We start from the raw sequence: 72,089 nt of genomic DNA, 5'->3' as shown, positions 1-72,089 counted from the left end.
GGGTCGGTGCCGGTCTATAAAAGGACCCCTGGAAGCGGGTGCGGGCGGGTGTGGGTCGGTGCAGGGCAGGTTAAGGTCGGTTGAGGGTCAGGGAAACCCTGACCCGCACATCACTAGGCTTCGATATACAGGCCTGGATTTGTGGAAAGGCCACCTAGGCCCGGGCCTAGGGCGGCAGGATTTTAGGGGGCGGCATGCTGCCCAACCACACCCACATTTGTTCAAAAACACTGGGGAGGCGCTGGAGAGACAATAATTTTCCGGCGCCAATCCCCATTGCTCCTGGAGGCGACAGGGGTGACGAACGGTAGTGGGCCTAGGGGCGCCCACTATGTAAATCCGGCCCTGTCGATATATACATATATATATCATACAAAAAGACCAGCAACACCGGGAAGACAAAATATTGTATTTATGTGAGCATATACAGCCAAAAAGGTCCACTCTGGGACCTTTCTCCAGGTTCCAGGTCAAAAGGCAAATAATGCATCTGCAAGCAGGGAGGTGCCAGCCTATGAAAAACCACCAGAGGTATTGTAAATAGTTAGGACCACCATATGGGGGTTTACCTTGACGTGATATGATGGCTTTTTAATTCTATGATCATACCTTTGTAACTAAAATGCCCTGTATTTTGCTCACATTGGGGATATTTTTACATGACTCCTAACTACACATGATTTTTACATGCAAAAACACAACAACTAAACATCTCATCACTTAGGGGTAGACTTATTAAGGGTGGAATTGTAAATTAGAATTTTAGAAAAAATTTTATGGTCTAAACTGTCAAATTCGACTAGTGAATTATCCAAACTTGATTAGAATATTTTTTAAAAATTCGAATTAGATTTTCGAGATTTATCAAACTCTGGCCCTTTAAGAATTTAAATTCGACTATTCGCTGCCTAAAACTTGCCGAATTCATGTATAAGTCAATGAGAAAAGTCCAGTGACCAATTTGTTAGTAGCCTTCCTGGTATTTGAGGTTTTTTTTCAGAGAAAAAACTTGATTCGAGTTTGGTCGAATTCGATTTTAGTTTTCGGGTCGGTAAAATTAGTCCGAGTTTTAGATATTTGATTTTTTTTAAGAAATAACCCCCCAATCAAATTTTGAGTAAAATCTAGTTTATTAGAGTTAAAAAAAACTCATATGAATTCGAAATTTGACCCTTGATACAGTAAATCTGCCTCTTAATGTCCCATTGATAGATGCAATGGCTGTACATGCTTAGTTCAAGGAAATCCCATTATTATACTGTATACAGGGATCAGCTGCCAAAGTGTATATTTCAAAATGCATGTGACAGTGAGGCTGTTAGATACCTTGCTGAGAATTTAGTGGGTGGGGTGGAAAGGGGGCCATAAAAAGAGGTGGCTGCCTGAAGTTGGAAGTCACAATAGCTGGAGGGCTAACAGTTTTTAGCTTTTAGAAGAATTTTTGCTTTTAGAAGAATATCAGCCAATGAGAGGGAGAGAGACATTCACATATGACAGTCATATGTTTGAGGCCAGAGGTCACAGTTGCCAAATATGTCACTTTCCAGCACATTGTTTTGGTTAATTTATTAAAGGGAACTTCGACCAAACACTTTTTTGCATAATGCAAGTAAATGTCCTTTTTCATTTCAAAATAACTGAAACTGAAGGCAGTGTTTTGTTTGTATGTTATTTTCTGCTCAATAAAGGGCATCAATAAATATTCTGCAGTAACACAGACAGAGCTTTACAGGCCCCCATGCTAATAAATCTGCACCATCCTCCGTACTGCCCCTTACACTGCTGCTGAACTGTCAGCACTCAGGAATAGCCAAAAGGAATTGTAGTTTAACAAAAGCTGGTGGGCCATAGCCGTGTAAATCCTACTTTTATATAAATAATTAAAGTCTGTTTTGCCCTGGAGAAAAAGATAACCCCTATTCTATCCAGAGTGCCTCAGCATGTCCTTCTATTCCCTTAATATTGAAACCAAAAGCATCTTTCTTAGTATAGTTGGAAAATAAGTTTCAACCCCCTCCCCCTCTATGTTTCCAGGCTGACAGAAAGCAAGAGCTTCAGGGCCACAGGGAACAAGGCCGCCAGTCAGCCCATGAGAAAATATGGGAAAAAATGCTTCTTTTATAGAACCGAGCTGCTGGGCGGAACAGAGATTTCCCACCTCCTTCCAAGTCAATATTGCTTATAGTTTCCTTTCTTTAATGTGTCCCCTCCCAGAGCAACGTGCTTCCATTCAGCAGGGGAACCTTTCACTCCTGAGCAGAACTTTATTGGCAACTCAACATTATTAGGGTCTGTCCGGGCCCCTAAGGCCACTAATTAACATATGAGTCTCAAAAGCACAGACAGCTCGAGATTGTGAGGCTGCACGGCTGGGGCTGGGTGTCTCTTTCTCAGAAGCCAGAGAACACATCCTTTGTGTGGAAGGCTGACTCACTTCCTCTCTCATTGTTTAGATTGGGGAATGTTTGCAGAGTTGGCAATGTATACATGGCTGTACTCAGGATGCAGGCCAGGGCAACTAACATGCGTCTTGTCACCAGAGCTGACAATCCAAAAGCTTGTAGGTTAGCATTGTTTGTGCTGCAGATATACAGAATTACTCATTTGTTCTTGCCTTTTTAAAACAAAGCACACACATTCTACTTGCTGCCCTCCAGCTACAGAACAGTGATCTGGTGAATGTGCAGATAGTGATACGTGGACATCAGGGGGCAGAGGTTTGCTTCAAGTGCAGTAGCGTGACTAACTTCACTGCGTCTTGGCCCCTGCAGAGACATCTTCAGAGGAGAGCGGTATCCACAGGAACCCATACTCGCCCTCTGCCAGCTCTCAGACAGGAGAAAGCATCGGGGAGAGAAACAAACATATAGTTATACAAGTGTTCAGATGGCCTTGGGACCTGTATCTCTTGGCCCAGCTTTGTTTTGTGTATTGTACACAGATGCAGAGAAACAGCCAATTCACTCTCACCTGCTTCTCGCTGTACCTCTACTGACATCTATGGCATCAGCTTATGTACAGGGAGTGCATTTTTATGTAGAAATGCATACTGTTATGTTTTATGCTGCTGGAGAAACAGTGAAGTGTGGCATTAGCTTTGGACCAATGGCGTAACTACATAGGAAGCAGACCTTGCAGCCATGCAGGGCCCTTGCTTACTCTCTATGGTGCCCATGGGTGACATTGGTAAAAAAAAAAAATTGCAGGGGAAGCCCAGGCCCCCAAACTTAAGCCACTACCTAGGGTTATTGTTAGAATTAAAGGACAGATTGAAATCATTCTTAATTCAATGAGAGACCATTTATATTTTAATAGCCATGACAGATAATCATTAAAAGGAGCACAGTAGTAATAAATGGGAAAAGTCTGGTTATGGGAATATACCCCGGTATTTCTTCTTCGGCCATCCCCCTAATATATAGATATATAGTTTTATAATGGTAGGCAAAGGGGTTTCTTATGCAGACAAGAGACAGGACACAAAACAAATGCTGGAAAAATAGGACTTTGACTTTAGTTTATTCAAAAACACATGAACAGGATGCTTGTATTCACATGACAATATGGCATCAAAATATAACTTCCTCTCACGCTTGAGATTGTAGTCTACCTTACTACATCAGAGCCTCTCCCAGACTGTGGGCCACCACAAGGTTATCGCCCCGTAACAGTTTAGAGATAACTTCTCTCTATCTGTCAGGCCATACATCCTATTTCCAAGCCAGCTTCACTACTGCACTATCTTTAAACACTGTATTTCTCCAGGCACAGTCACAGGTCCCTTGGCACTCACTTTGTTTCTCAAGCTAAGGCTCAGGTACACTGTCTCACTTTGTTGCACACTCTGTATCTCAGACTACAGTGCTCCATGGGCCCCTTGGTCCTCTCTGGCTTCTTCTCACACACTAGGAACAACCGGGACTGTGGTTCTCCAAACACACAGGAGAGACCTGTCTCATCTAGACATCCAAGGAAGAGCCCATAGGTGTGGGCACATCCCTTATACCTGCAGTAGCAGTTTTACTCCTAGCTGCTACCTAATTATCTGATCGGGAATCACTAAGTATCCCCCTTCAGCCCATAACTCAGCCTGCAGCCTTGTGCCTTTATATGGTCACAGAACCACAGACTTCTAATATCCTTTTAATTTACAGTAGGTGGTACATTATCCCTTATAATTAGGGATGCACCAAATCCACTATTTTGGATTCGGCCGAATCCTTTGTGAAAGATTTGACTGAATACCGGATCAAATCCGATTCCTAATTTGCATATACAAGTTAGGGGTGGGAAGGGGAGAACATTTTTTACTTCCTTGTTTTGTGACAAAAAGTTACATGATTTCCCTCCCCACCCCTAATTTGCCTATGCAAATTAGGATTCTGAATCCGTTTGGCCAGGCAGAGGGATTTGGCCAAATCCTGCTGAAAAAGTCTGAATCCTGGCTGAATCCCGAACCGAATCCTGGATTTGGTGCATCCCTACTTATAATAGATAAGTGATACTCAGAGTTCCCTGTATAACTCATCCTGCAGCCTTGTGCCCATATGGTCACATAACTCCTCAGTGACTTCTAATATCCTTGTAATTTACAGTAGGGGGTACATTATACCTTATAATACATGAGTGATACTCAGAGTTCCCTCTATAACGCATCCTACAGCCTTCTGTTTTTATACCGTCATAAAACTCCTAAGTGACTCTAATATCCTCATAATTTATAGTCAGTGCTAATGTAAACCCAGACACAGCAGCTGAAGAAGTAGTTGATTTGTGATTTAAACCACATTTTCATGGGTTGCCTTTTTCAGTGGGAATTGTATAAAACTTTATGATAGACCCTCTAGTGATCAAAACAAGAAACTACATATTTTAAGACTACAACACCTGGCAGCTCAGTATCTTGTTTAAAAAAAATGGAAGGTTTAGGCTTTCTGTATAAATAGAATGTTATTTCCACATAATGTGATGCATAGTTTGCACACACCGTAAAACACCTGCCTGATGACTCAAAGCCACAGTAGGGGAGACAAGTTATTGGTGCTTTCCATCTGATTAAATGCTTTCAGGCTACAGTTCATCTTTCTGAAACTTTATTTTCAGTGTTCAGAAAAATCTATAAGCAAAGTGTATCCTTCATATGGATCCTTATTTATATTATATTTACTGTATATTTTATTTACTCCTATCGTTGGGAGTTGCCATCCATGCTTCTCCATAGATTCCTAGAAGTAATAGTGCCCTCCAGCTACTATCAGTGGTATACTGCCACACCCCCATCTCTAAAACATTGGAGAACAGATGTTCTGTATCAAAGAAGGTGCAACTGATAGTTAACATAATGTTCATAGCAACTTTTAAATTGGTCTTTATTTGTTATCTTTTTTTTAATTACTAGTCTTCCTCTGCTTCCAGCTTTGACATAGGGGTCACTAACCACAGCAGCCAAAAACTTTTATTCTGCAGTTTGTATTGTTATTGGCACTTAGCTCTATGTTCATGCCCTCTCCTATTCATATTCCACAAGATTAAAAAAATAAATAAATGTATGGCCAATTGCAAATTGTGTCAGAATATCGCTGTCTGCATCATGCTAAAAGTTACTTTAAAGATGAACTACCCCTTTAATGGTGAATAAATTGCATTCTAATTATTGGGCATAAGTCTGTGCACGTGAGGCCTCCTATATCTCCAGCAGTTACACAGGGTACTCAGTTCCAGCTTTAAGGTGTATGGCACATTGTATCAGATTATCAAAATCCTGTACTAAAGGCCACCAATAGCTGGCAGAAGAATCTTATATAGAAAAATTACCGGTGTTTGCATTATAACACAATTATCCTGCTGGCAATAAGGTCAGAAAGGCACACATTTTGGTAGGGGTAAAGAGCTTGCATGCAAAACACCAGAAATTGTTAGGTGTCCATAGGCCTCAAACTTTGCCAACCATAATCAGTCTTTCCTATCCAACCATATTACAGGGCATTTTTATTTGTCCTTTCTCCATTGTCCCAGAATAAATAAACACGTCTGTGTGGTTTAACTACAACTCTCATCACGCCCTAGCACTGAAATGCTGGCAGTTGTTTTGCAATGAGAGCTGGCATGCTTCCCATTGGATATGAGAAGAGGTAAATTGTAATACCCCTTGAACTTCTGGTGTGCTGTTGTAGTGTTAAACATGTTGAAGTGACAGGAGACCTGACCTTATATTACAAGTGTGCTCATCTGTTGCATTGTGAGTTTTAAAACTTTAATAAATTGTGCTTTGTTAATAGTGCACTTGGACTGCTCACGTTTGTTATTTTTCCATTGGATATGCCTGACCTAAGGGGCAAAGAATAAAGAGAACAGAATGAAATATATAAAGGGTAATTTACATTGCAGAACACAGGATTTTGGACACTGTGTTCTGCTGTTGCAGAATGGGGTAGGGTAGGCAGCCCCCAACCCATCCCCTAACTTGAGCATCTTTTACACCTGCAAGCTAGAGAGTGACAGGAGGCGCAGGCTGCAACAGGGCCCTGCTTGTCTTAATGAAGCCCAAATGGGTAGAAGGCAGAAGGGGGAACATCTATGTGCCCTCCAGTCTAGGAAGCATACCCCATAGGGTCTGCTTCTTCTATGGCTGTTGAGAAATCCCCCTTCCCCAGCCACTCTCCTACCTCAGAGTGAGCAGGCAGATATGATGGTGGGTCGATGTTTGGCGAGGCTGGGTTGGAGTTACGCTCATGGCCCCTCTGTGACACAGTGTAGTTACACCATTGTGCCTTAAGATGGCCAAAGACGCAAAGATCCGTTCGTACAAATCGAGGATTCGTACGATTTTTGGACGGTGTGTGGAGAGTCCCGACCTTTTTCGTCCCACGGAGATCGGTCGTTTGGTCGATCGGACAGATTAAAAGATTTCTGTTGGCTGCCAATAATTTCTCTGCATGTATTGCCGATCGGACGATTTTCAGTGGGAGACATAACTTTCGTACGATTGCTGTCAGGGGCAGAACATCGGCTCATCTGTTCTTTTACTACTTTATTTGATCTGAATGGTCAGTAGCAGGTTGGGAGATGAGGAAGTCTGATCGTTCGAGGATTTGAACGATCGGATCTTTGCATCTATGGCCAGCTTTCCGCAGGCAGTGCTCTATTCAAGGGACTAGATACAGGTCTCGGTGCTACGAAATACAGCTCAATAGGTCGGCGGCCATTCTGCAACAGCATAAAATAATTTTAAACAATCGACAATTTTTTTGCACACTACATTCTGCAACATAAACGATACAACATAATATACAGTATATCCAATAGCCAAGTTGGATTGTTAATCTATTATCTAGTGTTTAGCTGTGCGAATAACTGAATATCTCCTATTCCACCTATAGAGGAACAGAACGTAAAACCAGCCCCAGAGCTGAGTAGCACCATCATTCAGGTAACTGGAGTCATTATATATCATATATATAGCATATAAATGATTGACCAATCACATTGCTCAGGCGAATCTATCAGATGGGCCCGAATTGTATGTCTGGAGATTATTATGCCTAATTGTCAGTTTGTTCATCCTGTCATCAGTGCTATACAGATATCTGTGTGTGCAATTGTCTGATTAACTGGTCTCCTTCTGTTGCAGGACTTCCTACTGATTGGACATTATATGAAGTTTCTCGGTGTCACCAAGAATCAAACTAATACAAAAGAGTTCCTTATGGTAAGATGGAATAGCTGATAACATACAAATCAGTATCTCAGCCAGGCATTTTATTAGTATTTTATTGTGTAATGATCCCTTCCTGCTCTATCCCATCATGAGTTGTTCTTGTAATACAATATAGGCATACAGGTATGGGATCCATTATCCAGAAAGTTCTGAATTATGGAACTGCTGTCTCCCAGTAGCTCCATTTTAAACAAATAATTAAAATTTGTTAAAAAATGTTTTCCCCCTGCTACGGAGGCTGGGTTTGAAAAGGAGCAACATGTCGCAGCACCAAGACGCGAATTCACATTCGCCTACCCCGGAGCGACAGCGAGGTTCTCCACAACGCCAAGTTTCTCCCAGGTCTTTCCCTGGGTCTCCGGGCCCGTCCTCCCCATCGCAACAGCAGATGACCAGCTGAAGGAACCCACAGAGCCGTAACTATGCCTTTGTTCGTTTCCAGTTTTACTACCAGTCTGGTGTTGCGTGAAACTCAGGAAGAGAGTGCTGCGGCTCTCTCCCAGGCCGGATTGTTGGCCCATGTCCCCCCCCACAGAAGGGCCAGTGTTCCCTTCGCTTGGAGCAACGCAACCTAGTTGATATAGCTCCACCTTTCTATTACTCTGCCGAGGTTTTTTTCATGTTGACTTTATTATTGTTTGATTTCTTATTTTTTGCAAGAAGAGTTTTATGCATTGTTTTTGATCCGAGCTCGGGGGCTTTATGTAAATTGTCTAAGAGGGGCTGTGTTTTCTGCAAGCGATTTTCTTCCCAGGGTTATGGCTAAGATTGTTACTTTAAATGTGAAGGGGTTGAATAGTACTCTGAAAAGATATCTGCTTTTTAGGGAAGCTCGCAAACTTAAAGCTGATGTATTAATGATCCAGGAGACCCATTTCCGCCTCTCGGACTCTCCACGATTACATTCTGTCCACTACCCAACGGCTTATTTAGCCTCTGCTCCGGTCCGGAAGGCGGGAGTGGCAATCCTACTCCACAAAAACTTCCCACTGCAAGTTACAAAGTCGCAGGTGGACCCGAAGGGGAGGTATGTAATTCTGGAGGGTTTGCTCAACAACCGGTCGGTTGTCTTGTCCTGCGTCTACGCCCCTAACAAGAAGCAGATATCTTTTCTAAATGCTACTTTTAAGAAAATATCCCTCTCGCCTAATACACTGTCAATTGTTGGCGGGGACTATAACCTAGTTTTTTCTCCGAAGATGGATCGCTCTGGGAGGCCGGTGGGAGATGAGAGGGAGAGGTGTTCCAAGCAATTTCGGCAATTCGTTCGTTCTCATTGCTTATACGACGCGTGGCGTATTTGCCATCCCACGGAAAAGACCTACACCTTTGCCTCTCACCCCCACGGCTCTCAGCAGCGTTTAGATTACTTTTTGCTTAACCACGAGGCTTTGGTCTCTCTACAAAGTTCTACCATTCATCAAATTTCCTGGTCCGACCATGCCCCTGTCGAAATGCTCCTAGATATTCTACCACTCACACGGAAGCCATTTCAATGGCGACTCAATGAAACGCTACTAGCCCACTCCACTGTTAAAACTCAATTGTCCACAGGTCTTATGGAATATTTCCAGAGGAACAAGGACTCGGTCCCATCCCCGTTCACAGTGTGGGAGGCCCATAAGGCGTGGGTAAGGGGGGAATTAATCGCTATAGCATCTAATCTCAAGAAATCCGCGACACATCATAGGTTACAAATAGTGCAGCAGCTTAAACTTATGGAGAGCAGATACAACCGCAAACCCTCTATCCCGACGCTAGCGCGTATAACTTCGCTTAGAGCTCAACTCAGGGATCTTGATGTCATGCAGGCGGAAAAAGCTATTTCCTACACGCGACAGCGATATTACGAATATGGCAATAAGGCCCACACTCTTTTGGCCCGTAAGTTACGGGATCAGAGAGCACAAAAGGCTATATTCGCACAAAACAGGGCACTCTGGTTCACACTAGAGAACAAATTCTTCAGACATTCCATAGTTATTATACCTCCCTCTATAATTTGCCACCCCTACCATTGAGAACGGATAGAGATTTAGGGAGGCATATCCAGGACATGCTGTCACCCTCCAAATTGCCCACTCTAACCACGGAGGAAAATGATCACCTAAATGAACCCATTACCATGGAGGAACTAATGGAGACTCTCAAATCCGCCCCAACGAAAAAATCCCCCGGCCCAGATGGTTTGACCTACCTCTATTACAAAACTTTCCAGGAATCTTTAGGCCCCCATTTGCTACAGGTCCTTAATGGAATCCTGAAAGGCTCTAGACCACCACCATCCATGCTCTATTCTCATATCTCACTTCTCCCCAAGGAAGGAAAGGACCCCCAATCCTGTAAAAGCTATCCCCCTATAGCATTGCTGAATGCGGATATTAAAATTTTTGGCAAAATTCTTGCGAACCGCTTAACGTTATTAATGCCTTCGCTAATCAACCAGGACCAGGTGGGGTTTATCATGGGCCGGCAAGCCGGAGATAATACTAGGAAGACTATTGACCTCATAGACTTGGCCAATTCAGCTAAGACTCCTCTTCTGGTCCTGGGATTAGACGCGGAAAAGGCCTTTGACCGCCTCAGTTGGGCATTTATGAACAAGGTCTTAGACATGATGGGATTTAGGGGCCCTTTCCGGAATGCTATATCCGCTTTGTACTCTTGCCCGTCAGCTGCGGTTAGGATAGAGGGTTACCTGTCTGCTTCCATCGCGATTACCAATGGGACCAGACAGGGGTGCCCCCTTTCACCCCTGATTTATGCATTGTCAATAGAGCCACTAGCTGTTGCAATTCGGAACTCCCCTAATATTATGGGCATCACTCATATGGGTGAAACTCACAAAATTTCGCTGTTTGCCGACGATGTACTCCTTACTCTCACTCGACCAATGACATCTCTCCCTAATTTGCATGCTGTCTTAGATACGTTAGATTCGATTATGACCACTAGAGGATCCAGGAAGGGGCTTATATCCGACATTTATGGCATCCTTAATACCTACTCCGAGCCCTCTTTCTTGAAACATGGGTATATGCTGGTCTGGGAACAGGCGCTTGGGGAAGTGATAACCCTCTCGCAATGGTCACTAATTTGGGAGAATCTCAGAAGGGCTTCGGTATGTGTGACTCACAAGGAAACCAATTATAAGATTCTTATGCAATGGTACTTGACGCCGAGTAAGCTCCACTCATTTTACCCAACAGTGTCCCCGGAATGTTGGCGGCAATGTGGCGGTGTGGGGACTCTCTACCACGTTTTCTGGACATGCCCTCTCATGGCACATTATTGGCAAGAGGTGCGGGACATGTTGGCTTTACTGTTTGGTACCGATATACAACTTAACCCACTTTCTTTTCTGCTCGGATCTCCACTCCCCGGGCTTAAGAAACATAGCCAAAAATTAGCCAATTTGATTTTAACTGCTTCTAGACGGGTTATAGCCCGCAACTGGAAGAAGCTTCAACCTCCCACAGCAACCGAACTAAAAACAGCTATCCAGGACATACGACGAATGGAATATATGGCTGCCTTGCACGCCTCCCGTTTACCAATTTATGAGAAAGTTTGGTCTCCTTGGGACACTTTACATCCCCCGACGACATGTTAACTTGTTCCCGGATAGGGACCCTTTTATTTTTTCAATTCACCCCCGAGCTCGGTCATTTTTGCTGTCTTTATGCTGTTCCTTTATTTTCCTTCTCTTTTTCTTCCCCTACTCTCTGTTTCTGTTCTCCTTTTCCTCTCTGTATACATTTACGGAATGCTGACATTGTTTGCAATTATTCCGAAGAGCTTTCCCTTTACTGGGAACAGGTACACCCAGGATGCATATGACTTCTTTCCCCATTATGGATGCCATGCTCCTTTATTTTATATTATTTTTTCTGTATAATGTGAAATAATATGCTGATCTGTGGTCTATAAATGTCATTGCATAGATGTTGTACAGATGAAAACTCTATGTTAAATAAAGAGTTATAAAAAAAAATGTTTTCCCTTTTTCTCTGTAATAATACAGCAGTAGCTTGTACTTGATCCCAACTAAGATATAATTAAAGGCAAAAAAATCTTATTGGGTTTATTTAATGTTTAAATGTTTAAACAAAGCTTGGTAATCCAAATTAAGGAAAGATCCCTTTTCTGGAAAAACCCAGGTCCCAAGCATTCCATATAACAGATACTAAACCTGTATTATAAAATATACTATTGGAAATTCTATATGGAACATTTTAGGGGAAAATAACTTGTTTTAAAGAATGCTCTTTGTAATGAGTCTCTTTCTCTCCTTTTATGTAGGACTTGTTGGCTCCAGAAAACTTCCTCCTCCTTGTACTGCAACTCGCTTGTCTAGTTGTCTTTATTTTTATGACTATATAAAGGCAGAAAAGGGCAGAAATGATGCCTCTGCTGAGACAGAGTGTAAAGGAGAACATAGTCCTGTTATAAAGCACCGTAACGGTGAGAAAGATGAGAAGGAAGAAGCAATACATGTGAGAGAACGCAAAACGCAGAAGCCTTGACAAGCTAAAGTTTCCTTTCAGAGAAAAAAACAAGTTGTTTTGCCGATGAACATCATGGATCAAAGAAAAGTCTGGGCTTCAATGTTAAAAAATGTTTATGTCGCTGTCCAAGCAAAACAAAAAGAAAGAAAACAGTTGAAGAAGAATGGAATAATGAATTAAGTCGGCTTTTCCTTCAGATCTTAAGCACATGCTTAGAAGGTGATTGCGGAGGAGAAAACCTGTGTTAGTTCCCTCAGGATAAGGACATTATTGTGACACCAGAAAGAAACTCAATGATTGCACAGACAATGAAATGACAAAACAGGGTGGGAGGGAGGAAAGAAACTTCTCAAGGATGTTTCTGTGCATATTTTGGACAGTGATTCCTACTTAATAATGCACTGGAGAAGACAGCCCTTACATTTAGGGCTAGTTCACACGAGGAGATTCGGGGAGATTTCGTAGCCTGGCTACTAATCGCCTCGTCTTCTGAGCGACAATCTCCCCAAACTGCCTCAGCGTGTTTTCCCATAGGCTGTAATGAAAAATCGCCTGCGCTAAAGCACATGCGGCGATGCATTTTCCATAGTCACCCGAAGGTGCGCACGTTGTGAAGAAGACGAGACGATTAGTTGCCAGGCGACAAAATCTCCCCCGAATCTCCTCGTGTGAACTGACCCTTAAGGCAAATGTAACCAAAAAAACAACTGTGATCAAATCAAGCAAACCCTTGTGTGTTTTTCTTTTTAATCTTAACCAAAAAAAAACTGTTTATTGCTTGGGGGGTGAAAAAATGCATTGAATCCTCTTTCGAAAACAAGTGGATTTTAAAAAAATCACTGTATGAATGTCACTGAAAATGTATTTTAAAATGTGGGAAAGAAATGTTTCCTAGTTTTTTTTTCATGAGAACAGGAAACATTTTAACTTGTGTTTTTTTTTTTTACTTCAACATAAATGAAATAAAAAAATGCGCCTGAGAAGTGCAGAAATGACTCCGCCCTAGGCGAGAGCCTACACTGCCTACCCCTTGGCCCGGCCCTGAGCAAGGTAGTTTGGCACCCTAGGCAAGGGTTACAATCAGTGCCCCCCCGTCCTATATTAGCATTTCCCAAGTGCCGCCATTGCCCATATTAATTAGCCATCATTGCCCCCAATGGGCCTAAGGATAAGCCCGGCCCTGCTCTTTACATCACACTAGTAAAAGTGAATTTAAAGAACAACCTCTTTAATATTAAATTCGTAATAAAGAGAAAATTAAATGCTATATTGAACTTAGGGGCAGATTTACTAAGGGTCGAATTTCGAAGTTAAAAAAACTTCGAAATTCGACCCTCGATATTTGAAGTCGAAGGATTTTTAGCGTATCCGATCGATCGAACGATCGAATAGAAATCGTTCGATCGAACAATTAAATCGTTCAAATCAAATGATTCGAACGATTTTTAGTGATCGATTGAAGGATTTCTATTCGACCAAAAAAAACTTCGAAAAGTGCTGTGGAAGGTCCCCATAGGCTAACATTGCACTTCGGTAGCTTTAATTTGGCGAAGTATGAAGTCAATGTTTTTCTAAAAGAGACAGTACTTCGATTATCGAATGGTCGAACAGTCGAACGATTTTTTCTTCGAAGCGTTCGAAGTCGAATGGTCGAATATAGCCTATTCGATGGTCGAAGTACCCAAATATTTACTTTGAAATTCAAACTTTTTGACATTCTAACCAATCACTCGAGCTTAGTAAATCTGCCCCATAATGTGTATCTGTATTATAGACAAGATATGCTAATTTTAAATACAAGGTGGTTATATGTCCTTATAGGAATACACATGCAAAAAGATGGAAAGGCGGCACTCCGGTTAAAAAAGAGAAGGTGGTTTATTGCAAAAAGTCACAAACCAACATCACCTGACGCGTATTGGGAGCAACTCCCTTAATCATAGGCTTATAGGAATACAGTTTAGGTTTAGATTTTTCAGCAATACACACCACTGGAATTTAGGTTTTTATGTCACTTTAAAGAGCAGGGTCAATTTCAGAGGTGTACTTGTGAAAATATGACCTGGTGCAGCCTATAAGCATACTGTATGTAGCACTGGATGGTGACACACTGGAAGTATGGGGTGCTGTGGGTAAGTACAGCTGGTTAGAAGAGACCAGTCCGTATTTTCTAACAGGTCTGCTACCTGCAATCCTGCCCACCAGTCTTCCTGATGCACCACCCACAATGTCTCCAAATGGATGTGCTGCATTGGTTAATTAGCAGATTGCATCGCCAATGGACGTGCTGCAGTTTTTTTTTCTTGTCCAGCTCTCTCTAGAAACAGTTTGTGTGCTCTCTGCAGGGCTGCCTTCAGAAATCACAGAGCCCCATACAGCAAAATGTTCTTGGCCCCGCCCACCCCAGATCCCACCCACCCCAGACCCCGCCCACACCCCAGTAAAAGACACCAGCGCTAAACCCCTCCACTCACAAGTTATAAAAAGCCATTGGTGGTCAGGGCCCCCTTATAAGTAAAAAAAACCAAAACATTGGCAAGCAGGGTCCCACATTAAAGTTTTTTAAAAAAACATTGGTGGTCAGGGGCCCCCTACAGGTTAAAAAAAATCATTGGTGGTCAGGGCCCCCCCTATTAGTTAAAAAATAATTGGTGGCCAGGGCCCCCCTATACATGTAAATTAGAAAAAAAAAACATTTGCACCAGGGTCAGGGCCGCTCCTGCCATGAAGCAAGTGAGAACTTTGCCTTAGGCTGCAGTGAGCGGCCAGTTTTAAGGTGCGGCAAAAAGCCTCCTCCTGTAACTAGCGTTCAATGCTCTAGCAATCTAACCCCTTTTGACCCGCTCCAACGCTAAACTTTTAAGCATTAAGCGGGAGAGGGGGTGGCATCGGGGTTGCTCCTCAGATGGCAGCAGCTCATGGATTGCCCCTGGCCAGGGTGGTGGACACGGCCCACCTACAAGTAAAAAAAATAATTGGCGGTCAGTACCCCCTTTAAATAAAAAAAAAAAAAACAATGGCACCAGCCCCCCCATAAACATTTTAAAAAACATTGGTGGTCAGGGACCTTCTAAATGTTTAAAAAAATCATTGGTGGCCAGACCCCCCCCCCCTATATTTGTTCCTGTGCGTTGGTCCACACCTTAGCAGGAACATGACTGGCACCCTCTTAATTCATTTTGGATCTATAGTCACCTACACAAGCTAAACTTTATATCTACAGTGTTTTCATTATCCCCAGCCTTCTCATAGTCCGTCGTGGTGGGCATCCTTTCTCACAATACCCATTCTATTCCAATTTATCACATCAAAAGGAATCCCTCCCCCGTGCCCTTCAGTGGATTCGTCCTTTGGCTGGGATTTAAACACGTGCTTCCCAGGTGAGGGGAGGTGGTTGTCAGGACGACCATAACACCGCCCCTTTATCCCATTGGACAGCAGCGTATGGCAAGGAGGAACCGTGTGACGCTTGAGTGACGTCAAGTCGCGTTCTGCAGCTGTTGGGTGAACTGAGCACAGGAACGGAGAGGCCCGGGGCAGGTATGTGTAAAAGCTGGTTCGGCTGCGGCTGTGGGTCCGGGGATCAGGATCAATGGGGGCAGCTGATGGCCGCAGCTTGAGTTACATGGGATTCTGCCATTGGCAGGCTTTCAGTGTGTATGCCTATGCAGAGTGACAGCTCCCGTGTATAAGATCGTAGTGGGGAGGGGCCATTACGGAAGGTGATTATTTGGGTGACAGGCTTATTATGTGTATAGGCTGGTGATCATGGCTGAGAAATATTCACAAAGACAGGGGCTACTACAAGTGCCATTGATTAGGGGTGAAATGTGTCAATAGGAGGGGTCAGTATGAAAGGGCAAAATACCCAGTGCAAATGGGGCAGTGTAAATGCCAGTGCAGGAATGACAGGCTTTGTGTATAGTATTGGGGGAGGCAAGTAAATGATAGTGTACATGCCAGTAAGTGTGACAGGCCTAGGGGATAGGATGGGGTGTCTGCATGGGAGGCAAATAGTTGGATTTTGAGCCATGGCAGATACCATGCAGTTTTTCAATGGCAGATCATTTTGTCTCAGGAGAGTCATATATTTTCTCATTGCAGTGACTGGCAGGAAGAGCGATGGCAAGTTATCATTTATGGTAAATTATCAGTGTTGGAAGAAAGAACATTGAAGATGGGGGCACTGGCAAGTCGGCAGCATGCTGGAGTGGAAGAAATGGACATGCCATGTAATTCCCTCTACAGATACCCACCCAAGTCTGGTGAGTGGCTCTCATTCTCAAGAGAAGGCAGTGGGTCCCACGTCCCTGTGCCACTATGTGCCATACATTTGCCTTTTATGTATAACACATGTATGTGACACTGCCATGCTAGTTGTCTGTTACCTTTTTTGCAGGTCTATGTGCCAAGCTATGTATGTGCCATCCCTCTTTTTATCCACTATTTATACTGTATTTGTATTGTCCCTGCCCCACTTAATCTCACCCTGTAAAGTCCCTATCGCATGCTCAAGAGTCATTTGCGTTAGTGAAACCTGTGCAGACATTGAAAGAACGTACAAGTGATATCCAGATAGTCTTTTGCTTAAAGTCATATGACCCCAGAGGCACAGCAGCATTGTGCTGCCTAATGTTAAATTTCTGTGCTATGTCTCATGTTTTAACTAGTGACGGGCCTGTGGCTACGGCTTAGGGGTAAGGTATGTAATGCTTTGGCTCAATGCTGAGTATTTGGGCCATATATCTTTGCCTCACTCCTTTCTGCTTACTAATACTTACTGGTGAAAATGGGGGGTGAGAGTATATTCAGTGCCTAGGGAAGCACCAGATTTAACTACAGCCCTGGCATAGAGGTTTGTATAGGGGATGATGTACCTCTTGTTGTAATATATAGTGAATGAAGTACCCCCTCTTATAAAATATAAGGATATTATAAGTTACAGAGGAGTTTCATGACCATATAAAAACAAGAGGCCGAAGGCCGAGTGTTTTTATACAGGTCATGGAACTCCGAGGTAACTTCTAATATCCTCATATTACAACTGGGGGTACTTTATTTATTATAATACACAAGTTTCAGTGAGTCATGTGACAAAAATGACATCAGAACTCACCGTTTATAACTGATGACATCAGAACTAACCGTTTATAAGGATATAATTTACAAGATATTCATGTATTTTGTATATTATATAAGGATATTGTATGTCACCAAGGAGTTCCATGACCATTAGGGTACAGGGCATGAAATGTCTAGGTTACTTCTAATATCCTCATATTTTAAAATGTATATTACTGAAAACACACAACTTTCCCTGCATGATATCACTAAGGAAGATTTATAACTGATGTACCATTTATATAGTAAAAACAATCCCTATTGAAAAATATAAGTATATAAGTCACCTAGGAGTTCTGTGACCATATCAAAGCAAAAGGCCAAACTGATTTACGACATGTTTCCACAGGGGGTACTTTATTATAAAAGTGAGTCACCTGAAATTGCATAACTAAGTACTGATTATTGATGACATAATTAGGAACTGTTCATAAGGATATCATTTACAGGATATTCTTGTGTATTATAAAGTTTATATAATGAATCATATCCTTATAAAACAAAGTGATGTCATTTGTTATAATCGGAGCTTAGTGATGTCATGTCTGTCACATGACTCACTGAAACCTGTGAATTATAATAAATAAAGTACCCCCTGTTGAAAATATGAGGATATTAGAAGTCACCTCGGAGTTCCATGACCTGTATAAAAACACTTGGCTTGTGCTTGTATATGGTCATGGAACGCCTCGGTAACTTATAGTATCCTTATATTTTACAAGAGGAGGTACTTTATTCACTATATATATTTCACAGGTTATTTATGGTGTGTGATAAGTGGTGTGTAAGGATCTTTACTAATGATACATTGCCCCGTGTTTATATAGGCAACTGTTGAGCTTGTTCTGCATGGCAGATAGGTACTGAACTGAAAGGGTTAGTAGGTTTATTATCCTATATACATCACTAACATATGCCAAAGCACCTCATTGGAGCTTACCATCTATTATGAGTTTCCATTGAACCTACCGATACGTGTTTAGACTGTAGGAAGAATGAAGCCTTGGCAAACATGAAAACTCTGCGCAGATTGTAACCGAGTAGAATAGAACCAGGGATGTGAGCAGTGTTGGACTGTGATACCAGGGTCCACCAGAAAACCTTAGACCATGGACCCACTTTTCAAATTATTATTCCTCCTCTCCTCACTCAACCTCTCTTTATTCTCCTAGTCTTTTATATATACTAACTATATTCTTCAATTATTAAGCATGTTCCCCCATAAAGAAATAGGGAATGGCCATGAAATAGGCCAAATGATTAGAAGCAAGAGGGCCCACTGACACCTGGGCCCACCGGAAGTTTTCCTGGTATCCCGGTGGGCCAGCCGACACTGGATGTGAGGCAGTGATACTAATCACTGTGCACATCCCCAAGGTGGAGGTCTGATTCAGTGGCTCAGTAGCACCTCCGCATATTGTCTTTAATGTCACGCTGAAGAGACCCCAATAGTCACCAAGTGAGTGCAGAAGGTGATAGCCAGAAGAAACTCTATTATCTACTCTTCATTTGTCTGTATATAGCACACACTAATTATTCTTTACTGCCTGCCTTCTGCAGCACATAGAGCCCCATGTGAGGATAAAGAGGTGCTTTATGTAAAACCTCATTGTTTAATGGGTGAGAGTAGAGCAGAATGCAGCCTTTACCTAGCCAGCCGTTCTTGCCTGCATACAGTGTGACTGCATTAGCTCATTGCATCAAGCCTGCAGAGCCTTACACTGGGCAGGAGGTGGCTGCAGTGCTGCTGTCACTAAATCAGTGTCCCCTAAGCATTTGAATCCTGCAGACTGTGGGCAGGCTTGAGACATACTAGATTTATATGTAAAGTAAAGTGAATGTAATGTAACTAATGGTTTCAGGTGATGGAGAAAGGGAACTGATGGTACTGGGCTTCTGCCTAATGCAGTGTGAAGGGAAGGTATAAGCATAGATATTGGTTTTGCAGGAAATTTGGCATCAGATAGGACCCCCAGTCCCAGTGGCTCCCATAGCAGCCACTGGGACTATATCATGCATTGCTGTGCAGGCTATTGCATATTACAGAGCCCCCATTTAATTTAGAGCTCTATTTAAAGTACATTATACTATAGGTGAATGAATTGACAACATTGACTGCTTTGCTGAAACTATGCAGGTCTTTGCGGTGATTGCTCTTTAGTTGAGAATGTCTCGCCCCACCCTAGTAGAGCACCTACCTCGGCTGATTAATAATGCAAGGATTCTGAAAGCCACCGACATGAATAATACATGGCACAGAGGAAGTGTTTGTGCTTTATGAGTTTTACGGAGTTTTATCCCTGGAAATAACAACAGGTTGATAACAGTAGGGATAAGGGTAAATGGCTTACACTTGGCAATACGCATAGTAAATAGCAGTATAGACAATAACATCCTTGTTGTAGTTTGGCAAAATAGTAGTATTATGTCTGTTTTCTCTGGCTTCCTCCCAGGTAGGGTAATATCTGCAAAGTAAAATAGACTGTAAGCTGCAGTGGGGCAGGGACTGATGGGAATCATGTTGCCCTCTTCTAAAGAACTGTGGAATATTTCAGGACTATGTACTGTACCTAACTCATGGCATAGTTATGGATCTCTGGGCCAGCCAAATCCACAGGCCCCATGTCTTTGTCCCTTTTGCATCAGCACTAGGGGTCCCAGCCCACAACACACTATCCTACCCCATTTGTCCCAGTGCACAGGGAGATAACAAAATGTGCAAGGCAAGGTAAGGGCAGGGTCACACTGGCAGATTCGGGAACTGCCTTCCCCCTGCTATAATGAGAGCTTCGATTTCTGAAGTTGCCTCACTAGGAAACTTCGGGTGACTTCGGAAATCGAAGCACCGCGAGTGCATTGCTGCAGCCAATTTTTCATTTTAGCAGGGGGAAGGCAGTGAGATTATTGCCCCTGAAGAAGAGGCGATTAGTTGCCAGGCGACTTAATCTCCCTGAATCTGCCTGTGTGCCCCTGCCCTAATGGTTTTCAATGGGGGGTTTGTTACATCCTATAGGTTATATAAACAAGCTGCTGTGTAGCCATGGGGGCAGCCATTCAAGATGGAAAAAGTAGAAAAGGCACAGGATACACAGCAGATAACATATAAGCTCTGTAGTATACAATGAGATTCTTCAGGACTTTTCTGTTATCTATTGTGTATTCTTTGCTTGAATGGCTGCCCCCATGGCTACACAGCAGCTTGTTTATATAAACTACTGAAGTAAACAGTTGTACCAGTGCAGGGGAACACTATATTATATTGTCATTCCTGTGAAACACTTTCATTTTTTGCTGTTATTGTTCCTTTAAGCCACTGGCTACATTGTGATAATATTTCTTACCCTTCCTGGAAAGAGTTATGTCGATGGCCTGTAGGGCTTTTAAAACATTTGAAAAGTCATTTTGTTGAGCCAAAGGTTGCACTTGATTCACGTGTCAATTCTTAACATCACCTACTATGTAAATGTATAAAATATATATATTCCTATATATAAACAAAAGTTCCTATATTTTATTCAATGATATTAATGTAATATATTTAATGCTGGTTTAATAAACTAGACATAACACTGATTCTGCATCCAAACACTTTTGTCACTTTGTCGTTCCCAGGAAGTTACTTTGGCAGCCACTTTATAATGGGAGGGGAAAAGTTTGAGTCCAGCCACCCTGAGGGCTATTTGTTTGGGGAAAACAGTGACCTGAATTTTCTTGGGAGCCGGCCAGTCACGGTATGTATACATATGCTAGCTGTGTGACGCAATCAGGGGTAGCTCACTGCCACCAAATATTGTGGTGAGACTCTCTCTGGGGAACCACAGGTTGCTCAACCCTGGTTTAAAATGTATGTGGACTCCTTGTGGTTGCTAGGGTATTTTAGTCAAGCAACCACACAATAATTTTCCCTTTAAACATACAAAGCAGAGTTAGCCTGACGATTAGCAGTGCAATTAGATATGTTATTGTTTGTTTGATTGTTGTTATTAGTTTGTTTGTGGTTCAGTATTACAGTTAGAACTTTGGTGCAGTAACTGCCAGCTCTGTTTTTCCAGCTGTCAGTTCTATAGGTGGATCAAACTATTAATGCAAAAGGAGAAGGACTGTCAGCTAGACTCCTCAGTTCTACCTAAGTGAGGGGTAGTAGTTGTTGCTAACTATGATTAAACAGCAAAATGTTAATTTAATGTAATTTGGATGATGCTGAGCCCAGAACAGATGGAAGGCAGATAGTTTGAGAACCCGGAGCTAAGCAGTGTACTGATCCGTTTATGAACCAGTGCAAATCAGCAAGGGATCACTGTGTATGTACTGGACTGCCATTAGAGGCAGTTCCCAAGACAAAATAAATCTAGTGCAACTTGCAACTCTTTGGCTGTTGTGCTTTGTTGCTCACATGAAATTGCTCTTCTTACAGGAAAGGCAACAAAGTGGCCCCTTTATTGAGACCAATTACATATGAAAAATACAAAACACATGAACCGCGTAACACAGGATTTCACAGGATTACGCTATTCAAGTGTTTAATGCATTCCATTCAAATGTTTCACCTGCGGATTGCTATTCGTCTCCATGAAGGGTATTTTCACACACCATTCCACAGTTACAGCCCAGAAAAGATATACATTAAGTTCCTCTGCCTACTCACTGCATACAGCAGTTGCTGTGTTAGTACCCAAACATTTTGGAGTCTGGGTTTGTTTTTAATTTTGCGCCCTGTAAAGACAGCTTTGGGGCCTGCTGTAATACTGGTTGGTCTGTGTTTATGTATTGACACCTTGAGCCTGTGAATGTTCCTTGTGCACTGGCTCCTGCCTTTCCAGGCCATGTGTCAGGGGCACAGCAGGATAACAACCCTCCTCCTGATCAGTATGCTGCTTACACACGCATGGCTAATCCTGCACACTCAAATACTGATTCTGCTTAACCCCTCAGTGACCACATACAGAATGGACTTCTCCACTGTCCACTTTTAGTTTTTGGGTACCATGTTCTGCTTGTTCCTATGTACAATGTACTTCCGCCTTCCCTAACCACCACCAGTTAATCAATTCTAGCATTTGCTGCCAGTGCACATTATATGCCTACACTACTAACCGCACTTCCTTGTAATATCCTGACAGTAGGCCTGGCTGCTAGCAACTGTTGGCTGTAGAGAGAGAGATTCCTAACTCTCTGCTTTAAATAGGCCAGTCACAGAAAACTAATGGATAAAGGAGAGCTGTAGGTAAAATTCAAGTAGAAGGGAAAGGTGCTAACAAGGGCCGCCATCAGTAATTGTGGTGCTTTGTACTACTAGGTTAGCAGACTCTCCCCCAGGGGTAACAATTATTAGTTAACTGGTCACTTGGGCCCCCTGGTTGGTGGGCCCTGCCAACAAGTAGAATGAATCGCTAATTAAAAACAATATGTAGTGCTCGAATGGGCATATCCCTGACCCAAAGGCCATGCCCTATTATACCAATATCCTCTCCATGATCCTTCCAAATCCTTTCCGACTACCCCACAAGCCCCCTTCACACTTTCACAATTCCTGGGCTCCCTCTGTCAGGAACCCTGTCTGGAATACTCTCTTGTACCTCCCTGATAGCAGCCCTGGGTGTTATGCTTTGTTACAAAAGTCTACTACCACACACTCCCAAATGCTGATAGACTTGACATATCACATTGGAGGTATTTGTATCCACAGAAATCATGCAAGTCCCTCTATCTATCAGCTCATAAACTGCAACTTTGCTGCATATCATTATTAGGGAAACTTCTAACCAAGTTTAGCAGCTTTAAAGAGGTGGTTCTCCTTTAAGTTAACGCTTAAGCTGGCCGTTGACGCAGCGATCCGATCGCACGAATCTCGGATTCGTACGATTTTCGGACCGTGTGTGGAGAGTCCCGCATTTTTCGTCCGGCGGAGATCGGACAGGTTAGAAAATTTCTGTCGCCTGCCGGTAATATCTCTACGTGTATTGCCGATCGTACGATTTTCAGTGGGAGACTGTCACTAGCTTTGTCAGACATAACTATCGTACGATTACTGTCAGAGGTAGTACATTGGCTGATCTGTTCTTTTACTACTATCTCATCCCGATTTGACGCAGATGCTGGACCACTTTGGACTTCTGGCACTGATCAGATCATGCAGAGGGTCTACAGGCCAGTTGGATGAGGACAATATCAATGTGTTCCTTGTTGGTTGGGAAAATCAAACCTGGCTGATTTTTGGCCACAGGCCTATGAGTTGCAGAGTTGCAACTGTTATTGGCCTGTGTATGGTCACCTTAAAGGGAACATATCACCCAGACATAAAACACTATATAATAAAAGTCCCTTTCAAATTTAATATGAAACTCAAATTCTTTTTTTTATAATTAAAACTATAAACGTGTTTAGAAGTCCCAGCTGCCTTAGGCATAGAGGCAGGGCAAGCAATTATTTTCACTTTCCATTCGTCACTTCTTAGATGTCACTGCTCTCCCCCAATACCCCCTCTTTTCTCACCATCTAATTGTGTAGCCAGTGCTTGGGCTTGGGCATCAGGTGACCCATTCTGGAGCATAAAACGTATTTTGGCATGATGCCTTAATAATAATGTCTCAAAACGTCAGCTGCCTGCTTGATTTGATTGTGAAGTCCAAGACTAAAAGAAACAAGATTTAAATAATTTATGTAGTGTATGTGAAGTTTATTTTGCTTGACTGACATCAGAAAATAGAATGTGGAATTATTTCTTAGGGTGACCGGTCCCCTTTAATTTCCTGAGCAGTCACTGCATCTTTAAAGTTCCTTACACCCTATAGAACAGCATCACAGGAAGCTCTTACTGTCCAGCTGTGCTTTAAAGGATTACTAACCCCCTGTACCAAAAGGTTTAGTTCTACTTTAAAGGAGGTCAGGGGGTCACCATCTTGGAAAGTGTTTGTGACATTCACATGTTCAGTGGGCTCTGAGCAGCTGTTGAGAAGCTAAGCTTAGGGTCGTCACACATTATCAAGCAGAAAATTAGGTTTGTCTGTAATAAAGATGATACTAAAAGGCTGATTATTAAATACTGATGCTAGTTGCACTGGTTTCTCTGCTGCCATGTAGTAATTATTTGTATTAATTACTAATCAGCCTTATATTGTGACATTTATATTCTATGTGTACTGTATATTGTGAGTGGGTCCCTAAGCTCAGTAAGTGACAGCAGCACAGAGCATGTGCAGTGAATCAGCAGAAAAGAAGATGGGTAGCTACTGGGGCATCTTTGGAGAAACATCTTCACTGCTAAATGGCTGTAGTTGCCTTGGGCTGGTACAGAAGCACAAAACATAATGTACAACATTTCTAGCTACTTCTTTAGTTAAGCTTTAGTTCTCCTTTAAGGGTGCATTCTGCTTGCTGAGTTAGAAGTCTATTCTTTCATGTGTATGTAACCGACGTTTGAAGCTTGACTCATCATTCTGAATTCTATACACCAACTTATGTTAAATAATTGATAAATATGTTACTGTGTTGTCAGTTGCTTAGTAATAGAAGTGATATGTCTTCATGCAGGGTAGGCCAGCTACGTATAGTGCTATTGCATTTCAGTTCTGAACTCATGCCATCATTTACTGAGATTCAGCACAAACCCTGTTGTTAGGAATTGAAGTAAAAATAGAACATTAAAGGCACAATCCCTTTTCATATCACAGGAAAATATTGCTTTGTGGTGTGCATTGATAATAATGATGGCTATTTCACTTCCTCGCCCCAGGCTGTCACTTTCAAGGTCACACATAGCCAGCATGCCCACAGAAAGACTCCAAAGAAGGAGCTGGCCTATATTTGTTTTATAAATGCTATTTTTCTGGGTATATGCTGATTCCTATATGTACAAAGCTTTTGAGCAGTGTGGTACATGGCAACTGTATCCCATTGCATGCTAGCAGTAATCCGCAAGCATCACTTTGTTATATTGCTAATGAGACATAGCAGTGGCCTCCCTTCATTACAGAAAATTGAAATCTCTCATTAGTAAGATAAAGTACCACTTTCCACCACCCCCCCCTCCATTCATGGTGAGCTGCTTATTGATTACAATCTTGTTACATACATCCTGCTGAATTAATTATAAAAAAAATATTATGGAGTATTAGGACAGCTGAAGCAGGGGCATATCCAGAGACTACTGCACCCCCATTGTAAAATATTATGACATTAAGGGTAGGACTCCACGAGTGATTTTGTCGCGATCCGACGCACTGCGACAAAACTCATGCGAAAAAATTAAGGTAAGAGATAGAATTGTCGCATGTCGTCGGAACACGACAAAAACGATTGTGGAGTCCTACCCTAAAAGAGTTCCATGACAGTATAAAGGTACAAGGGTGCAGGATAATTCCTTTCATAAGGGTAACAGGTCTCCAAGATGACTTCTAAAATCCTCATTTTAAACTTTAGAAACACCCATTATTTTTTTTAATATTCAAGTTTGCCATTTGACACAAGTGACATCCCTAAGCACCAATTAATAAATGATGACATCACTATGCACTTTTTATATATGGAACAATGTAACCCCTAATGTAAAGATAAAGATGGTAAATGAAAGTTCCGCAATCATGTAAATGCTTAAAGCTGTAGTACTTTTCTACATGTCATGGAACTCCACAGCAACTTCTAATATATTTATTTTACGGCAGATTTTATGTGACACAAGTGACATTACTATACACTGTTTATAGCAGGGGTCCCCAACCTTTTTTTTACTTGTGAGCCACATTTAAATGAAAAAAAAAGAGTTGGAGAGCAACACGGAAGCATGGAAAAATCCATGGGGATGTCAAATAAGGGCTGTAATTGGCTGTTTGGTAGCCCCTATGTGGACTGGTAGCCTACAGGAGGCTCTGTTTGGCAGTGCACCTGGTTTTTATACAACCAAAACTTGCCTCCAAGCCAGGAATTCAAAAATAAGATAGATAAAAAGTTAAAAGGTAATCTTACCCTACACAGCAAAGGAGCAAAATTACAGATACCTGTCCCTGTGGTTTAGGCAAAGAAATTTTCTTATCTGTAAGGGAAGTGAGAGAGCTCATTAGGCATTTATTTTACAAAAAGCAGGACAGATTAAACTCTTCATTTAATCCCCTCGGATATCTTGTTTGCAGTAACCACATCCAATAACATTCTCTTTGTGAGAGTAGACGTTTTTTATCTTGTCCTTGTTTAGTTTTAATTTTTTCCAAAATTTGCCATTGGATTTGTGCCACCCGAAGCCCGTGTTCAAAAAAATGTTTGGCTACTTTGTGTTAATTACATGGACTTAAAAGTACTGTGTTTTCCTCTATTTTATCTGACACCTATGCAATAATTGTAAAAGCACTAAAGTAATTTTATAATAATCTTTTTTCTAATATAAATGTATCCCACGTATTTTCGATTATATGGTAATTTTAAACTGGAAAAAATTTTTTGTATGGAAATTGATTCTTCACTTATTTTGCATAATGATGCACTAATTGGTTTGCCTTTATAATGTTCATTTGCACCTGTATGTAGTATGCTTGACAAAGGGGCGGAGCCCTGAAACGTTGCACCACCGCAGTAAAAACTTTTGCAAGGGTTCGCCCTGCAGATACAAGCCTCGTGTGCCAGTGTGTTCTTTTCTTGTACCAGTTACCGGGAGGTTACCGTATCCTCCACCCATAGAGCACCGAGCTAATCTTTATAACTGCATAACGGTGTGCGAGAGTCTACTTCAATTGAAGCTCCCCTATGAAGGGGCACGCCAAGTGCTGCTGGCGTGCGTGCTGTAAAATCTCCCCCTGCCCAGCCACTCGCGATAACCATTATCGCTGTAGCGCACCCCTAGTAGTTGCACCACTGTTGGTATCATTTATTGTACCTCTCTGCTAAAGGTTGCCAAACGAGCAGATCTGTGTATGGGGAGCTTAGCTTTGTAAGGGAAGATTGAGCATTGGCCTGAACGACTCCGTTCCCCATCATTTACATGGCAGTATGTATTAAATGGGGGGACATTGCTGGTATAAAGTGAGTGTGCTTCTAGAGCAGTTGGTGCCTCGTACACAAGCAATTCTGACCTGCTTCATGTGCTCGCAATTTCTGGCCTTTTGCTGTCAGTTTACCTATGGTGTAGCTGCAACTCTCCCCTTGCACTGCAGTCACCTTCAGACTAGTGTGTCTTCTCAGCCGGCTCTAATTGATAAAGACACAGCACAGCCTCCCCGTCCCTACGTGCATACCCTAATCTCCACTCCACTGCTAGTGTCTGCTTGATCTCTAGCTCTCAGCTGAATGCATGCCCTCGGGATACCACACAGAGAGCAGCCATGGAAAGCAAAGGAATATTAGATCTGGTGTTTGTGCACTGGCTTTAGCAACAAGGCACCAAACTGTCCTGTACACTGTACTGCCTCATTTATCCTACTGTCATTAAACATTCATTTAATGTCAGTGACAGGTTTGTTAGTACTGAGGAAAATAGAAGGATTTATTTTAAAAAGAAAGTGAGATAAAATAGTGATATGGTAATAGTAGATCTATGTTTAGAACAAAGGGTAATATTAATGTACCCCCTAAAAATCAATACATTGTAGTAATGGAACTAGTCTTGCCAAGGATAATAATGATGGGTGATAATACTCCGCAAACTTTTATATAATAAAGAACTACAACGTCACCTGTCTAAAACCCCCACAATCAGGAAATTTGTTAATGTTGATATGGGGGAACGTTATAATTGAATGTGATAAAGCCTTAAGTCCTGACTGCTTTATTTATTTTTTGTCATAGTTCCCATATACAGCCCCTTCCCCACAGGAGCCAGTAAAAACTCTGCGCAGTCTAATCAACATCCGTAAGGACACTCTGCGTCTCGTCAGGTAGGTTGAATATTCTATATTACCGTGCATGTGCTCGAAGCATGTCACTCTTTATTCTGCACCCCTTCCTACAAGAGTAACCAACAGCTGTGTATTTGAAATTATCTTTATAACAGAGCAGTCTCACAGTGACACAGATCCTATCTGATACCCATTGTAAACAGCAGTCCTGCCCTGCTTTATGGCTGAGATTCTAACTATTTTTATAACAGAGCAGTCTCACAGTGACACAGATCCTATCTGATATCCATTGTAAGCAGCAGTCCTGTCCTGCTTTATGGCTGAGATTCTAGCTTTCTTTATAACAGAGCATTCTGTCACAGTGACACAGATCCTATCTGATACCCATTGTAATCAGCAGTCCTGTCCTGCTTTATGGCTGAGATTCTAGCTATCTTTATAACAGAGCAATCTGTCACAGTGACACAGATCCTATCTGATACCCATTATAAGCAGCAGTTTTTACGGTTAAACCCATGTGTCTTTGTTCCCAACTTATGTTTAACAGACTTGAGAATTCTTTACTAACCTCTCTCTTAGAAATGCTCAAGTGCATTTGAGCACATGAATCCCACTGGCTACAAAAAGAGGTGCGTGGTTACAGTTGTGGGACCTGTTATCCAAAATGTTTAGGACCTTGGGTTTTCCGGATAATGGATCTTTCCATAGTTTGGATCTTCATACCTTAAGACTTTAAAATCATTAAACATTAAATAAACCCAATAGGCTGGGTTTGCTTTCAATAACGATTAATTATATCTTATTTTGGATCGAGTACAAGGTACTGTTTTATTAACACAGAGAAAAGGGAAACCATTTTAAATTTTTTTTATTATAATGGAGTCTAGGTGAGACGACCTTTCTGTAGTTCGGAGCTTTCTGGATAACTGATCCCATATCTGTATGAATTGTTTTACTAGGGAAATAACAGTAGATAACAATCCTAATATTAATATATATATATATATATATATATATATATATATATATATATATATATATATATATGTAGCGCTATATAAATAAAAATATTCATACATAATGCACTTTACAGCTGCATCAAAGCCCTAATGAAAACCATTGTCCGTTAAAGCTGTACCGCTCCCATCAGGGAAGGTCTTAGGGCCTTGGCACCCTGGGCAAAACAGTGGCATGCCATTTATTTCTTAGAATAGAAGATTACAAAGTCTGCAAAATTTACTATCTGCCTGAAACACAGGCAGTATCTCTAGTGCAAAGGTAGAGACTGGTATTCCTAAAACCCATCAGTTTTACTGTAATTTGTGTGTTTTCAGATACAGACAGATATCCGTCGGGAAAGCACCAAACACAAGCTTGGTCTATTGGGGCTGAGTTGGCAGCTTATAATACATTATACATTGCTTGTATGGCCTCCTTTACACTGGTCCAGAGCAAAGGAAGGAGCAGCCAAACAAACCCAGATCCCTGGGGTAAATGGCTAGTTAAGAGGACAGATATATGTACAGATGGGATTTAATATTGAAAATAGTTTTTTGTATTGCCAAGGTCTAAGCCAAGCTCGGAGACACACCTGCCTTTTCCATTGCAGGTGCACAGAGGAACTAAAGACCACAGGCGTGGAGGGGAGCCGCCCCAAGGTGCATTATAATGTGGAGTTCACTTTTGATACAGATGCTCGAGTTGCAATCACCATGTATTATCAGGCCACTGAGGAGTTCCAGGGAGGCATTCCCAGGTACATTTAAGGAAAATAAGGATGGTGCAAGGGACAAAAGGACATCCATCCATGACTGGAGAAAATTAGATTCTAGTATCAACATATAAAGAATTTCTATACTGTAAAAGCAGCTAGGTTATGCAATTTAAAAGGGAAATATGCATTTCTACCATGATATGACTATTGTAATTACAATTTGTTTGTCAAAATAACCCAGGGAGCAATCTTGTTGCCTTTTCGGGGTCAGAAAGGAATGCCCTTGATGACCACCTGTATCGGCGTTGGTGCATGATAGGAGGAAGCGGAAGGGAGATTTGGGGCAGTTTAATGATGGAGTTTTAATATGGAAACACTATGGGGCCTCAGTTTGTCCAGTGTATCTGGTAGGCAAGTGTCCAGTGTAATGGATTTAAGTCTTAGTGGACTTGAATGGATGCTAATACAGACCCTACACAATTTGTCTATGCATCCTGCAGCTACTTGCCCAAATCCAGCAACCTACAGTCAGACACCGTGCACTTCAAAAGAGGAGTCAGCCAGCAGTTCTGCTTTCCTTCCCATACAGTGGACCCTTCTGAATGGAGAGAAGAAGAGGTAGGAGGCACTGAGCACGTTACTTGTTTCTCACAGTGTCTTGGCGTATAATCTGCCAGGGTGAATCTGACACCAAGTGTATCACTGGCTATTTATAAAACATATTTGCTTCTTTGTGCTCAACTCATGCACCCCTCTGTGCTTTTCAGCTGACGTTTGATCTGGACAGAGAGGTTTACCCAATGGTTGTCCATGCAGTGGTAGAAGAAGGAGAAGGTGAGAAGTGTATTAGTTGCTTGCTATGCTGTTTTCCCTTTTGCAGCACACTCAAAAACTGAGGTTAAAGGAACAGTTCAGTGTGAAAATAAAAATGGGGTAAAAAGATGGCCTATGCAAATAAAAAATGTTTTCAATATAGTTAGTTAGCCAAAAAGGTAATTTATAAAGGCTGGAGTGACTGGATGTCTAACATAATAGCCAGAACTCTACTCCTGCTTTTCAGCTCTCTAACTCTGAGTTAGTCAGGACTTGAAGGGGGGCCACATGGGACATTTCTGTTCAGTGAGTTTGTAATTGATCCTCAGCATTCAGCTCAGATTCAAAAGCAACAGTTATGACCCATGTGGCCCTCCCTCAAGTCACTGATTGGTTACTGTCAGTGGAATCAGAGAGCTGCAAAGCAGGAAGTAGTGTTCTGGCTATTATGTTAGACATCCAGTCACTCCAGCCTTTATACATTACATTTTTGCCTAACTAACTATATTAGAAACATGTTTTATTTTGCACAGCCTATCTATTTACTCAGTTTTTATTTTTACACTGAACAATTACTTTAATAGTGACTGACATTTATCTGCCCATTTATACATGTTTTCATTCAGTTGGGTTACATAGAAAAGGTACATAAGCATCTAAATAAATAAATATATTTTATTTTTTCACATACTTACATGATTCCACAGATTGAAAGAAAACCATAAAAGCAGGTCGGTGTGTTTGCAGTCTGTGTTAGTGATGTGCGGGTCGATAGGAACTCTCTGCCCACAGCCTGCAAAGTCTGTGCAGCAGTCAACCTAAACCCACGGGTCTCCCAAGCTTCGGGTCGGATTTCCAATTCATGTGAGTTTTATTAAAACTCCCATGAACTCGAAATTCGACCAATCTGAATTTATTAATGTAATCAAATTTTTAAAACTCTGTTGCATAGAATCGACCTGAAAACTCTATTGAATTTCAATTGAATTCGATTCGAATTTAAAAAACTCAAATGTCAGGAAGGCTGCAAACAACTCCCAATTGATCCCTGGACTTCTCCAATTGACTTAAATAGCAATTCGGCAGGTTTAGATGACGAATATTCAAATTTGAGTTCTTAAAGGGCCAGAGTATGATAAATCTTGAAAATCGAATTAGAATTTTTTTTTTTTTAAAAAAAAACCTCTAATATAATTTTAATAACTCCCTAGTCGAATTTGACAGTTTTGACCATAAAAAAACTAGAAAACTAGAAAATCTGAATTTCAAATTCAATTTTTCAATTTGACCCTTAATAAATCTGCCCCTCTCCATTCATTTCTATAGGATTTTTAAAAGAGTATTTATCAATGGGTGAAAGTGAAAGTTCATCCTTTGATAAATAAACCTTTCAAAATCCCATAGGAGAGTGGCGGGATTCCACTCTAGAGGACTGTGGAGATCTCTAACTTCACTCTTTGATAAATATACCCCTATATCTTGTTCCATTGGTGATGTGATGGATTCTGGGATTTGAAGACCCTCTTCAAAGTGAAGTTTCACGGAATCTTTGCACCACCCACTATGGTAAAGCAGAGAAACCAGAATTAATCACTTTACCATGGAACTGATGGAGAGGGTTGCATTATGCTCTCAGCATAAGAGACCTTGGGAAACCGCTCATTGGAGTTATCATGGAGTCTTTTAATGTGTGGAATCATGTAACATTTATCCTGGCCAATCAGGGTTCTTGATATTAAGGCGAACAGGATGGTGTGGATGAGGGGACCATAAATACAATTATGGCTGCTCCTCCTGCAGAATAACCTATGCCAGCGTGTTTTAATAAATTAAATTAAACCTTAATTATGCATAGGCTATATTGTGTTTTTATTTTAAAGTTATAGGGCCCGAAATTAGACACCTGTTCACAACCCTTGCATGTTGTAGTTGCCCCCCCTGTAACTATAGCCTCTGTGACGGTAGATTGCAACACTTTAATTGGTGGTCTGTGTAAAGTAACAATTGGGTTCCACACTACCTCACAGTGGGACATAATTACTGGCCCACTTGTGTGGGTCCTGCAAACAATTAGTATGGGGCACCTATGAAAATACTCCATTTATGGTCAGGCCCCTGATCTACATAGCCACACCCCATTGCACCATAATGCCATCTACTGTCTTTCAAACATGACCAGTTGCTGCAAGCCCATCCAATTCACAACAAAATGGCACCTTTGCGTCGCTTGGGGCCCCTGACTAGAGTACCCCCTGATTGCACCCTGTCTGTTTATATTATACTAGACATTAAGCCCGTTAAATTAACGGGCGCTAGAGGTCCGTGGGGCACATGCGCAGTAGCGCAATCCCACGGACACAGGGACTGGACGCAGAGACACTTCAACTTTATTATATAGGATTAGTATAGCGATCCTGCAATATCAAAGCAAGCTCAGCACAGCTGTCACTGTGTGGTTATTAATAGTTGGCATGCTTATCACACAATACAGTGTTCACATAATTGTTTGTTTCATTATCATATCAGTTACACACAGCCAGTTGTGCATAATGAGCCTAGATTGATGTATGTTTACAGATGCAATATTAAGTTGGGTGCCTGCTTTTAGCTGCAGAACCTGTATTTAGAGAGTCTGTAGGCCCAGTATTTGCTCTGTGTTTGTGATTGCTCACGGAGACAGGCACAGTGAGACATGCTGTGACTAATGATTTGGAAGTGGTAGCGTCCAGGACAGTAGACAGAACTGTGGGATGTAATTAGGACTGATTTGCAGCCATAACTAATACCTGTTTCTTGCAGAGCATCTTGGACACTCCCATGTACTCATGGCGACATTTGAAAAAGTGAGTAGTCACCCACAAACCCATATTATATCTGGCCAGTGTCAGAAAGAAAGGTATACTAGCATCAGCTTGTAGAGTGAGTAGGGTTGCCAACCAGCTGGTATTTTACCAGCATGGCCAATAAACATTATGCTTAATTCCTATGTTATTAATAGGAAGGAAATGTAATTATTAGGGATGCACCGAATCCAGGATTCGGTTTGGGATTCTGCCTTTTTTAGCAGGATTCAGATTCGGCTGAATCCTTCTGCCCGGCCGAACTGAAACCGAATCCTCATTTGCACATGCAAATTATGGGGCAGGGAGGGAAATAGCGTGACTTTTTGGGATGTAACAAATGTTTTCCCCTTCCCACCCCTAAATTGTGGTATTCGACCAAATCTATTGCAAAGGATTCGGGGGTTCGGCCGAATCCAAAGTAGTGGATTCGGTGCATCCCTAATACTTATAGGAATGCAGGTATTTTTTTTCCAGAAAATTGTCAAAATTGAGAGTGATAAGAGCAAGCCTCTCTGCATTTGGGGGCTGCTACACTAAAGGAATTCCAGATCTCTGTATTGCCAGGGAGTTTCCATAATATTCTAATGGTGCATGTGAAGTACACCACGTGAATGTAAAGTGTTGTCTGCTATAGCAGGTGAGCAGCATTGCCACCATCTCATCAGAATCCTAGACCCATAAGGACAGACCCTGCACTGTAGAGTGTCCCAATATTAGTGCTGCTCTGGTGCTCACTCCATTGTTCTTTTCTTGTTTTTGCAGCACGCCGATGGCAGTTTCTGTGTGAAACCCCTGAAACAGAAACAAGTGGTGAGGATTGGGGGTTATCTAAGGATGTCACAGACATCCCGAGGGGACAGCTACTAACTAATAAAGATAAAGTTTGTGCTACTGCCACATTAAAGAAAATTGTAAATAGTACCACTCAAAAAAGACAGCTACTGACTTTCCACTTTCTCTCCCCACTCATAGGTGGATGGAGTAAGTTACTTACTGCAAGAAATCTACGGTATTGAGAATAAATACAACAGCCAGGACTCCAAGGTGTGTACCTGAGTGACTGTATCAAAACCTTAGTGATTTTTGCCCTACATAAAGATGACAACTAGACCATATTTGCTGCAATTCCACTTGTCCACAGTGGGAATACATTGCCAGCAGTTCTCCATGTTTGTGTGCTGGATCTACGTGCTCCATTTTTGCATGTTGTATCTTTCAGGTAGCTGAAGATGAATTGAGCGATAACAGTGCAGAATGTGTGGTGTGCTTGTCTGATGTCCGAGACACACTCATCCTGCCGTGCCGACACCTGTGTTTGTGTAACGCGTGTGCAGACACATTGCGGTACCAGGCCAGTAACTGCCCTATTTGTAGGCTGCGTAAGTTCCAGCAAGTGTTTTTTGCATGTTGAACATATTGATATAGGACTTCCTTTTAGAAAAGACCTCTACATATAATTGAGGATTTTTTAAAATCTGTAATCTTACCCTATCCTATGTATCTACAAGTTTCTATATACTACTCCTTCTGATATCAATCTTTATATCACTGCCAACCTTAAATTTAGCTTTCCGAGCCCTCCTCCAGATCCGAGCCATGAGAAAGGTCCCTGGTCCGCACTCTCCAGGTGGTTTTAGCCCCATTATAGCAGCCCCAACCTCAGACTCAGAGGAGCACACGGTAAGACTGAGCATACTGTCAGCTGTGGATAGATATGTGTATGTATGTCACATAAAGGGGGTACAAAATAGAAAAGGGTGTTTGTGTCTAATAGCATTGTGTGATTGGTAAAGTAAATCACTTTGGTTACAGTGACACAGATCCTATTTGATAGCATTTGTAAGCAGGGGCTCTGCAATAGACACAGACACCCATTGTAAGCAGCAGTCCTGTCCTGCTTTATGGCTGAGATTCTAGCTATCTTTATAACAGAACATTCTGTCACAGATCCTATCTGATACACATTGTAAGCAGCAGTCCTGTCCTGCTTTATGGCTGAGATTCTAGCTATCTTTATACTAGAGGAGTAAGTAGATCAACATGGCAAGATTAGGGATGGATAAATCCACTATGGGTGAATAAGGGAGTGCAATAGAATAATTATACTGATGAATATGCATTTTGCAGTAGAGAAGTACACTGAGGACTGAATTGAATCTGTTAAAGGAAAGTGTGTTCCCTCTGAGCAGGTCTTCACTTACATGCTTGCCTTGTGGTGTATTGTTTGCCTTTCCTTGTGCACATCCATGCTTTCTTTTCCAGTCAGAACATGTACCTCCTGGATATGAGGTGGTCTCTCTTCTGGAGGCCCTAAATGGTCCCCTGACCCCATCACCCTCTGCACCCCCACTACGGGCTCTAGGAGAAGCAAGACGCCCTGGAGGTCTGCCATCGTACGGCAGTGACATACACCTGCGCATGCACTCACCCTTGCAGCATCTCTGTGGAGGCCAGGCCTTAAAACTGAAGAAGAGCATATCTAGGTAAGGCTGTAAGAGGTGGGGCAGCGTTGTTAGAATGATATGGTCATACTATGTCACACTCACTAGTTCACAGTTCTGGCCATGTGTCATTTGTGTTAATAGTAGTTGAAATTAATGTAAGTATTTAGTATTTCTGAATACCTGGCAGAGGCTGTTTTCCTTTTAAGTAGAAACTACCAAATTTCTGACTTCATTTGTCTATAAGTCTCTCTTATGGGACTATGGCCATTGGGGGTCTTGCTCTTTTAATAAAAATTCAAGCAGGGCGAGTAATATTGCAGCTTCAATGTGTGTGTGTGTGTGTGTGTGTGTGTATGCTTGCAGATATGAGAGTTAAGCAAGTGAACACAGTAGTTATAGTGTTAAAATTCTGACTTGCAGGGACTGATTTTTTCCTTCAGGTCCATTTCCCAAAATTCTTCAGTGCTGCAAGAAGATGAGATGGAGAAATCATTCAGTGAAGCTGAAATCCAGACGCCAAGGAAAAAGACATCCCAGCTGGCTGAGGCAAGAAGAGCTGTAAGACAGAGCAAGTGGGGTTATGTAGGAGAAGAGACTTGAGAATGGCAAATGATACACAGAAAGGCATGAGAATATGTGATAGGAAGAGAGTAACAATGGATGGTGCAAACAGCAGGAGTTGGGGAGAAGACATTGTTATAGGGCAAGAGAAAAAACTTGATATCTAGCAAGACAGGTAGATCATAATGTGTGCATTCTGACAGGTAGGTCATATCGAAGTAGGTGGTACAGGAAAGAGACCATTGGCCATAGTTGTGTAGTTGTATGCAATTTGCAGTCTGTGCTGATGGCAGTCAGGGGTGTTGGGAGTTGAAAGTTTCATTTAGTCTGGTTTTATCATAATTGTAAGTATGTAGTGCACTCTACATTGCAGCATAGTGTAAGAGAAAGGTGGGTATAGATGGTGATGGCTCATACCCGTTATCTGCATTGCTACACAGGAGAATGGCGTGACCCCTGAAAGTGAAAACCTTACCTTGTCTTCCTCTGGGGCCATTGATCAGTCTTCCTGCACAGGAACACCCCTGTCTCCTACAATCTCCTCCCCTGAAGGTAAACAGTGGTTTGCAAATTCACAACATGTGACTAACACTATCCCTCCTGCACTATGACTGCAACTCTCTAACCACTAGATATTAATAACCTAGTTTGGTACATATTCTGACGTAATCAGATTTTAAAGGGTCATAAACACCAAAATGTGAATGTTAGCTATCCTTGCATGTTGGTTCCCACTACTTATAAAACAGCTTAAATTGCCACTGAGGCCATATAGTAAAAATATTTTATTTACATTTAAAATTTATTTGCTGGTGGTGGGGAAACATGTTTTGATTATATGTACCAGTCCTGTTTTATCCTACAGGTATTCAGGGAGCCATAAACTCTGTTATAGGTTCCTACAGCTCTACTGAAACTTGATTGACAATCACTGTGGCTACATAGTAGCTTATTTATATTAATAAAAATTCTGGTGTCAGATTTATGTAAACTATATAAAAACGTACTTGCCCATTATGTAGTATATGCAAATAATAGTATTCAAAAACATTTCTTAAAAGAGCAGGGTAAAATTGAATTATATTTAAAGTATATGAACCTTGTTTTGGTGCATTTGGCCCTTTAACAAAAACACTTGTCTTTCCTTCTTTGCATTTACTAATTGCGACCACATGGTGGCATAATTGCCCTGCATTACTTTAATTTCTATGTATTTGTAGTAAGTTCTACTAATAATAGTAATACTGCACTTGAACACTGGGCACAGTTGTATTTCCAAAGAAAGTCCCACTTTGTGACCATGTTACTCAATAATAATAATCCATTATCTAGCCCTGTTAAAGCTTAAATGAAATGGGTGGGAGTCAGCAAAAAGACTGGGGTCTCCTAATGTACTGCAATGTTCTTGTTTTCCTTTTAAATCTAAGCATGAAAATTTAATACAGTATTTTCACCAGGTAACTAGTTTAGACTTCCCTTGGCTAGCCTTGTGGTTCATATGCTTAAATACAGCTTTATTCTTGTAGGGGGATAGGACAGGTAGGTAGCTGACTGCCATTATATACAGAGCAGCATCATGGCAAGCTTGGTTAGCTTTATAACTATACCCTATCTGTGGTTATGACAGGAGACCCCTACAAATACATCCCTATTGCCCGCAGCCAAAAACAAACACAGACACAGTGATCATTCCCTTAGTTTTGCTGCTTTTTATCTTTTCATCATCCCCTGTACGTTTTTGTTTGTACTTTGTATTTGTCAGACATTTCATTGGGACTATTTCACTTCTTTGCATTGTCACCACTTGCTCTCATTCACTTGTGTATCTCATCTCATCCCTTTCTGCCTGCCTCACCAATCTCTGCCTTCTCTATCCCTTCTGCCTTTCACTCTCGCTGCTCCTTCCTTTCTGTCTCCTTTTCTCTCCAAAACCCCCGTCTTTTGCGCAGACCCCCTGAGCAGTAGCCTGGCCCAGTCCATAATGTCCATGGCCTCGTCCCACAGCCAGCAGTCCCAGCTCAGCACTGACACCGTATCTTCCATGTCGGGCTCCTACACAGCTGGGGGAATGGAAGAGGAGGAAGGGGGGATCACTCCATCGCCTCCAGCAGCTGCAAGTGGATCCCCCTCCATCGAGGGAGAGGTAAGATCTAACATTTCACTATGTGCGCTATGCATTGGCATGTTGTCTTTTGCTGTCTATTCTATGCTATAATTCTTGGGGGGGGGCAGTCCCAAAGTGGGGAGGGGGCAGTCCTAAAGTGGACCCATGATCCACTCAAGTCATGCCCCATGTTGCCCAAATGCCAAAGCCCAAGCAAACTCAACTCCTTGTCTGCTGAGACCTACCCCTTTCCTTTTTGTGACTGTTGTGTCTTTCATGGTCCCCTTATTACAGTGGGGTCCCTGACGTGACTCCCTGACTTGACCTCCCATCTGTCTCCCCCAGATGGCAGCCCTGCCTGGTGCTACACATTAATGCCTCTTCTTATATGTTGCAGCTGTCACCAGCAGAGTCCCCAGAGCCGCACTTTGTGACTGTTTCTGCTGAGGAAATGGATGCAGAGGTACCACAGACTTTACATATTTGGAGTTGTTTATGTGATTTATAGGGGTACTGATATACTGCTCCTTATGTATGTATGTATACTTTTATTTGTATAGCGCAACTGAATTGAAGCACTCTACAGAAAAACAATAAATTAGTAGAACAAACCGGGGGGCATTGCAATAATACTACAAAATAGGTACAAAATAAAATACAAATAAATATGAAGTTCAGTTACAATAAAGATTAATAGCTTAGTCTGAAAGAGAAAGGAGGATGGAGGGCCCTGCCCCATAGAGTTTACAATCTAAATCATCATCATCCTTTACTTACATAGCGCAAATGCGTGCTGTGGCATTTTTACATATTACCTGTCGCAATTAAGCTAAATGTCCCCCGTCACAGTCACACAATGCACACGATTTAGGGTCCGTTTCATTAGGAGCTATTTAACCTGCCTTGTGTGAGTATCCAGAAACCCAGCTGATCAACAAAGTTGCTCAATTTGCTACAAGATAAAGTCCTTTGATGAAATGCTTGCTTTAGTGCAATGGCAAAGGGGGTTTGTTGTTGGTACAATTACTTGATTGAAGTCAGGTGACAGAAACCTATAAACACCCATACATAGGTACAGAGGGGTATTTAATTGATCTGAGCCTGTCAATATAAATTAAGAATTATAATCACTTGAAAATGCTCACAGGCACATTTTAAAAGAAATAATCAAAGGGTCAGGCTGACAAGATTAGCCTAGGGATGGGCATTTGGAGGTATCTTGTTGCCCTACTACACACAGGCAGATGTTCAGGGTATGTGATCAGTTCACTTGTAGATTGGTTACATGTTAGCATTGGTCAGTTAGTGGGATCACTGCAGAATTGTGGCTATGGGCTTAGCAGGTTGGCTAGTGAGCCCTTAAGGGCAGAGACACGCTCAGATACGGGGAGATTAGTCGCCCATCGACAAATCTCCCAGAACTGCCTTCCCGCCGGCTAGAATGTAAATCGCCGGCGGAATGGCAATCAGTGCAATTAGTTTTCCGAAGTCGCCCGAAGTGGCCTCACGAGGAAACTTCAGACGACTTCGGAAAATGAAGCGATCCAAGTGCCATCCCGCCGACGATTTACATTCTAGCCAGCGGGAGGCAGTTTGGGGAGGTTAGTCGCCCCGAAGAAGAGGCGATTTATCGCCGGGCTACTAAACCCCCCCCCCCCGAATCTGAGCATGTGTCTGCCCTTAAAATGCCAGGTGGGGTTAATGCCAATCAGATGGGCCAACAAGTGACTGACTCTGCCATTCCATAATTAAGGGCCTTATACTGTATATAAACCACTTGGCTGAAAATAACAAGTCTGTTGGCCGCAAGAATTTGTAATATTATTTGTGTCATTATTTCCAGGTGTAAATTATTTGGGAGGAAATATTCTACAATTACAGTGGAATTTTATGGAGTATTGGGCATAGGCCTACACAACTGCATTAATGCATGGTGTCCTTTATAAAATATGTTTTTTTGGAAGCACATATGTCCCATGGGGCCCCCATACTGACTGCCCTCTAGCTCAGAATTTAAGCCTTACATACAACACCTGGTCAAAAAAGTCTGGATCCATTCATTGATGCACTTTTTTTTTATTGGAGAAGAATTGGATCCGCTGTCCAGGAACCCATTATCCACAAAGCTCTGAATTCTGAAAGCCATCTCCAATAGACTCCATTTTTTCAGTTCAGATAGATCACGAGAAATAAATACTTTCTACAATTACTTTTCCATTTTTCTAATACGCTCTTATGTTCTAAAGCAGCTCTAGGAAGGGGAATCACTTTAACTGTTCTAAATGATAAATTTGATGATACATTTCTCACCTTTGTCCCTGCTGAGCAGAATCCCTGAGTTTCATTAAAGGCAGTTGTTCAAATTGATACGATAGTTGCCAATATTCCACAATCCCTTTAATACTTATTGGTGGCAAAACAATCCTATTGAGTTTATGTCAATCTTAAGCCATAAGTTTTCGAGATCCAAATTATGTAAAGACCCCTTATGCAGAAAAAAAACGACATCAGATTTTAAAGGGCTGTAGGAGCTTATCGTCATCATCATAGATATATTTTTACCTATTTTGTAGCTCAATCGATTGTCTTCCATTTCATATTGAGCTTTAGTAAAAAAGGTAGGTTTAGTCTGTACTTGTCAGAGGGGTGTGTTGGTGTCATTAGAGGTTCTAAGGCTTTGTATGCAGTGAAGGTGCCCTCAGGATCCTGTAGGCCCACAGGGTTTACCTAATCTGATAAACTATATGGAGTACAATGGTTATAGTAGTTAAACTGAAGACATTCACTAAAGCAGGATTTTCTGATTCCTCCTGCTATGTAGCTTGTTCTAAAAACAACCAGGTTCCCTGTGGTTTGGCACACTTTGGATTCACTCAGGAGGAGGTTCCTATGGGGCCCATGCAGGTGACTGTACTTTATGATGATTTATGAGGAGAAAAGGCAGATGAAATAAGATGAGAACTGTCACCAATGTATTACATGGAGATAAACTATTTGTCCCTTTCTGTTACAGGGAAATGTCACAGAGGAAGAATTTGCATCGCCGGAGGAAGATGATGGTAACACTCTGAAATTAACTTGTTCACTGCTGGACAGAGCTCATATAGACCCCAGCTAATTAACGTCTGCACATCACACACTTCTGTCTAGCCAACCCTGCTAGAAGACATGACATTAGGACCATGCAATGGGATGCAAAATGCATGACCCTCTGGCTGTTTTAACTGCAACTACCGAGCCTGGGAGAGCTGTCAGTTTGGCATCCCTGCCATACAGCTTATAAAACCTTTGACTACAAAAAAAATAGATATAGTCCTGTCTCCAAATGTCAAAATCGATCACAGAGAGTGCATGCTGCCATCTCTATCTCCCGCATGGCATTGGCACTAAGCCAGCTGTGAGCAAAATGCACCTCCCCCTTATTGTGCACACTTTACCCTTTATGTTTTGTCAGGGCAGGCAGTCGACTGCCCCACTTTGCCTGCCTCTAACCTCTTTAACTCTATTTCAGGGCAGATGACTGGCAGAGAGTGTGACAATAACAATGCTGCTGGCGTCACACTGAGGGACGTTCTGGACAATGTGCGGGGCTCTGAGGGCTGCCTGGCCGGTGAGTGGCTGCCTTCTGAACATGAACTCTTCACCTTCTCTGTCCATCCTTAGAGCCCTGCCCCTTCCCTAGTGCCACTTTGTGGGTGGCACTTGCATTCCAGGTCGGATTCTAGATTCTAGTTGCCTTTGCAACGTTCTTTTCTTGTTCCTTTCATTTTTCTTTTTGTGCTGCTATTTTCCATCTCTGATAATGTGGCACATGAGCATCTCCAAGGTTTTTGGCCAATAAATGGGCACATTATATATTTTGATGTACAGTGTTCTTTTACTTCTCCCAAAGATACCCATAATCACCTTATTCCCCTGTACCAGCGATTATCATGGGATGTCTTCTTCCTCCCTCCCTAGAATTGTGCTCTCCAGACTTGTGCTTTTCTATGATTCTCGATAAATGGTCACATGCTCTTGGCTTAAAGGGGTGGTTCACCTTTAAGGTAACTTTTATTATGTTATAGATCAACCAATTCTAAGCAATTTTTCGATTGGTTTCATTATTTATTTTTTATAGTTATTTGCCTTTTTCTTCTGACTTTTTGCAGCTTTCAAATGGGCGTCGCTGACTCCCTTCTAAAAAACAAATGCTTTGTAAGGCTACAAATTTGTTGTTATTGTTACTTTTTATTACTGATCCTTCTATTCAGGCCTTCTCCTATTTATATTCCAGTCTCTTATTCAAATCAATGCATGGTTGCTAGGGTAACTTGGAACCTAGCAAATTGAAGAGCTGCTGAATAAAAAGCTAAATAACCCAAAAACCTTCAATAATAAAAAATGAAAACAAATTGCAAATTGTCTCAGAAAATCACTCTCTACATCATACTAAAAGTTATCTCAAAGGTGAACAACCCCTTTAAGGTATCTAATATACAAGCACCTCACAGGTACAGGACAGGGGCACTCCAGCTATCAGGCAATGCCCCACTGCTTAGAAGGGGTGGCAAAAAAAAAAGTCACGCCTGGTAACTTTAAGAGCAAAAATTCTATTTTTAAATCAGAATTCTGACTTCTTGTGAAGAGAGCTTCAACCCTCGCCATGCTATGTTGCTGTAAGGTTAAGCATTGGTGGGGAGCGGCATTGCTTCAGCTGTCTCGGCACAGGGGTCTGAAAAGTCCCTGGTACAGGGTTAAGATTCACTATATTTTCTGTTACTGGGCTGTTCTTTTTTCCCATGGAAACATGGCAAGGTGACAGCACTGCATTAATCTCAATGGGCCAGGGAAAGCAGTCTGGTGGTACAGTCCCTGTAGTGACCAAAGCTTATATCAGGTAACATGAATGATGTACTGGCACATTGATCTCAAGGCTATATACCACCCATTTTGCCAACTGGGATGCATTTTCGCCCCTGACTGAGCAGCTTAAAAGCTTAAGGAGCACAGAACATGAGCTCTGTATTTTGTAAGTACCGGGGAAGCTTAAATTTTGCTCAGCCCAGATAAACTTGCCCTTTAAATTTCTTAAACTGTTGAGATTTTTAAAAGATCAGATCCTGATCGTGAGACCACGATCTTCTCAGAACGATCGTACAATCGTCCGAATTTACCATCAACTAAAAAGACCAATTTGCCAGGAAAACAAAGGGGAGCTGCCTGCTTGGCCCTGCAAACATAGATAGATTGCACTGGGACAGACAAAGATTTTTTGACCTGGGCGATCAATTTCCCGACAGATGTCGGCCGAGAAATTGTAAGATGTACGATCGTTTGAATACCACTAACCGCACAATAATTTCGAAGGATTGGTAGGGCTTCCCTAAAATCAGTCGTTCGGCAAGAAGAATCGTCGCGTCTATGGGGAGCTTAACTTGGAAATAGGATAAACGATCTTATATGCTATTGCATATATATTATTAGGGATGCACTGAATCTAGGATTCGGTGCATCAGTTTGCTTATGCAAATTAGGATGGGACTTTTTGTCACAAGATAAGGAAGTAAAAAATATTTTCTCCTTCCCACCCCTAATTTGCATATACAAATTAGGATTCGGTTCGGTATCCAGCCAAATCTTTCTCGAAGGATTCGGGGGTTCGGCAGAATCCGAAATAGTGGATTCGGTGCATCCCTATATATAATAAATAACAGTTCACCCTTATATCCTATTATGTGCCAGCCTCTCTTTTCCAAACACTCATTCCAGATAAGATACATTTATTAACAGTAGCAGTGTGGCTGAGACCGCTGGGATTCTGGGAACCCAGGTTTATTTACGGATTTTAGTAAATCTAATTTTATTTCCAGCATTTTGAGTTGTGCAGGATTTGTTCCTATGTGTATTTATCTGGGTAGAAATTAGGGAGCAGTTCATTGACAGTAGATAAGGCTGGATATTACCCCATTAGTATCCCTTGTCTTTATTCCTCTTCTGTCACTCACACTTCCTATAGCTGTACATTTCTATTTCTGTCACTTTTCCCCCTCCGCTCTGTCTGTATGTCACATACCTGAAGTAAAAGTTCATGTTCACTATGTGTCAGCTATGCTCACTGCTTCCTGCTCTGCCTGCTACTCTCCTGCCCTTGCTTTCACTCCTGCCCCTTCGCATGCCCCTGCACATCAGGCTGCAGGGAACGCTTGGGGTGCTTAGTGCAAAGCATCTAACCCTGCATGAGACGGCACACGCCAGGACCATCTGAGTAGGTTCTCTTTACAGCTGTAGTTACCCACTGTCAGTATAAAGGGCAACTGTCAAAAGGTCCAACTAGGCTGTAGCAGATTTTTTTTAATATCTATTTATAAAATGTATTTGTATTAATGTGTGTTATATGAATATTTTATAAGTGTGCTTCCCTGACCTATCATAAGAAAGAAAACAAGTCATAGTGTAATTGCACATCCACTGGCATCAGGCTTCTCCTGTGACTGCACCTAGAGCCACTGGATTGACCCAGGCCCAGGCACACGTGTGTGTAGTCACAATAGAAGTCTGATGCCAGCGGAGGGGCTGATTCTCATCTTGCATTTATCTGCAGAGTGAGGATCAGCCCTGTGTGGCATAAGTTAGTATCAGAGAGAGAAAAGGTTGTGCAAGAGGCAGCTGATTCCAATGAGGCAACACAAATCTGATATGGTTGGTGTAGTATAAAGAAAAGAGATCTTTGTACACAATACAAAGAAAAGGGAAGGAAACTCCTTGGTCGTGTCACATTTTGCTTCCCATGCCATGCACATTGGAAGCCAATCAGTTCCTGGGTTCCAATGAGCATGATCAAATACAGAATGTGAAGTGGGCAAAAATGATGGCTGCCAACCCCATTGTCCTTCTCTAGTTCCATAGAGGATGTTTACCTACAGGCACCAATGGGGAGGGGGCAGGGGGAACAATCCGCTAAAAACTGCACGGTGAGACCTCCAGGTCTTTTTTTTTTTTTTATTATTAATTGATCATATTAAAAATATGTTACTAATGTATACTGGAAAATTGTTAAGAATTGTTTGCATGCAAAAGGCTTGGGTGGAATCCCTTTAATATGATCGAATTATTGTATATATTTAGAGACTACTAAAGAAAATAGCTGGGAAATAAGCAGGTTCTATAGAACTGTAAGTAGATCAAATAGGCTCAACTACTTACTCACTGAAGGAAAGGAGCTTTAGGAGCTCTTAAAATGTGTTATTGCTAAAATCAACAAATTGTATTAGCTTAAAGATAGTGTGTATATAAAACTGGATTTGCGCTAACATTAGCAAGTTAGGACTGTTGCTTACAGTAGATATCAGATAGGATCTGTGCCACGGTGACAGTGGACAGGACCGAATTATATACAATTGTGTTCAGAATAATAGCAGTCTGTTTAAAAAAGTGAACCAAGCTTACAATCCTTATAATAGCTTTTATTACTATAGTATGAGACACATCCCCATATCATGATGCTTGCGCCACCATGTTTCACTGTCTTCACACTGTACTGTCACTTGAATTCAGTGTTTGGGTCGTCTGACAAACTGTCTGTGGCCCCTAGACCCAAAAAAGTCCACAAAATGTGGAACCATTTCTCTTTAGGCCAGTCAATGTGTTCTTTGGCAAACTGTAAGCTCTTCAGCGTGTCTTCTTTTCAACAATGGGACTTTGCGGGGGCTTCTTGCCGATATCTTGGCTTCACATAGTCGTCTTCTAATTGTAACAGTATCACAGATAACTACATTTTCCTGGAGCTGATCAAGTCTTTGCCATTTTGGCTATTTTTCTATCCATTCAAATGGTCCATTTTCTTCCACTTAAGAAGGAAATCATTTTAGTTGAGCAGCCTATAATTTTCTGCACTTCTTTATATGTTTTCCCTTCTCCAATCAACTTTAATTAAAGTACGCTGTCTGGAACAATGTCTGGAACTAGCCAAATACACTATAACCAACATGCACAACATTTGCTCCTTCCTTCCTTAAATAAGGGCTGTAATTGTCACCTGTTTTTTCACAGAATAAATGACCTCACTAATTGAACTCCACACTGCTATTATTATTATGAACAAGCCTCAATTAATGATTCAATTACACAGAATCAGCAGCATGTCATGACTGTTGGGTCTGTTGGTTTCTATTACTCTACTACATCTACTAGTAAATTATTTGCTATGTAGAAATATAATTTCTACTAAAAACAGTGATTGATCCAGTTAGCAATGTCGGACTGCTAATATTCTGAACACAAGTTGTGTGTGTGTGTGCGTATAAAATTATAATAATTCATATAATAATAGTTAAAGCTAAATAGTTTCTCAGATTTTTTTTAAAGTTGTGTTTTTGCTGTTAAGGGACAGGCAACAACATTTTAAAGAATTTGGTTATTGATCATACTTCCCACTTGCTTATCGGACCGGCACAGTCCCATTTCCCACCGCAAAGCTTGCAGACATCTTGTGGCCTTTGGGAATAAACGTATTATTCTGGGCTATGGAAGCATGGTCTGGTCCCAGGGCGAGTGGATTTTGGGAGGTGGAGAGACTGTTCCTTCATAGACTGTGACAAAGTTGCAGCACATAATCTGTGTGGTATTGACAGTAATTAACAGTAAGAATTTTAGCTTTTCATATGACAAATGCTTACTATTTTGCTTGCCTTGTACTGTATCATATTTTTTACAGGAGTAACAATATAATTAAGACCTTAGTATGTGGCTAACTACACAGTTCATGCCATTTAATTGTTGCCCTGGGACAGTATTTTCAGATAAGCCAGATGCAACGCACTAAGGGGTAGGGGGGTCTATTTATCATGCTGGGTTAAAAGTGGAGTAAAATATTATTGGTGATGTTGCTCATAGCAACCAATTAGCAATTTACAGTTCAACAGTTAGAAAAAAACACAAAGATCTGATTGGTTGCTATCACTGATAATGCTTTACTCCACTTTTTACACAGCATGATAAATGAACCCACAATATGTTTTTGACAAACAGCCCAGATTGTCAGTTGTTGACCACTGATTGGATAAAGAGGCAAACTGATCATGGACTGAACCAACTATTAAACCAACCTAATTAAAATGTCATAATCAGGCCCAGACTGGCAAGCTGTAGATTCTGGCAAATGCCAGAGGGACTGCTGTAATATATCACAGAAAGTCACTATTTATAGGTCTCTGTGTACTTAAATTGCCAGGGCCTATTATGAATCCCAGTCCAGACCTGGTAATCACTGACAGGTGTTTAAAAGGGTCATCTCTATATCACAGGCCAAAAGCTTTGCAGTGGTTGTCCAAACTATACAAATCTGCATGATATTGGACACTGAGAGATGAACTTGTTAACAAAGCCTAAACTAAAATAGTTTTTAGGGGAATGTCTTGTTCCTCCATGGCAGAGAGCAGGGAAAGATGTGTTTGGCATTGGGCATCAAGTAATTCAGTTGTTCATAGGGTTGCCACCTTTTCTGGAAAAAAATACTGGCCTTCATATATAGTTATCTTTTTTTCTGTATTAATAACATTGGGATCAACCATCATTTTTACTGGCCAGGTCGGTAAAATACCAGCCAGGTGGCAAGCCTAGTTGTACAGTGCTGTGGCACTTCATCTGATGGACCAGTCTTAGTAGCTTCTCAAACCCAACTTTATGGCAGTGTTGCAGAAAGAGGGGGCGCTGCAGAGTCTCCGCATTATACTCATCTGTCTGTTTGTTGATGTTTCTACATTACACTTTTCCCTCCCTCCCGTCTCGCTTTCAATCCCTTCTTTTCTCCCTCTGTCTTTGTGTCTCTTTAAATCGCCCCCTACTGCAGTGGCTGCTCCGGAACTCCACCCAGTACCAATTGGAAATTAGGTATGCTGTGTTCTAATACCCATACAGAATGCTCCACTTTATTCTCTGTGCCATTGGAATATCATTGTTTTACCACCACCCCCTTTATTCTCTTTTCTACTGTACCTGTTGTCAACTTAACACTTTTATAATGTCATATATATTTCTTTTTTGTAACATTTCTGCACAATCCCTTGTAGATGTTTGCTACAGCAGCATCCCTGGGCAGCAACGGAGTAATCCTTATCATGGGTCGGACAACTGCATCTCGCTGCAGGACGACACACAGAGCCATCTGAGCACTAAGTTAGTGTGAATGGCAGCCTCTCATATACTGACCAGACTTGCTGCTTTCTCTGGGGACTCTTCTCATCACCCACTGAGAGGTTTTGCCATCCCACAGTCACTCAGGATAACTCAAAGACTTACGCCTACTTCCCGGTCTCACATCTATATGGACTTTTTGGAACTTGCTTTGACATGTACATACATGGTATCTTCTGCTGGAAAGGAAAGCTTGTCCCACTCCTTTGTTTAATATTTGTCCTACCCATGATGTACATATTCTGTGTATAAATATAAATGCAGGGGTGGCTCATTATATCTCACTCTACATTATGTTGCACTGCTGCTACTGTACCTCTCTAGCATTAGAAAGCTGGCAATGCTGTCCATGGGGAGGACAGATTAGGCTTGGTATTATTAGCACTGCTACACCAGCCATGGTTGGGTTTCTCTAGTCAGAGAGATTGGTTGAGTTGTAGCAGTGGTAGGAAAAAATGTCACTAGCCTTTTAGGTAGTATGTGAACAGGTTGTGAGCAGTGTTATTGTAAAAATACCTCATTGTCTCTGCTAAAATGCTTAGGAGCCCACCCGATGTTCACTTGCACAAATATATACCGATTATATAAATCCCCAAGCAATTTGCAGCAATGAATGCAAGAGTAGGGCCTAGACAATAAAATATAAAGAAAAGCAATAGAACCCTGCTTATTAGAACATACTATATAAGTACTGCAGAATTACATGTAGTGTAGAATTCATAGGAAAATTCAGGGATTATAAAGTAAAATTGGTAAAGGACAACCATGGGGTCCCCGAGTATAGCATGTACACCACTGTTGTAGGTCCAAGAAAAGACATTGCTGGGCCCCAATGCAGGGGTATTGAGAACAGAAAGCTTTAAGCTGGTATCTGTAGCTGCTACATATGGTTGGCTGTCGTTGTTCCCGGTGTGGCAAACCTCAGGCAGCTACATGGAGCAAGTATTAACATGTGCTAGTGGTTTGCCAAAGCTGGGCAGGAGTAACATTTTCTGCACTCTCTCTCACAGTCTGTAAGGATAAATTGTGATGAAGTGTTCTGCTCAGACTGCCCTGCTGGGTGCCGTCTCTAAATTCATTTACTTTCACTTTTACCCTCCTTCTATTCATTTCATTCAGCCTCCTGTTGTTTTCCTGCACAATTGAGCAGAGGCTCACGAACAGTGTACCCAAAGGAAGGCAAGAGTGAGGCAGAGGTGTCTGGCCACACTTCATTCCTGTTCTGTACCCCACACAATAAATGTCATTTTTCATATAATAATCAGCACCCAGATACAGTCTGTGTGTACCTACCACTATACACTAGCACCTGCCCACCATCACATGCACTTGCCCATTATTATCCTTACATGTATACTGTATTCCATATTCTGCTGTTTGTATATGTAATCATGAAGCAGTATATATAAGACTGAGTCTAGTCCCCCTCTGTACAAATCACAATACCCTCTCAAAAACCCACAACACACAGTAAACCTCTGTACTGGCTGTTCTCTTTTTCACTGGTCAAGCAGAGAGGTCAGATGTGGATCAGAACCAATAAGGTTGTTCTCTAATGGCTGTAAGAGCAGTGTAAAACAGATGGAGGAAGAGCATTGCTTATTTAGAGCCCCAAAATCAACGTGCTTTACAAAGTTCATAGAGATTAAATAAACAAAAACACTCCACACTTATCAATGAAGGTCGTGAGCGAGGAGAGAGTGGGCATGTGGCACTAGGAGGCCTTCCATGCAGGGATGCCTCCTAATTTAAGGTTCTCGTGGATAAAATGTTTTTCTTTTGAACCAAAACTCACTCACTCTGAGAAAGGAAAACAGCCTAAAACAGGTCCTCTCACTTTGATGCAATAATAAAGTGCAGTATGTGTGTAGGGACCCTCCATGCTACAGCGATGGATGAATTCATTTCTTGGCACACACACAAATGTCTTGGTCATGGTGTGATCCGCTGCTCAATCACAGTCAAGTAAAAACTGGTAAGGAGCAGCAGAGGGCGCCAGAGGAGAGCTGCCAGCAGATAAACTGTGGGCTCTCAGAAGCAACCAGTCATTAAAACTAAATACTGCAGTTATAAATATGTTATATACAGTCTTGTAGATAGGTCCCAGTGGAATGCACAATTACAGGTGCTTTGTTATCAAATATTAATTTGTATAGTAGTTTACACAACAAATGTAGTTTAAATACAAGCCTGTATAGTATCTAGTAGAATTAAGTCAAAGGATAACGCTAGCGACTTTTTGCCAGCAATGCACAATTACAGGTGCTTTGTTATCAAATATTAATTTGTATAGTAGTTTACACAACAAATGTAGTTTAAATACAAGCCTGTATAGTATCTAGTAGAATTAAGTCAAAGGATAACGCTAGCGACTTTTTGCCAGCAAATTCACTAAAGTGCGGATTTTACTGAACGTTACCTCTTTTGCCAGAGTTGACTTTGCTAAAAAGCAGCTAGATCTTCCTCAAACTTATGTCACTTACATCATATCCTGTCTGCCGAAAATGCATTAAATTAAAGTTAAAAAAACGCTGGTGACTTTTCCTTTTTTTAAGCAGCATTGGCTCAAGTCCTAACTTACTGGTTTTCTCCACACATTTTATAACATATGGAACATTAATTTTACAGTGGACTCATGCGTAGGGCATTATATTAACGCTCTTGTCTTTATTAAGGTTCCCTGGACATGTGTAATAAATAGTGGTAACTTCAAGCATTTGCACCAACATTTATAATAAAGACCTCCATACAACTTTAAATTTCCCACCCTGACTGTTATGTTTTGGGTAGCCGAGGCTGAGTAGAGTATAACAGTGCTTTATTAGCAGGCTCTTATGTATAAACACCACATATTCCCCCTATAGTAGGAAAGCATTTGGACAACTAATAATAAACAGCAACAATTAAACAGTATGCATTTTAAAACAATATTTTACATTCTTCACTTAACAAAGTCCTTGGTCCATGCAGGTAGTTTTCTGATTCTCTCAGTATGCCTTATAGGTTCACTTTCTTCAGGCCTATTGCAGTTGACATCAGGAGTAGGGAAATGTCCATCAAATGGAGCTTCTCCATTCAAAGTCATATCTAACAGGAACAAGACAACTTGCATTCCATTTGCGTCCATCCGAAAGTTCATATGTGTATGGTCCTCGCCGGCGTCTCACTTCAAGTGGTGTAGTAAATTTATATTGTCCTTGTTTCAGTATTCCTAGTTTCTTAATTCTGACTAAAGAACCGATTTCCCCGCGATCTGACGCGATGCGCAAAATCACAGGCATCACGACAGATGCGACGGAAACAAGGTAAGTAATGGCAGTGTTGGATCATGTCGAATTGTTGATGCGACGCGAGACGACTGTCGGATGCAGACGCAGCGTGCATCGTCTGCATCCGACAGTCGTGTCGCATCACATCAACAATGCAACATGATGCGACAATTGAATTACTTACCTTGTTTCAGTCGCATCCGACGTGACGCCTGCGATTTTGCGCTGCGCGTCGGATCGCAGCGAAATCGGCCGTGCAGTCCTGCCCTTTGCCTTGCATTTGGCTTGTTGACGTTTCACAATTTCAGCAGTAGATGTGGAAGTTTGATGTCTACAACATGTAACTTAGTGCTCATCTGTCTGCCATGTAATAATTCATCAGGAGATGATTGGGTTGTTGCATGGCACGTTGCTCTGTAGTTATGTAGGAACTCTGTTGTAAATACTTTCCAAGATTTCCCAGTAAGATTTGCTGTCTGTAGTGCTTCTTTCAGACTTCTGTTGAATCGCTCAATTTCTCCATTTGCTTGTGGGTAATACACTGAAGATTTCCTATGCACAATATTCCTCTCTCTCAGAAAGGATTCAAACTCAGATGAGACAAACTGTGGTCTGTTGTCTGATATTAACTCCTTTGGATTAAATTCTCTGCTGAAGACTGTAGACAGAAATGTTATTACTGTAGCTGATGTTATATGAGAAACAAATGCAATTTCTGTCCATTTACTGTAATAGTCTATCAAGGTTATAGCAAATCTACAATCTATAGGAACATCTGTAAAAGGACCGACAATATCAATAGCAAGTTTTTCTCATGCTGAATCAGGAAATGGTACTGGTTTTACATCTGGTCTCAACTTAACTTTGTGTACAAAGTTCTTTGCACAGCCAAGTGAAGTGTTGCTTTGTGGTGAATTTTTTTTTTTTGCAAAGTATTTCAAGAAAATATCCTTTGGTAGTATAGAAACAGCTGAGCCTGTATCAAGCATCAGGTTAATGGAGTGTCACTTGTAAACAGAAGCAGTACTGACTGACGTGCATATAAACGTGTCTGGAATAAATGTGTCACCTTTATCCACACTTAATACTGTGACATTTGTAGTAGTGACTTCATGAACATCTTTAGCAGAACTACGGCAGATCTTAGCAAAATGTCCTACTTTTGTGCAGTTGCGTCACTGTACAGCTGTTGCAGGACATGTAGCATAATTTGCAGTGTGTTGTGTTGAACCACAGTGAAAGCAGTATTTTCTATTTGTATTTTCTGCACGGTTTTGCAGTGTAGGTGAATCCCTTTCCTTAGCACTGTATTTTGCCTATGACTGTGTATTATTAGGCCACAGTGTTGAATTCACAATCTGTACATTCCCAGCAGTTCCCTGACTGAGAGTTTTAGCCTCCGCCACTGCTGTTTCAATTTGGCTAGCAACTGTAAAGCAGTTTCATAAGTCTCATCAGGTAATGGTAATGTATAGAATATACGCTGTCCCTCTGCTCCCAGGCAGAGAATAAGTAAAGCACGTTTACTAGCAGCAGAAATCTCCCCTTGGTCAGCAGCAATAATGTAATTTTCAAACATACGGATCCAAGCAGTAAAAGGTATAGTAGGCTCACCAGGGTTTGGAAGAAAAGGTGCAGGCTGCTGCAGAGGTAGAAGATCCCATCCTCGTCGACAATTTGTTATGTTTTGGGTAGCCGAGGATGAGTAGAGTATAACAGCGCTTTATTAGCAGGCTCTTATGTATTAACACCACACTGACGAAAATTCGCCCGTGAATCTGCCCCTTAAAGTTTTTTTTCTTGAAACATTTCACCACTCATCCAAGTGGCTTCTTCAGTTCAACTGAAGTGGTAGGGAATTCCCCGCCATTTAAACCCCTGAGAGTAGTATAGTCACAGACATCCAATCACAATGGTTCCATTGAACTTCAGTAAGGTGTTGTGATTTGATGCCTGTGACCGTACTGTCCTCAAGGGTTTAAATGCTGGGGAATTCTCTACCACTTCAGTAGAAAGAAAGAAGCCAATCCAATGAGTGGTGAAACTTTTTCAAGAAAAACTCTGTGGGGCAAATTTACTTACCTCCGAAGTCGAGCCAACGTTGGCTTCGCCACACTTCGCCAGGGCACCGCTAATTGACTAAAATCCGAAGTTGCGCTCAGGGAGACGAAAGGTAGCGAAGTTGTGCTAGCGTTGATTTGTCAAACAAAGCGAAGTTACACTAGCGATGCCTAATACGGCGCAAAGTTAAAGTACAATGGACGTATATGTAGCAACAAATACATTACACTACACAAGCCTGGGAAAGCTTCATAAAATAAAATAGAGTTGTTATTTTGCCCTATACATGTGCCCACTATATAGTTTAGGTGCCATATGTTAGGAAATGTAGGGGGGAAGGAGGGTACCCCCAAAAATGTATGATCTTTTTCAGCTTATCAAAAAATTTATGATCTTTTTCAGCTTATCAACCTTAAAAAAGTAAAGGACGCCAGCGTTTTTTGGGACTTAAAAAAAAAATGTCATCTTTTTTTGAAGCAAGCCCTATCTACTCTATTGCACTTCGCCTGGTCTGAGGTGGCGAAGCCAAGTCTGGCGCAAGAGGTAACGTTCAGTAAAATGTGCAAGTTAGTGAATTAGCATAGTTACGTCCCTTCGCCATAGCGCAACTTCGCCTGGCGCAAGGGTGCGAAATAGTGCTAGAGTAGGTCCACTTCGCTAGCGAATTTACGCCAGCACCCGTTAGTAAATCGGCGAAGTAACGAAATGACATCACACTGGCAAATTTGCGCTAGCGTTAGCCACTTCGCGCGTTGAATTTGCCCCAGTATGTCCAGTTGCCTTTGATCATGGTGGCCAAAGACACACCGATATTATTGTACGAAAAATCTATGCATGTGCGATGGGAGAAAAGGTGACCGATATCAGTAAAAAGCATGGGATATCAGTCCTCTTGTCTATTGTCCAGGACATGCTGCCCAACCACACTCACATTGGTTCAGAAACACTGGGAATGCGCAGGAGATACAATAGTTTTTTTAATTTCCTTTGCACCAATCCCCATTGCTCTGTTCTCAATGATGAAAATTTGAATGAATTAAAGTGAGTGTAGGGGGGTGATGAACGACAGCGGGCCTAGGGGTGCCTACTATGTAAATCCGGCCCTGGCTCTTAACGTTAGTAGAGGGGACAAAAGATCTTTTGTACAACCAATGGTCGTGAGAAACATCATAATTGTAGCATGTATGGCCACCTTAAATTCTACTAGATACTGTATATCATGATAAATGAGAATCTTCATAGACATACAAGCCTGCATGAAAGAGTAAAAAGTATGTTAAGGACAATGTCAAATTGGACATTTTGTCACCCATGATTAATCTTGGCGACGTTGGGCGACAAAATGCCCCTTGTTTCCTCTCCACAGGTTATTGCTGCTGGGGAAATATACGCAACACAAAGTTGCTTGAAGTTTGTAAGTCTATGGCCCTAATCTAAACAGTCCAAGTTTTTTTTTTAAGCTGACCCAAGCCCCTTTCAGGGTCCACATAGATTAGGGTATTTTGTTGGTTAGGCTTAATATTTTCAATATACTTTGCCCTTTGTCCAGGTTCCATACTAGACGCCACTTAACAGCCGGTGTTGGCTTGACCAGTCTAACCGGCTGTACAGGTGCGACATGAAGCTTTCGAGTCAGAGGCACGTGTCCCTATAAATCAATAGCCTCTATTAATGAGGGACAAGTCACATTCCTTTGTTGTAGCAGTTCTTTAGAATAAGTCCCAGATAATACCATCAGCGGCTGAAGGGTGTAATTATGTAATAAGATGACAATAATATTGTGCAGCTTACTGAAGCCTGACCGTTTGCCCCACCCTAGAATGCCTGGTCACAGCAGGTCAGGAACAGTACATAGTATGTGCGGTTGGGAAGCTGGACAGTTTGCCCTAGCCCAGCACACCACATTGCTTTAGGTCAAGAATAGTACATTGTGTGTGGGTGGGTGGGAAAGGAGATGGGGGAAGGGGGTTGTGGGATATCAGACCCTGTAATATACAGCGATAAGCTTACTGTATGATGCACAAAGTATGGAAAGTATGAGTTTGCATTTTGGATAATTGCACTGCTGGTATTGGTACATGCAGTATCCAGGATACTTGTACATAATCAAGTTATACTACAGCACTCAATTCTAAAGCAATCTGATTTATAACTGTGCATAACTAGGTATGGTGTCTTCAAAGCAACCTTTGGGGTATACTGTTTACTCTCGGAAACAGATTGCATCTAAATTTACACACCAGGGTCCTCCACCCAGGAGCTAAAAATTATTAGATAATCAGTTACCTAAGCGATAAGGCCTGCTGACAAGTAGAATAGGACCCCAAAGAACAAAAATACTCCCAGGCAAGGTCATGACTTCATCCGAGCCATGTACCATTTTGCCAAAATGCCACCCATGATCTACCCAAAGCCTGGTCCATCCACAAACGCTGACCATTTGAGAACTACCAATAAACTTTCACAGGGCTGGGCCAAGGTAGTTTGGCACCCTAGGCAAGGGTTCCAATCAGAGCCCCCCTGTCCTATATTAGCATTTACCAAGTGCCGCCATTGCCCATATTAATAAGCCATCAATAATTGCCCCAGGCCCCCGATGGGCTTAAGGCTAAGCCCCCATTTGTACCTTTGCCAGACCCAAGCGCCGCCATATGCCATTGCCCATATTAATTAGCCATCAATAAATTGCCCCCCTGCTCCCAATGGGCCTTACAGGCTAAGCCCCCAGCCATCTGTACCTGTGCCAGCAGCAAGGAAGCACAGCCGGAAAAAAAACAGCTCAGCCACCCTCAGTTAGCAGCAGCAGGTCTTCCGTGCCACTTCAACGCGAGCGGCGAATACTCCAGTGCACAGGTTCTCTCCGCTGGCCAGGCTTTGTAATGGCGTCTAACGCATGGATGCACCGCAGTCTACAGAGCATGTGTGCCAGTGCCACTGCGCCAGCGTGTGATCAAAGTCTGTGACTCTGCGTCAGGTCAGAATGGAAGACTCCAAGTCCAAAGTACATACCAGGGGTGGGAAGCACCCAAGCAGCCACAAAATGGTAACAAGAAAAAAATTAAAAAATGCGCCTGAGAAGTGTGCCCCCTCCCAATGACTCTGCCCTAGGCGAGTGCCTACTCTGCCTACCCCTTGGCCCGGCCCTGAACTTTCATGTTGCTTGGGCTCACCCTTTGCCATGGGGACCCTAAGTGGAGTAGCCCTGTACCCTATGATGGGGGCCTAGAAGTAAGATTACTGTAAGGAGTGGTCTTGCGAAATCACTGTCATATGGTACATGGTACTGCATTACCACTAAAGACTAAACCATTCTTTTAACATGGTACTCTGTTATGGTTGTACCTAAAGCTTAATTTGACTTTTTCTGAGATTTTACCATTTCTGAAAACCATAATAAATAATAATAATAATAATAATAATAATAATAATAATAATAAAAAATATGTACATTATAATAATAAACCATGCACTATAGCCTACTGCATTCCTGTTATCTTGTTGTTGTGCCTTATGTACACATAAGGTTTGCACACCATGCATTTCCCCTTCTCCACTTTTCCTTTCTTTGTTTGAGTCTCAGCTGACAGACCTCCTCTAAAAAGGAAGTGATAGCACAGGGATGACAGTTTCCCTGTCAAAAAGAATGAAAAGCCATAGCAACTTTGTTCTGGGGTCTTGTGATTGCAGCCACTTGACTAGGTAGTCAAAATGACCCCCTAAGTGGGTTTCCTTATCATGTCAAGTTGGAAAAAATAACATTGTTATTTATTAAAAAAAAAAAAAATCAAAATGTCTCAAAAAGTGGCCACTGGGAGGATTGTTTCTTTGAAGCCAATGATTGTTTATTCATATCCCCAACTTGCTAAATTGTATGGAAACTGTAAGGGCAGTGTTTACTCCCTTGGCCAATCTGCTGTCTTTTGCCTAAACTTTATTGTGCATTGACAGCAAAATTTTCCTCCTTCATCTTGGTTAAAAGATTCTAAATACCCATGTAATCTATTATAATGTATACCACATATATCATTTTATTTCCAATCAAAGCAATTCACAAATGATGCCACGAAGGCCCAAAATTTGGAAATGCGCCCCCCCTTAGCTCATAACTTGATATTGTGTATAATTTCTAGATATTGTCAATTGATTGCCCTGAAAGAATGGAACAAATATGGCCATAAACATGTATGGACCCTCCTCGTACAGTATCTGTTTAGCCATGAGCCATTTCATCAGAGTAACATAGGGATTAACCTGTGTATTGCAACCATAATACTAAATAAAGGGATTTTTTGATATGGGCCGACAAAGTATAAATCAGCAGCTTATTGGGCAGTGTATGCGGCCCTCCAACAGGCTTCCCCGATTGATATCTGATCAGGCAGGTTTAAAAATCCCATCCCATAAAACCCATCAGTACTGCATTGGTTCGTTGATGTCGCCCTCAGTTGAACACCTGTATTCTGCTTGTCGCGATCCACCTTAAGGTGGGCATATTGGGGAGAAATCTACTTTTTTGGCGACCTTGCTAAACGAGCCGATCTCTGTATGTCTGACAAACTTTACTAAGAAGTGAAATTAGATGCATGCTGCAGAACTCACAAAGTCACCGCAGTCATGTAAAATACATCTAAATAAAATGCAGATAAATAAAATGCAAATGACCCATTTAACACAGGGACCTGTTTATAAATGCTCACTTTTATTGTATCCATTTATATAATTTATTGACTGATTATGACATCCTTTAGCTGGTGTAATTATGAAACATTAATCCTTAATTGTTGGGGTTAAGGGGATTTAGGGAAGATTAACGATGCTGGAATCTGGATTCCATAGTCTTGTTGCGACTTTAAAGCTGTTTATGCAAGGAAATGTGAGCATGGCTGAGCAAGCTCCAGTTGAGCAGGGGTGGGGTACCCGTGGCTCTGTAAATGTTGTTGAACTACAGTTCCCAGTCTTTAGCATTCTGGCAATTTGTCGTTTGTGATATCTAGCCATCTATTTGCACTGTGCTGCAACATTTCTCTGCTTTCAGAGGGCTCTTTTTGCTCATCTCATATCTACCAGGCAGAATTTTTAGGGGTCAGTGTGTATGAATCCCTGTGGAAGATTCTAGTTGATTCCTTGCATGGTGACAGGGGTGTTACGCACACCTCCTCCCCTCCATTGTTTGTTACTGGAAGGAGAGGGAGCTGTGAAAGCACACACTTGCACCGACACTGGACAGAGCAGGAAACTGCAAGTGCTTTTCAGTTAGGGCGAAACTCACCTTCTTCCTGTTTCTTCACACCCCCAGCCCTCTACGAATTCTTCCCCATTAGGAATTCTGCTTCTACATATTAACTCATGTTCTTCCATACAAGTAAAAATCTGCAACAATTTAAAAAACTCTTCTTAACAGCACTGTGGGGCTGTTTTGCTTTTGCAGAAGAGGATTTAGAGCAGGACAGAGTAGCCATTCACCCTGCCCCCCACCCCCAAGTTTTAGATATGGCACTTGATCAGAAAGTGTCCTTTATTTTCTTAATAGTATTTTGGCACCTCACCACTGCTTCCCCATTCACCTTTCAGAACTGTGTGGGTATGGGAACTGTGCTTGCATGTGAGAGTATGTGGCCTATTGACTATACATCAGCAGGGGGTGCACCACCAAAGCCAAGAGAGAACAGGGTACTGCAAAAAATGAGTCTGTATATCATATAAAGCACACTATTGTTACAAGCAATAAACTAGATTTTAATCACTTGTCAATCCTATCCGCAAATGGAGCAGCTAGAGCGACCAGTACTGTGCAGCTATTTCTTAATTGTAGAGAAACACTGGTATAATAGTCACCCTATTATAGTTCCCAGGGGTACCAAGGTACAAATTAGCACACACCCAAAATTCACCATAACTGACCATCAGACTGGGCCCCCTTAGCTCATAATAAGGTTACAGATATATAGAAACATGAGGGGGGAGGGGCAATCAGCCTGCTATAATTCCAGGGTACAAATAAGCACTCACCCCAAATCTTACCCTAGCTGGCCTTCAGGCTGGGCCCCCTTAGCTCATAACAAGGTTGCTGATATATAGAAACTTTGGGGTAACAGTCACCCTGCTATAGTTCCAGGGGTACACATGGTACAAATCATTCTGCACCCCAAATCTTCCCATAACTGTCTTTCATGCTGAACCCCCTTAGTTCATAACACGGTTACAGATATACATAGAAACATTGGGGTAACAGTCACCCTGCTATAGTTCCAGGGGAACCCAGGGCACAAATAAGCACTCACCCCAAATCTCACCCTAAATGATCTTCAGGCTGGGCCCTTTAGGTCATAACAAGGTTACAGATATATAGCAACATTGGGGTAACAGACACCCTGCTATAGTTCAAGGGGTACCCAGGGCACAAATAAGCATCACCCCAAATCTCCCCCTAACTGGCCTTCAGACTGGGCCCCTTAGCTCATAACAAGGTGACAGATATATAGAAACATTGGGGTAACAGTCACCCTACTATAGTTCAAGGGGTACCCAGGGCACAAAAAAGCACTCACCCCAAATCTCACCTTAACTGGCCTTCAGGATGGGCCCACTTAACACCTTGTTTCCCTTCTCTAGGAGCAGCTGCTATTGAATAGGAACTGATTCCTAAACATCTTGCTACCCACCAGGGTATGTACTAAATCAGAATATAGAGGGGAAAATCTGCTTGTGATAAGACTGACTATAGATTGTAAGCTCCGCTAGGGCAGGGACTAATGTGATTGTGAATGCTATATAACTCACTCTCTATATGAAATGAGCCTTTTTGTGTGTCTCTTTGTCCTAACAATTTATTGCCTCTCATTTTGAGCTGAGTCATTTGCTGCCTCTCTTTGTATAATGGGATAGCAGAGGATTTGCCCTTAAAGAAATCCACTCTTGGTGAAGTCATATGTCATTGTTCACTTCCTGAAAGCTGCTCCTGGCTTCCTATGTCAAGGCTACTGCAAATTATCAGATCAGTATCAGATACTGCAAATTATTATTATGATAATTTTTTATTTTGCTAGTGCCAAGGAGTAATGTTACAACTAATGGATTCATATGATTGTATGAGTATGTGCAGGGGTGCTTCACCAATGAGGCGATTTGAGGCTGTCGCCTCAGGCAGCAGCACCCCACTAGGTACCAGGGGCAGCAAAAATGCTGCTCCTGGTACTTTAAGAGCAAATTTCCAGGGGAGGGGGGGCAGCAGCAACTGCTGCTGCCTCAGGCGGCGGAGGGGCCAGGATCGCCCCTGAGTATGTGTATGGCCAGCTTTAGCAGCAGAGAAGCTACTATAGTTGGTTGTACAGGGGAAAAAATTTATATTCTGTTTCTAAGAGGCCCTAAAGATGGAGGTCCTGAGTAGCAGAATATCGATCTTTCCACTACGGAGCCTTTCACTCTCCAGACAGGTCCATGAATCCTATACACCTGTCTTCATCCCCAATCCTGCAGGTGATTTAAAGGGAAAGCAGCAGGTAGAGCTGAGACAGGGCTGTTCAGTAAAGCCAGGAGTCTAAAGACTGCAATACACATAAATAGACTCCTTTAAGATGTTAATGCCCTGGGTATCCAGCAGACTGAGAGAGGGAACAAGCAGCAGATTCAGCGGGAGATAAGGCTAAAAACATGTTTCCTAAATATATATGCTGTCTCTTTTAGTACCGGGGGGGGAGCTTTTGGTGGGAAATTCTGCCAGACCCCACCAACAACAGTGCCCTTGGTATCTGCTTCCTACTCACATGGGGGTGATTTAAACTGACAATTGCCTGTATGTGTGAGCATTACCATCCTAAGCGCTCTTATACACGGGCGGTTTTTCCTGCGCTCCCCTGCGTTGCACTTTCTTCCGTTCAACCGCAGGGGAGCGCAGGAGTAGACACACTCAATTATTTTGAAGGGGGCTGTACTTACACAGATGCATGTAAGTGCCAAACGCAGGTGGGACGCAGCATGTTGCATTTCACCTGCGTTCGGCGCGTACATGCGTCTGTGTAAGTACAGCCCCCTTCAAAATAATTAGCCATATGGCCGAACGATCTGATTACGATGTGCCGTGGGCTCCAGCGGGATCGGTCGGGTCAAAATCAAACCTGACCGATCGACCAAACGACTGATCTCCGCCGGACGAAAGATGTCGGCACACGCCACACACGATCCGAAAATCGCACGAATCCTCAATTCGTACGATAGAATCTGTGTGTCTATGGCCACCTTAAGAGCCCTTAGCCCTGTGGATCAACCACAACTCTGAACACCTGCCAGCAGCCTTCAGATACTTGGTTCTGGGGTAATTCTTTCACAATATTATTTCCAAAATACTGCTACACAACTTGGGTTGCCACCTTTTCTGGAAAAAAATACTAAATATTGATATTTTTTCCCTATTAATAACATTAATAGGGATCAACCGGCATTTTTACCGGCCAGGCCGGTAAAATACCGGCCAGATGGCAACCCTATACATTACCCACAATTACCCACCGCAATTGGGGGGGGGGGATACATTCTGTACATTTTATATAGGGCACATAGTCTGTGATACCAAAACATTATTAAATATAGCAATGCTTGGTCATAATCCAGATTATGGATATGTTCTCTCTGCAGTAGTGAATGGGTTAAGTGAGTGACTTGCCCACAGTTCTTGTTATGCTAATAAGTGGCAAGTTTGTGGCACTCTGCCAGCCATCTCCACCACCTCCTCCTCTCTCACACTGCATTTTGGGGGAACTTTTTCAGATCCCAGATTTTGCGTATGGGAAAAAAAAGCCCCAGTAAATGAGTCTTTTGCTTTTCCATAGCAATGAGGGGCTGAGGTTTTCAGCAAGAAAAAGGAGTAGAGGGAAGAGAGCCAGCACATTCAAAATGGAGACCAATATCTGCACCACAACAAACTGTCTTATTGGGGTACATTGACTGACTCCTTCACCTTTTTTAATGAAAAAAAAAATAACCCTGCCTCATTCACCTATTACCTCCACTTAATATCCCTGCAAATCTACATTGTTGGTGCTGGGGACCCAGCTAAAACCAATACAACTATGCCAAAGCTGTGCTCTTCCTATACTTAAATTTAATTAAATTAACAGACTTGTCCCATAAAGGCGCAATTGGCCACCCATATCCTTAAATGCCTACAAGTATCACCCTATTACAGGATCACAACCTGTACAGTAGAACCATCAATTTATATTTTTTCAGGGAACCTGAATAAAATCCAGGAAAGTGTAAAATCAGGAAAACGTATATTGCATTATATTTTGGGCTACCTAAAATCAAGGTATGTAAAATCTAGGTTACTCTGTAACACATAAGGTCAGATCCTAAAATCCTTGTGTCCATGTATATATAATAGATAATTCAATAAACCAACAATCCTATGACCGGATCAGTATAGGCCAGTACACCCCTGTAATTCTCCTGGTTATTGCTATCACTCCGCTAGCACCCAGAGGCATATGCACACGTACTTATCATATACTGTAGCCATATATTCATTACTTAGTCACTGTATAGGTGGCATTGCAATGAGCAATACTATTATTAAAGATGCCCACTAACCAAGCTGGATGCAGGAAGCTGTAGTTTCACAATGTTCCTCTATTTTCCACAGCATTTTTGCTTTGTCACAAGCACTCTCTCTCCCCTATATGTTGATATCTGCCAGAGTCGTTAATAATTGCAAGCTCTGCAGCAAAGCGGCGCAGCTCCAATGTAAAGATTGCAAATATAAAAAATAGTTTCCTGCCATATATTGATTTTATCCCTGTGAAACTAATATGGTCAGTGCTTATATAATCCATCAGTAACACGAAAAAAGTTTCCTCCCAATTACAAAAAAAATGAGCTTAAATGGAACGAAATACTTTAAAGTTTTAGCAAGGAAAACACCTTGTTCTGTAACATAAAATATACATAAGGCAATTGCACCTTCCTGCCCCCGTATATGCACACGTACCATGCAAAACAATGCCTGACTTGCAACCTGCACTCACAGCAGCCACAGGAATAGTGGGCTGGATGACTGAGTGCTCCATGGTGATGTCTCAGCCAATCGGAGAGCTTAAAGCTGTTTATGGGGGCGGGCTGTTGTCATGGTGCTGAGAGAAGCCTTTCAGAGCCTCTGGTACTTAATGCCTGGCAGCAGAGTCAGGGGGGTAAATAGGAAAAGAGCTGGCAGGGCAATAACTCATCTCCCCACCACCTCTGCTGTTGCTGCTGCTTCCAGAACCTTCCTGCCTAGTTCTGCTGCATCCTGATCCACTGTATAGCAGGTAAATAGGTAGTGCTTCACCTGTACATTCTCCATGCTTTCGTATTACCCTATAACTGTATTTTTCTATTCTTTTTTTTTTTGCCTAACCTACTTTTCTGCAATGTTTTGCTTGTGAAATGACTAAAACACTGATGGATTAGTCAAATGGTGGTTAAATTGCAAGCTCTTGGATTGAGGCATTGGGTTTTCTGTTGTGGAAGTTGACACTTTGTGCTGCCGCCAGATGGGACAGCCCTATATTTCCTAATGGCAATGGCATTTGGTTCATGAAAGGGCTCTCAAAACTGGCACGGCAGCCGGGCACACAAAATGGCTGCTTGTCACCCTGGGTTTGGCACCACTTTGCAGTGACTTTGGAAGGGGTGTGATGGGGGGAATGTGTGAGGTGCATTTTAATCAAGTCTATCCTTAATAGCTGGCTCATTATTATTATTCCTCTTGTACAGATCCCTGTCTAAAACCTGATCTGTCCATGAATTTTCCAAATACAACTGACATCACCTGACTTGTTATTCTGAAGCTCTGCCCAGCTCATTGGCTGTGTATAAGTAATGCCAAACACCAGCTTTATTCTAATTTAATTACAGAGCCATTATCAGATGTAAGAGGCCACTGATTACTGCTAGACAAGGGCTATGGGAGTAAGGTTGCATTGCTTTATAAGGGGTGCGTCAGTTACTGATACTGTATATACCCAGATGAATATGCGTTAGGCCAGGTGCAGCCAAACATAAATGCCTATACTGTGTGTATGTGAAAGAGTATTCTTGGGCTAAAGGATAAACCATGCATACTGTTTATTGTGGGACTGATGGGGGTCTGAGAGATTGAAATTATCTACTCAACCTTGACGTTTTGCTTGTGAGAAATACTGTGATATCAATCTTCTTCTTCCACGGAGAGGAGAAATAACTTAACTGTTGGAATGTCCCACTTTTGGGAATTAGCCTCCCACTCACAGGAACTGCTGGGAATAATAGTCTTGGGCACCTTTATGTGGGAGGTTTCTGTTTGGGTCAGCAATCAAAGGATCTTAGGCAAACTTAATTTAGTTTTTAAAGTTTTTTTTCCCCAAACCAGGGGGCAATGAGCCCTCATATGTTCTAATCTTCAGAAGCAAGAATGCCTACCATTGTTGCACAATATGCAATTAATATTACCTTCAAAATGAAATGATGTAGGGTGTCATCAGGGAGCTGGAAAATGTGGCCCCTATAGATTTATATAAACTGTATCTTACTGCCATGCAATGTGCCATCGGCCAAGCTAGGGTTCCCCCATGGAGACATCTCATTGAGAAAGGCTGTCCTACATCAGCACCCTGGGGTGCCTTGGCCTTAAGAGAGACAGGTTGAAGGATAAATAATCCAATGAGCACTACTTTTTTTCTACTCTGCATTACACCATTGACATGGAATGAAGCCAATAGAGTTTTATTTCTAACAGACCATTCTCTGCTTGCATTGTAGGAGCACTTCTTGGATCACAAGGGCTTTATTAATGTTTGACCTGCCCAGGGCGGCCCCGTTAGACATGGCGGATAGCTGGTTGACTTTCCAGGCTGAGGAAGAGCAGGGGCAAGAGTCCTTTTCTAGCTCAGTTAACCTGGATGACAGCCTCACCAGCTTGCAGTGGCTACAAGAATTCTCCATACTCAATTCCAACGAAGGTAAAACGCCTTCATCATCTGGGGACTCCCATGGTTACAGGCAGCTGTCTGGTGCCCCCTGCTCTCCTCTGGCCGCTGACCCTGCTTGTCTGGGCATGCCACATACCCCAGGAAAACCCATTTCCTCGTCCACCTCACGGGCATCCCACTTGGGACTCCAGCCAATGGAGGAGATTGACTACAAGACCAACCCGCATGTAAAGCCCCCTTATTCATATGCCACTCTTATCTGTATGGCAATGCAAGCAAGCAAGAAGACCAAGATCACACTATCTGCCATTTACAACTGGATCACCGACAACTTCTGCTACTTCCGACATGCAGATCCCACCTGGCAGGTATGTATCCTGTGGGAGAAGATGGGGATGCCATATTGTAATGTTGGATTAGGCAGAAACTGGCAGCAGAGTAGACAGTAGTACAGTGGAATATTATTGGGGATATGTTATAAGCAGATCGGATTGTTAATACTTCTGATATCAGTAATATCTATAAACAACATTGCCTGCCTTGCCCTTACCTTACACCTAATGCTGCTTTTGTAGTGCTGAGGCAATAAGGCACACAGTGGTACCTTTCTGCTTTTCTCTGCCTGTCCCCTGTGTATAATTACTCTGTGGTTCCGTGAATCTTGAGTTACTATTTTGCTCTTCCTACATCCCACAGCATCACAAGGCTCATTAACCCTTGCAGACAAGAGTTGTGCATCTATTCCATCACCATTTTGCTAAAGTTTAACTAATTAATTGTAATGATTAATGTGTAGTGCATCAAAGTTCTCCATTATTCAGGCCCATTGCTGTACATTAGTGTTTTATTTAGCTGTGGGTGTCAGCCCCCCGCCCCGCTGTTCTGTACTTTCTGTGTGGCCCTGACACTACATTGTTCCTAGTAATGGATGGTGAGTAGGAGGGACCATCTGAGATTGGTTTATAGGGGAATCTTGTACAGTCAGGTGGGGGGGAGGCCCTCCCTGCTTGTTTAAAGAACTTGTCTCCAATGCCTCTCTTCTGTGATGCTAATTACAGTCTATTTACTGCAGTGACATATATTTATTTATATATGTGTGTCTTCAGTAATTTGGGATAAATATGTCCCTGCCGCACATTTACATTATAAATATGTATGGTCTGCAGTGCTTTTATTGAGAAGGGTTCTCAGACAAAGTTTCCTGGAGGCAGAAAATAAATCCTCTCCACTCTCTTAGGCCAAGTCTTTGGCGAGGTTTAATTAAACATTAGTGTAGGTGGAGGGGGGGATTTTCCCCGACACAGGTGGTTAGGATGGAAGCCGCTGAGGCAGGAATGATAAATATGTTTAGCAGGCCAAGCAATAAGCATCCACAGGAGAGAGATGAATAGAGAGACTACATGGGAGGGGGCTCAAAGACAAGCAGAGGAATTTGTCGCCCACCCCTAGTTAAATTTTATTAAACAGTAACTAGTGGATCAGGAAGATCCGGGATCCCTGGGGATTTGATGGCAGAGAGGGGGGAGAAATCCTTATTTTAACCCATTTTTGGCGTGCACTATTTTTAAATGTAGAATGTGTGCTCTACACCCCCAAAATAGACACACATTTCCCATTTTGCTCCTCCTCCTCTGTCCCGCATTTCCCGTAAGCTCCTTTTGTCTCAATAGAAGAGGCAGTTAAGGGGGAAGGTATATGGGATGGCTAGGAATTAAAGAGGTCAAAAGAGGCTATGTGGCTATAAAGTCAGCAGAGCACTCTCAGCCCACAGGACCTTCCTTTCTCTACTATTTTATGATTCCAATCTTTTTGTTTTTGACTTCCAACTCCCCTTCTACCAATTCTTTCCACTGGGTGTCTGTATCTGAGGCAAGGCTAAGAGCAAAACAAAAAAAACGATTTCTATGCCATCTTGCAATCTTTCCAATGTTATGTTTTTCTCGATCATCATCTCTTTTAACCATATAGATCATTTACTCCTCGTGTTTGGAATGATTTACTCCTTTAAATAATTAACAATGCTTGGGTCGCTGGCCACCATTTTTTTACACTTATTATGAATTATAATTAAAAAAGAGTCTTTTTAAAATATTTTGGGCTTTCTAGAATGCTAAATACAGTACATCAAATTTTCTTTCTTTTTTTTTTCCAAATAGAATTCTATAAGACACAACCTCTCCCTAAATAAGTGTTTCATGAAAGTCCCTCGGGAAAAAGACGAGCCAGGCAAAGGAGGTTTCTGGAAGATTGATCCACAATATGCTGATCGGCTCATAAATGGAGCCATGAAGAAGCGCCGACTTCCCCCTGTCCAGATCCATCCGGCATTTGCTAGTGCACAGGCTGCAGCCTCCAGTGATAGCAAAAGAGGTTCTGCCTGGCAGATGAGCGTCAATTCAGAGTCCCACCAACTGCTGAAGGCGTTTGAGGAGATAACAAATGAGCAAGGCTGGAATCCATTAGGAGAACATGGCTGGAATTCCATAAGTGATGGGAAATCTCACAAGCGCAAGCAGCCTTTGCCCAAACGCATGTTTAAGGCCCCACGTCTCTCCAGCTCCCCTATGCTCTCCCAAGAGGAGCAAACTGAATTGGGGTCCTTGAAAGGTGATTTTGACTGGGAAGTTATCTTTGACTCTTCAATCAACGGATTTAACTTCTCAGCCTTTGAGGACCTAGAAGTCACCCCTCCCCTGAGTCCAGTTACACGCTCTGTTGACCTCACCGTTCATGGAAAGCACATTGACTGCCCACAGCAGTGGTACCCAATGGGACAGGATCATGCGGTGGCGCAAAATAGCTTGGATTTCGATGAGACATTACTTGCCACCTCCTTCCTCCAGCACCCATGGGAAGAGAACAGGAATGATTATCTGTCCAACTCTGCCAATATTGAACAGCTTTTTGATCTCAATGAGGCATTTCCGGCAGAGCTCAATGACTGGTCGTCCTTGGGTTCCTATATATAATGTTGCCATACTAAACTAAACAGAGACAAAAATAGACATTTATATAAATAAATATATATATTTACTAAGAAGGACATTTCTGAACATTTTAAATAAAGGTAAATCCTTTTGCAGAGCAGAGGGTACCTATTCTAAAATTTACACTATTTAGGAATAGATAGAATCTATTCCGCTGAAAATGGCCTGAGCTAACGGGCAGCAAATATGCTGGACAGAAGACTGTGTGACATGGCCACAATGAAAAGAACAGTACTTAAATAAAAAAACAAAACCTTTTTGTACTTATTTTTCTAGGTGTTTTCAAAATGAACTTAGGTATTGCCACTGTATTCTGGGTAGGGTGAGATACAGAGAATGTGATATCAGATCAGTCTGATGGATGATCAGTTCTGGAAAATGTGCAATGTACCCTTCTCTTTTCCGCTTTCTCTGAAAAATTTGCCCATTAACTATGTTAATTTTTCTTATCTTTTTTTACATAACAGCAGTGGAAATGGGAGAAAAAAAGATATTAACCAAAAAAAACTAAAAAAAAACCTAATGTGTTAAATGTTTCTAGGAATACTGTTATTTTTGGTGGAAAATTGTAATTTCTCTTTATTTTAGAAATATATTTCAAAAGCATTTTAACCTGACACAACAAACCTAACTTTATTTAGCCTTCAACTGATGGTGCCTGTCATTCTTCTCTGATACCTTATTACTCAGAACAGGCTTGTATTAATAATACTTATATATATATATTTGTGCTGCCCTGGCAACAAAGAAAGTAAGAAAAAAGTTACTCTGTGCAGGTGCCCAGTAGTTTTCTCCTTTGTTTTTCAATCTGAGGAAGGGAATGTGAGTTTGTGAGAATGCATGTCTTTGAATAGAAAAGAAGGCAGCAAACAATACAGATTTTATGACTCTGTTTATCTCCTGCGTGAATGGTTTAAACATTATTATGCAATTGCAATTGGGGGAGAAGGGTGAATGAAAAGTGGGCAACTGTTCTCAATTGGATGAAAACAACAGCTCGCTTGTATGCGCTTCAAATTGTGTGCGTTCAGCAAATAAATTCATTTTTGTATAAAAAATATATCGTGTCTTGTTGTCTTGATTTTATTTGTTTCTGCTGTAATATTGAGTCAAGTAGTTCTGGGGGGAAAATACTTATTTAAATCATTTTAAATGTTATATTGCCTCTTGCGCTTGCCTAAGATTAGACTGTAGACTAGAGGCTGAGAATCTAACTCAATATTTGTGGCACAAATAAATCCCTTTGCTGCTGGAACATTTTTTTTCAGTAACTCAATATTTGGGTTACAGTCAGATGTTATTATTATTAGACTTAATATAGTGCCAACATATAAGGGGGCAATGGGATCAGTCCCTGGATTAACTTTGTACTAGAGTTAATTTCAATAATTTGGTATTTTATCAGATTTTAAAAAGTCACCCAACCCTTTCTTAAAACTAGCTAATAATTCTGCCGGTGCCACAAACATGGGGAGAGAAGTCCATAAGTGTAAAGCTCCCAGTATAAAGCTTTGTGCCGAGTCACATTTTTTCAAGCCCCACAAGACAGCAGAGTAAATGATTAACCTGCCATTAAATGTGACTAGATGCCTTGTACCCTTTATAAAAAGTTACAGTGACTCATGGTTTCTAAGCAGAAATAAGCTCCTACTTAGGGAGCTAGCACACGTGCAGACTCGCGGCTCTTCAATTTCCGAAGTCGTCCGAAGTTGCCTTACGAGGAAACTTCGGGGCGACTTCGGAAATCAAAGCACCGCGAGTGCATTGGCACTAGCGTTTTTGCATTATAGCAGGCGGAAGGCAGGGGGAAGGCAGTTTGGGGAGATTGTCGCCCCGAGAAGAGGCGATTAGTCGCCAAGTGACTAAATCTCGCTATATCTGCCGGTGTGCTCGAACCCTTAAGGCAGGGGTAGGCAACCTGCGGCTCCGGAGCCTCATGCGGCTCTTCATCCTGCTTGCTGCGGCTCGGTCTTGCGGCTTTGCCTGTCACGTCATCTATACAGCCCTCGCACTTGCTGGCGGCTTCTTGAGTGTGCGGCCACGTTAAGCTAACGGTTAGCTTACCACGGTCGCACACTCAGGAAGCCGCCAGCAGGTGATAGGGCTGTATAGACGTCCCAGGAGTGACAGGCAAGACCAAGCCGCAGCAAGATGATTCATCATGGTCCTTACTGCGGTCACACACTCAAGACAAGAGAGGGAAGATCAGCATGGAGCTTCAGAAACAGAAGTCACATTAAACTGATGAGAACACTAGCATTTAATAGGGCTATTCAGTGTTTAATTTATTTCAAAGTAGGCCTACGCATACACACTGCACTGCACTTCTGTTTGTTGTATTCTGTTGTTGTAACAGTTCAAATTAAAATAAGGTTAAAACTTTTTAAAGTTTATAAGCTGTGTTATGTTCTGCGGCTCCAGACTATTTTTCTTTAGTGGAAGAGGGGGCAAAATGGCTCTTTTGCTAGTAAAGTTTGCTGACCCCTGCCTTAAGGGCTATGGCACACAGGGTGAATCTGCAACTACTGCTGCAAATCACACAGGCAGCAAAACACTAAGGGGGTAACTTACTAAAACTCAACTTTTTGCCATAATTTTGATTAAGACAAACTCAGTCTAACTCTAATCTACGAATTAGACTGACTTATTAGTAATTCAGGTCGATATAGTCGGATGGAAAAAAAAAACTAAAAAAAAATCAAAAGTCAAATCAAATCGTGCAACTTTTTCGATTTGTTGTTGTAAAACTATAATTATTAATTTTTTAAAGCGGAAAACAGCATCAAACACCCCCCAGGCAAATAACATCTTGAGATGGTTAAAAGGACCTCTGCCGTTGACTTTTACATGAATTCGACAGGTTTTAGCTGGAGTATTTTTCATACCTCTAAAATTCGAGGGTTTTTTCAATAAAAATTTGAGTTTTTTTCAATAAAAAAAACTCGACCAGATATAAATAGACCCCTCAAAGTTGCCAATTTTTTCCATTATCTGGTCTATTATTCATTGAAATCT

The 72,089-nt window shown here is 41.9% G+C and overlaps 2 protein-coding genes across 8 annotated transcripts; both read left to right on the top strand.

The window, feature by feature from the left end:
- The first annotated feature begins 15,608 nt into the window (after nucleotides 1–15,608).
- On the top strand, nucleotides 15,609–49,097 carry rnf157.S (ring finger protein 157 S homeolog). Of its 7 annotated transcripts, none has more exons than XM_018237425.2 (20): nucleotides 15,609–15,765; nucleotides 16,330–16,490; nucleotides 20,959–21,077; nucleotides 28,117–28,205; nucleotides 29,776–29,922; nucleotides 30,381–30,498; nucleotides 30,648–30,714; nucleotides 33,493–33,536; nucleotides 34,299–34,346; nucleotides 34,509–34,580; nucleotides 34,756–34,915; nucleotides 35,104–35,216; nucleotides 35,799–36,019; nucleotides 36,421–36,538; nucleotides 36,982–37,093; nucleotides 38,491–38,684; nucleotides 39,043–39,108; nucleotides 41,659–41,704; nucleotides 42,157–42,255; nucleotides 48,695–49,095. In XM_018237425.2, exons 2-20 carry the CDS (start codon nucleotides 16,403–16,405, stop codon nucleotides 48,808–48,810), a joined length of 2,037 nt encoding a protein of 678 aa, XP_018092914.1. In that variant the 5' UTR covers nucleotides 15,609–15,765; nucleotides 16,330–16,402; the 3' UTR covers nucleotides 48,811–49,095.
- Nucleotides 49,098–64,353: 15,256 nt separating this feature from the next.
- Nucleotides 64,354–69,581, top strand: foxj1.S (forkhead box J1 S homeolog). Its single transcript, NM_001090177.1, is given in 3 exon segments — nucleotides 64,354–64,446; nucleotides 65,918–66,455; nucleotides 68,244–69,581. Coding segments are annotated over 2 exon segments (1,320 nt in total). The 5' UTR covers nucleotides 64,354–64,446; nucleotides 65,918–65,948; the 3' UTR covers nucleotides 69,057–69,581.
- The last annotated feature ends 2,508 nt before the right edge of the window (nucleotides 69,582–72,089 follow it).

The sequence above is a fragment of the Xenopus laevis genome, chromosome 9_10S (assembly GCF_017654675.1).
Source record: "Xenopus laevis strain J_2021 chromosome 9_10S, Xenopus_laevis_v10.1, whole genome shotgun sequence".
NCBI classification, from domain to species: domain Eukaryota; kingdom Metazoa; phylum Chordata; class Amphibia; order Anura; family Pipidae; genus Xenopus; species Xenopus laevis.
Note: the sequence above shows the minus strand (reverse complement) of the source record. Positions and strands in the feature narration are given on the sequence as shown.

What these genes read in the sequence shown, in the direction of transcription:
- rnf157.S (XM_018237425.2), top strand. Translation starts at nt 16,403, where the DNA reads ATGGGGGCACTGGCAAGTCGGCAGCATGCTGGAGTGGAAGAAATGGAC. An exon ending in CAGATACCCACCCAAGTCTG is followed by an intron (nt 16,491 to 20,958) that starts GTGAGTGGCTCT and finishes TGTCGTTCCCAG; the next exon opens with GAAGTTACTTTGGCAGCCAC. An exon ending in CTGAATGGAGAGAAGAAGAG is followed by an intron (nt 30,499 to 30,647) that starts GTAGGAGGCACT and finishes TGTGCTTTTCAG; the next exon opens with CTGACGTTTGATCTGGACAG.